Source organism: Symphalangus syndactylus, chromosome 4, assembly GCF_028878055.3.
Source record: "Symphalangus syndactylus isolate Jambi chromosome 4, NHGRI_mSymSyn1-v2.1_pri, whole genome shotgun sequence".
NCBI lineage: Eukaryota > Metazoa > Chordata > Mammalia > Primates > Hylobatidae > Symphalangus > Symphalangus syndactylus.
In genome coordinates this window covers 107,867,030-107,939,118 of record NC_072426.2, presented here as the reverse complement: position 1 = coordinate 107,939,118, position 72,089 = coordinate 107,867,030, and the positions used below count along the sequence as shown (strand labels likewise).

General features: G+C 35.0%; 1 pseudogene; it reads right to left on the bottom strand.

The window, feature by feature from the left end:
- Positions 1-38,954: 38,954 nt before the first annotated feature.
- LOC129480150 (pescadillo homolog) lies at positions 38,955-46,993 on the bottom strand (annotated as a pseudogene).
- Positions 46,994-72,089: the final 25,096 nt, after the last annotated feature.

The window sequence follows — 72,089 nt, the reverse complement described above, 5'->3', positions numbered from 1 at the left end:
CCCATTACTGAAAGGGAGGAGGAAAAGTATTGACGCTGCATAAAATGCTCTTCTCAATGTAACAGTTCTTGCTATTTTGTTATCCTGCTCTGTCTTACTGAAAAAGCCAACAAACTAATACATTTTAGTAGGAAAGTTGATATGGAACATCTGGCTCTAACATCAGAAATAAGACCATATGAAGCATGGTGTTTTACTTTGCAATGTTGGATTATTTTCACAATATAGCTACACATTCTAGATGTTTTTCTGATAGGAATAGTAGAAAGGGTGTCTTAGTCACATTCTAGCACATATTCCTCTCATTACAGTGAGAAGGTGGAAATAGAAAATGCAGTGAGACCTGTGGGGAGGCTATGGAAATAATTCAGGGGGAAAAAGGTGGCTTCAAATAGAATCATAGCATTAAAAACAGAAAGAAGTGGAAAGATTCAGTAAAAGAGAGAAAATTAACAGTGCTGGTGATTTATTTTACGTAAAGAGTGAGAGAGAGGAAGAATTAAACTCTCAGATGTTATTTGATAAACAAGGTGAGTGAATGAGTAGATGCTGATTTGATCGCAAAATATTTAAAAATGTGAAGTCATCAGGACTTGGAGTCTGATTATAAACGGAAATTAAGGGAAAGAAATAGGGAAGTGGTGATTATGAACTACCCTTTAAGAAACGTACATGAGGAAGGAATATGAAAATGAGTTGAAAGTTTATGATGAATAAAGGCTTGTTTTAGGTTTGGAGAGAACTAAGAGGAGAGTGGAGCCAGTAGCAAGGAACTAGTCGACGTTACAAAAGAGCTAGACAGTAATGGATGGGCAAAGATCAGTTCATGGTGATAGGTGATGTGATTGTCCTTGAACAGGTTTTGGTCTTAGAAAAAGAGTTGACAATTAGGTATGTTTTCAGATAAATCAGTGGACATGGAAATAGGAAAGAGGAAAGCAAGAATATGAAAGGCACTAACCTTGACTTAATTATCTCCATGCAATAGGAAACAAGATCTCACTGAGCAGCAGTTAGTTACTTGTCTGTTAGTCCAGTAGTGAATACATATGTGTTCAATTATTTACTAATTTATTGGGCAGTATCTATGGCAATACAGTATGTTAGGAACTATTTTAGGAAGAGTGGATAAAATTTTCAACAGGATACGACAGACCTCTGATCTCAAGCAATCAACAGTTTTTTTTTTTTGCAGTATTTGCAAAGTCATGCTCCATAAGCAGGTACAGTCTAGTGTTTAGGAACACAGGATTTGGAATGGAATACCTGGTTGTATTAGGCCGTTTTCATGTGGCTGATAAAGACCTACCCAAGACTGGGCAATTTATAAAGAAGAAAGTTTAATTGGACTTACAGTTCCATGGGGCTGGGAAAGCCTCACGATCGTGGCAGAAGGCAATGAGGAACAAGTCCCGTCTTACATGCATGGCAGCAGGCAAAGAGAGAATGAGGAAGATGCAAAAGTGGAAACCCCTGATAAAAACCATCAGATATTGTGAGACTTATTCACTACCACCGGAACAGTATGGGGGAAACTGCCCCGGTAATTCAATCATCTCCCACTGGGTCTCTCCCACAACACTTAGGAATTATGGGAGTACAGTTCAAGATGAGATTTGGTTGGGGACACAGAGCCAAACCATTACCACTGGTTTTGAACTTTAGCTCTAGTGCTTATGAAATGTGTGACCTTGGGAATTTACAAACTTTCTCTGTTTCAGAGTGTTTTTTAAAATCTAAGAAATGGTGTCTTTTTAAATGTATAAAACTGAGTTTTGGTAACTGAGATTACTTATATTAAGAGCCCTCTTTATTATTAATTATTACTATTATAGCATAAACTTCATGAGGACAGGATTCATATTTCTTATAGATCTCTCTGTTTCTTCTCCCTAAAATATAGTTTGACACACAGTAATTGTTAAAAATATTTGTTAAATAAATATTAACAATAAATTAATAAAGCAATTTATCTTTCAGTAAGGTTATACACCTCGAACTAAACAAGATTAGTGTCATGCCTACCACACTTCACAGAGTATCTAAAATCCCTATGTATGTTATGCAACCTGTGTCATATAATGTAGCTCTTGACACTAATGTTCTGATAAAGGATAACTTTGGAAATCACTGGTAAAGTATGTGATAAATAACATGTTTACTGATAAAATAGTTACCATTTCTTTTGTCTTGGACTATAAAAGAAATCTAAAAAGAAAACATTCAAAAATATATTTTAAAATAATTATACTTAAAATCTATGTAAGTACTTATGGAAGCTTTCCTTATACAATTTAGTGAAGAATACGTTTGCTATTAAGTATATATAATAGTTAACTATAGGAGTATACTTTTATCGAAGACAACCTATTTAATAAAGTAAAATTAGAGATATTTGTCAAAAACAGCAGAGTAGAGGTTGATATGGTTTGGGTCTGTGTCCCTGCCCAAATCTCATGTTGAACTGTGATTCCCAGTGTTGGAGGAGGGGCCTAGTGGGAGGTGACTGGATCATGGAGGTGGACTTACTCCTTGCTGTTCTCTTTCCCCTTGCTGTTCTCTTTCCCCTTGCTGTTCCCTTGTGACAGTGAGTGAGTTCTTATGAAATCTGGTTGTTTAAAAGTTTACTCCCCATTCTCTCTCTCTTCCTCCCACTCCAGCCATGTCAGACATGCTGGGTTCCCCTTTGCATTCTGCCATGATTGTAAGTTTGCTGAGGTCTCCTCAGCCATGCTTCCTGTACAGCCTGTGGAACTGTGAGCCAATTAAACCTATTTTCTTTACAAATTGCTCAGTTTCAGGTAGTTCTTTATAGCAATGTGAGAATAAACTAATACAGAAATCAAGATGGAAGTCAAAATACTGTAAAACATATATGTTAATATAATGAAAAGTAGCACTTTTAATATTCTACTTTAATCAAAAACATCTAAGTAAGTTATTCAGTGATTCATTTTAAAATGCAAAGCAAATGTGCATTTAATGAGTTTAATACTTTGAAGAGCTAAATTCTTGAGCTCTAGGATACTGAAAAGAATAAAAGTCTGAGAAATGTCCTAAGAGCTAAATACATTTTAAACAAAGAATGGAGAAGAAGGTTAGGTTAGAGTAAGAGACAGACAGAGAAAGAAAGAGATGATTTTAATGTTGACAGGCTTTATATACCCTAAGTATAGAAACAATATTAGGTTTTCAGAGCTATTAGAAAAATTGGACTGGGCACAGGCTTTGGAAAATTATATCTTAGCATGTATAAGTGCAGCAGTTTTTCCCTTATAATTCTAAAAGAAGAAAAATAGTTGGGAGGTAGCAGGGATTATAGTTTAATTTAAAAAGCATTTGTGGGAGGAATTTTTGGGAGACTTAAAACAGTTATCTTATTTTCTGAGACAGAAACTCAAATATTAGACATTAAGTATTCTGGATTGGTGAGGAAAGCTTTAGAGGTTCAGCAATTAGCTTTTTATTCTGAAACAGTATTGTATTCGTTAACTTGGTAATTTTCTTAATAATGAATGACTACCGAAGGTTGTCAGACTCATTCTTTTGGGATGACAAAAATATTTTCCTATGTACAAATAAATAAGTTTCTGAATGTGAAACATTTCATGCATCACTGAATGGCATTTTATCATCCATCCAATTAGTACATTGAATGGAGAACAAACTCATTTAAACCACATACTTATTAAATATCCAGTAAAGGACCAAAACAAGGACATTCTCATTCTTCTGTTTTCCCTACAAGCACTGGTACCGTCTGGGCAGGTTTATTGCAGGAGCCATAGTATCTTTCCTCTTCCCATCAATTTTCTCTCTCCTGTTGCAGGAAGAAGATTCCACAAAAGAAAGAAAGGAAATATCTTTTCCTTTCGTCTATTTAAAAGAAATGAGAAATAACATATCATGGGAGAATCCAGAATGGTTGGATTTGCACAATTTTTGCCAATTGAAACAAATTAACTGAGTGTAGCTAGAAATCATATGTTAACCTGTTTCAATTAATAAATTGATAAACCCCATAGCCGTGTAGATAAATTAACTGCTACTACTAATAATAGTAGTAATAAAGCAATAGCTAAGAATTTCCTAGGCACTAACTGGATTATTTGCTTCTCTTAAATTACTTCATTTAATTCTCACAATAATCATGAAAGGGATGTTTTATTAGTGTTCATTGGACAAATGAGAAAACTGAGATGCAGAAAGGTGAAATAATATATTAAAAGTCATACATGTGAGGCACACCTGGGGAGAAATGAGACTAATCCTGAAGTTTATGTTCTTAAACTTTATACTGTAAAAAGCATTCTAATTCCACTTTTGTAAACAAAAAAAAATGCAGTACAGCTCATATATTTAAGAAGTTTTGATTTTTTTGTTGTTTTATTATTTGATCCTGAGAAATCACAACTATGATATATACATTTCTAAATAGAACTGATGTTTTAACTCTAAGGCTGTTTACTTGCTCAAGATCTAGCATTTACTTCTTAGTTTTAAATCCTGAGGTCTGTCCTTTAGCATTTCCAATCTTTTTCCCCCTGAGATGTTTCCTACACTGTATTAGCTCAAGTGTCTGTGATATCTCTGAGAAGTTTTGTGTATGGTGACCAGCTGTCTTCTGTCTTCTAAAATGCCCCCCACCAGTATAGCCAAGAGAAGGTGAGTTCATATAGTCGAAGTATAAAAGTTAAGGGGAAAAGGCCCTTTTAAATATACATGGCCTCTTTTCCTCAGTCTTTAAACAAGCTCTCCTTTCCGAAATCCTACCCATGTTTCACAGAACAACAGAAGAAATTTCAATTCACTTAGTTTTTAAAAATGTACAGACAGTTCCTGACTTACAAGGCTTCAACTTATAATTTTTCGATTTTACAATGGTGTGAAAGCTATAGGCACCAATAAAAACCGTGCTTTGTTCTGTTTTTCACTTTCAGTACAGTATTCAATAAATTACATGAGATACTCAACATTTTATTATAAGATAGGCTCTGTGTTAGATGATTTTGCCCAACTGTAGGGTAATGCAAGTGTTTTTGAGCACATTTAAGGTAGGCTAGGCTAAGCTACGATGTTCTGTAGGTATATTAGGTACATTTTCGGCTTTATATCTATATACACATATACATATATATCCACATACATATATACATATATACACATATACACATATATATACACACACATATATATATTTTTTTAATTTATTTATTTTTTTTTGTGGAGATGGAGTCTCACTCTGTCTCCCAGGCTGGAGTACCCTGGCGCGATCTCAGCTCACTGCAAACTCTGCCTCCCTGGTTCACGCCATTCTCCTGCCTCAGCCTGTTGAGTAGCTGGGACTACAGGTGCCCGCCACCACACCTGGCTAACTTTTTTTGTATTTTTAGTAGAGAGAGGTTTCACCATGTTAGCCAGGATGGTCTGGATCTCCTGACCTCGTGATCCACCCACCTCGGCCTCCCAAAGTGCTGAGATTATAGGCATGAGCCACCGCACCCGGCCGGTGTTTTCAACTCATGATGAATTTGTCGAAGGTAACCCCTCCATAAGTCAAGTTGCATCACACTTTCATAAAGATAGACTTTTTACTTGAACACCCACCCCACTTCTCCACAGGAAAATCACACTTTCTATAATTTTTTTTTTATTGTTGTTTTGTTACATATGATTGAAAATGTCTCCAAAATAATCTTTCTTAAATAAAAGTATACACATTTCTTCAAATTTAGTGCAGCTGGAATATATATTTTTCAGTTTTAGAATAATGGTTTTGTCTCTGCTTTATCTGTATACAGGTTTTACAAATTCAGAATTATTTTGCTCTACTAAAACATCAACATTTTTTAATGATTAGAAATGGATACATCTCATTAGATTTGTTCTAAAATGTTTAATTTTTATTAGGTTGAAATGTAAAGCAAATACCCAGTTCAACATTAGAATCTTGGCAACCCTAGACAAATACAGTTCCAAAGCAAAATCTGTACATATTCCTACCAAAAAGCAAGGAAAAAACAAACAAAACCAAACCTGCATGTCTGCACATGGAGGAGAGATTTTCTATTTCTCTGATCTTCATCATGAAACGTCTCACCCTCTGTCCCATAAGAACAATGTCAGCACAAGATGCCAGTTACCTTCTTACACTGAAGACTGCACACTATTTTTCTTTCCAGTCTACTCATTTCTGTGATAGAAATGCTGTTAACATTTTAAACCTTTGATATTTTTCACACATGAAGAGTCTGTGACCAGGCAGGTTGAAGACAGTATCTTTTATGAAATTAATAATATGGAAGACAACTGAGAAAACTGTGGCATAGTTTAGTTTAGTAAAATAGTCTATGCCATGATAAACAATGTTTCCTTTCATTTCTCAATAAATAATCTCATGATGCCTATTCTGAACTATAAATTGATTGGGGCAGAAAGTCAAAAATACATCCTTTTATTCAGAAATGTCTGTGTTAAACCAATATTTGCCATTCCATATCCACAATCTATATTTACTTAACATTGTGTGTCTCTCAAATTCAATGCTCAGAGAGCTTAGGTAAATTTCCCACTTAACCAAAAAACAAAAACAAAAACAAAAACAAAAAACAGTAGAGTACAAGCTATAGACAAGACAGCATTAAACTACTCCAATATCCACATTTGTACCATCCCATCAGCTACCTTGATAATAGGCATTGCTTTTTGATTACTTAATATCAACTAGGAAGAGAGTCTGAGTACTTTACACACACCTCTTTATATTCATGATGCAAAGCCAGTATTATTTTTTATTAATGAGGAGATTAAAGCACAACATGCTTATTTTTTTATTTTTCAGTAGTATGTCATATTCTATTCTTTCTTTTTCTAATTTCTATTTTAGGTTCATGGTTGCGTGTTTGTTAACTGGGTATATTGCGAGATGCTGAGATTTGGGATACAGTTGATCCTGTTACCCAGGTAGTGAGCATAGTCCCCAACAGTTGGTTTCTCAATCCTACCCCTTTCTCTCTCCATCCTCTAGTATTTCCCATCTTTATGTCCATGTGTTCCCAATGTTTAGCTCCCACATGTAAGTGAGAACATGCCATATGGTGTTCAGTTCCTGTGTTAATTCACTTAGGATAATGGCTTCTAGCTGCATCCATGTTGCTGCAAAGGACAGGATTTTATTGTTTATTACAGCTGCATAGTATTCCATAATATATATGTACCACATTTTCTTTATCCAGTGAACCATCCATGACCACGTAGGTTGATTACATGTCTTTGCTATTGTGAATAGCGCTGTGATGAACATACGAATGCATTTGTCTTTTTAGTAGAACACTTTATTTTCTTTTTGATATATATCCAGTAATGGGATTGCTGGGTCGAATTGTAGCTCTGTTTTAAGTACAGTGAGAAATCTCCAAACTGCTTTCCACAGGGTCTGAACTAATTTCCATTCCCACCAATAGTGTGTAAGTGTTCTGCTTTCTCCACAGCCTTGCCAGCATCTGTTGTTTTTTGACTTTTTAATAATAGTATTGTGATTGGTGTGAGATGGTATCTTATTGTGGTTTTGCTTTGCATTTCTCTGATGATGACTGATGTGGAGGATTTTTTTGTTTCTTGGACACTTGTATATCTTCTTTTGAGAAGCATCTGTTCATGTATTTTTTTCCACTTCTTAATGAGGTTATTTGTTTTTTGCTTGTTCCGATTTTTAAGTTCTTTATAGATTCTGGATATTTGAGCTTTGTTGTACGCACAGCTTGTGAATCTCTTCTCCCATTCTGTAGGTTGTCTGTTTACTATGTTGATAGTTTCCTTTGCTGTGCAGAAGCTCCTTTATTAAGTATTACTTGTCAGTTTTTGTTTTGGTTGCAATTGCTTTTGAGAACTTAGTCATACTTTCCCAAGGTTGATGTCCAGAATAGCGTTTCCTAGATTTTTTTCTAGTATTCTTAGAGAGTGAGGTCTTACATTAATCCATCTTCAGTTAATGCTTGTATATGGTGAAAATTAGGGGTCTAGTTTTATTCTTCTGCATATGGCTAGCCAGCTGTCCCGGCACCATTTATTGAATAGACAGTCCTTTCCCCATTGCTTATTTTTCTCAATTTTATGAAAGATTAAACAGATATATATGCAGCTTTATTTCTGTTTCCTATTATTTTCCATTGATCTATCAACTTATTTAAATAATATATCCCAATCTATCAACTCATTTAAATAATATATATCCTAGTAGAAAGTAAGCCCCACAAAGAGTTTGTCTGTATACTTGTTCTGTCAATGTGGTATCCCCAGAGTCTAGAACCATGTATGGCACATAAAAGATATTCAGTAAACAATTGTTGAATGAATGAAGAAATAAACTCGTCTATCCATTTGAAAATTTATCTTTGAATCTAAATTTTTTGTTTTTATCATTTACCATAAAAAGTTTCTTTCTTTTGCTATGTGTATATTTTAAATTATTTTTATTTATATGAGATTGCTGAGTGTCTTGGAGAAAAATTTGAGTAGGTCTGAAAGCTTCAGAAGGCACTGTCCCCAGTAAGGGGAAATATCTATAGACAGTTAGTTCCTTATACCTGGGTCCTCAGGATATGTAGCCTATGGCCTCATTTTCCTGGCCAAATCAGAAGACTTCTGAAACAAAGGTAACAATTTATAGGTTGGCCCCAGGTTTGATCTGAGATTCTTGGTCATTACAGTTGCGTCCATCAGAGCCCATTTTCATGGTTGGTAGTCATGAGGCAGGAACAATGGAGAAGGTCAGAAATCCCCGCTTTGGGAATTGCTCTCAGCAGCAGATGTTTTACCTTAAGTCATGCCCCTTCCTGGGATAGCCAGCATCACTAGTCATTGTGAGTCTACAAAGGCCAGCATCTTACCTCAGTTTGGGGTAGTTCTGAAAGGGCATACTAGCTACAGAACATTCTACTAGCATCTCCCTTTGCTCATCATGCTTCCCTCCCTCCTTTATAGCTCTTGTTCCCAAGAGCATTCCCACATTTTCTTGTTGCATGTAAGCTCCATCACAATGTCTGTTTTCAATAGAATCCAACCTGCTAAATAATAATATTTTGAGACTGGGACCTGACAATATTTTTTTAAATAAATTTCCAATAGAGATTATAATGTAACCGATTGGAAGTAGCCATTTCTCTAAGCAATCTTACATTTGATATGAAGATTACAAGATAGAATAGAGGGATATATGGAAAGGGACATGGATGGAATTTTAAGATGAACATGCTAAAAATAAAACTGTGCTACAAGGTGTAGAAGAAAATCAGAAATTGCCATAAACTTCATTTTCCAATTTTACATGAAGCCAGCTTTAAACGAGAAGCTATATTTGTAAGTGATGACTGCCATCAGATAGAAAAAGATCAAAGACAGATTTTAAATCATGTCCCAATTTTGATCAGTTGGTAGAAGCCAGGTGAAAAAGGATTATGGGAATAATTCTGCAGGTATTGAGAAAATGTCCATCGGTGATTAGTGATTTCTCTCATGGATGGAAAAAAGGAGCTTGTATTGGATAACAGAGGCAGAAATCCTTATCTATAAATAATAATAAAACTGTTAATATCTATCCTCCTCTTACTTTTTATTAATAAATTCATACTTTATGGTATATTAGAAATATTTTACTTCAGAGGAATATATTCATTGTGTAGATTACTGGTCATTTATCATTGCAGAATAAGCAATCCTCTACCCATTGTTCTACCTTTTATTTGTAACAAATGGTAGTATCTTTGCGTCATCTACACATCCATGTTCAGACCAATATATCAGTGAGGCTATCATTAAAAAGGAGGATAGGTAAGTTTCACATTATATAGCACTAAGACAAACTGAAGAACATTAAACTCATTTAGTATCAACAGACTCAGTGACATCATTGTACAGAAATCCCCTTGTTTAGTAAGAATAACTTCTAAAAGTAGTTGTCTAGACCCAGAAGCTTTATATTTAAAAAGAGGTCCAAAAGTTCAAGCAACATATCAAACTAACATTGCAAACTTAATAGTGATATGCATCTCATTTGTTTTTCACTGTTGAAATTCAATGTTAGTATGCATTTGAAACCTGGTATAAATCGTGAGGTAAGAGAAGTTTAAATCACAAAGCAGAAAATATGTTTCTTTTTATTGAGGTTTTATTTTTGAATGCATAATATGTAGCTACACCTGCTGGCATTTGTTCCCTTAGTTGGCTTTGGAAGCCAGATGTATTAAAGAAGATTCAGATAATACACACAGAAGATAACTGTTTACGGTTTCTGATCTCAGTAGTTGTGTTTGGTTTATGTATTTTTCCTTTTTGATCACACATTATGTCCTTTAATAGATGAGAAAGGTTATAGTTGTGATCTCTAGCAACTTTTGTAAACTGCTCAGCATTTGTAGAATTAGGATTCATTAATTTTATAAATTAGAAATCTTTATCACATGCTTAAGTGTGAGTATGATCTTCATCTTGTAAAAGTTCAGATAAGCAGAGAAAAAAATGGTGACAGAAACATTTTAAAAAGAGATCAAAAGGTAATATATTTTATAAATGTCCTCTCTTCTATGCTTTGGTAACAAGAAAGCCTTTCCAGAACTTCCACGTGGCTGCAGGACGGCAGATGACATGTTCTGAAGATCAGTGGTTACATAAATATAGCTGAACCTTGGATAGAAACGTACTTTAGCTTATATCTTTTTCTGGAAAATGACCTATAACTCCACACCAACCAACACTATAACCTATATTCCCATGGAACACATTCTTTAGATCAGGGACCTTTATTTTCTAGTTTAGTTCAGTAGTTTCATTCACACATTTAAAATGAGATGCTAACAAGGCTACTTAATTTCGTTGAAGGATTTTACAAGGGTCAGATTGCCATTAAGTACATAGTTATTTTTTTATATGGAACCCTATCTTTCTGTCTATTTAACTCAAATGTCCTTAAAATACTAGGCTTAATGTAAATAATTGTTTCTTCCTGTTTTTCACTTAGGAATTTTTCTCTTATACCTCTTAAGAAAGTTGATTAATGCTAAGTGTTTGTTTTGTCCTTTGTAGCCTTCCATGCTGTGTTTTATGGTTTACATATTATTAGAATTCCATGTTTAGTCTTAGGCTTCTAAACTGAAGAAGGGAAAAACCATTTTAGAACTTACGACCAAGAATAACATAAAAGGCAAACGAGATGGAAAAGATGTGAATGCTTGCTTTAGAGAAGATATTGTTGCTAAGGAACTCAATAACCATCTTCAACTAATTGAAGAGCAGATTAGTAGAGGGGAGTAAGTTGGGCAGAGTGTCCCACTCAAGTCTCCCTTCAAGAAAAGTCTTAGCTCTCCAGCTTTTAGGAATATTGTCAGTAGATGGCCATCAACTCTCAGCTCCTCCATAGATTACCTCAGCTGCAAAAAGCACTCTCATCTAAAAGTCACACTGTATCTGGGAGAGCATGAACTCAATTCATTCAGGTAGAGGTCTGAAATCTTGCCCTTTTTTGACCAACATAACACAACTACTGCTGACCATTTAAGCCCTGGAGCTTCCTGTGGAGTCAGCTGAGTCAAGTATTGGACTTATATCACCACTCAACTTCCCCTGCCCAAATATTTGTCCTCCTCTATCCTTCTCTTCTCTTCCCTTTCCTTCCACTGGTATTGATCTATGGCAGTACTTTATAGTGTGCACCTCTTTTCATTAGTTCTATGAGTTGTCTCAGGAAAAAACAAATGTATGGTCACATGTCTTTTTGAGATACAGCATTCCTCTTTTTTTCTCTTGGAGATTCTTTATTTGGGTAGGTTTCCTACACTTCTCCTTCTCTACATTTCTTCTTCCCAATATCATGATAAACTTCTTTCTCAAGCAAAATACTTGTGTTTCCCACTGCTTACTTTTGTCTGTCTTTTACAGGTCACATCTTCATTATGTATAATAACAATGGTAGGCTTAATAGCCTTTTGCCATGTGAAAGTAACTAAGTGAAACAAAAAGACACCCAGTAAGTGAGAGGGGAGAAAAAGGGAGAAAGAGAGAGAGAGAAACAGATTGAGAGCAGGAGAGAGAGTGCGTATTTGTTAGGGGATAGTTTGGTTTTGGGTGTTAAGTCCTGATATTATAGGGTTGAGGTTCATCACATGTATTAGATTCCCAAATCTCTTTTATCTCAATTACAGCTATTACAATTCCATATAATTTATTAACTTATTGTTTAGACAAGAAGTTTTGTGTGTGAGGGGTGCAGGAGGTAGATACATGAGCTAAACTCCAAACACTTAAGCATATAACACAGTGACAATGATCATCTGATTTCTATATTTTAAGGCTGATATATTTTCAACTACCTTTCAGCCATCTGCATCCTGCTTCACATATCTGTGATTGTACACAGCTTCTTCCTTATTAGCACTATCTTTGGCCCATTTGGGGCATTCCTATTCATGCTTTAACTTTCAGGATAAATGCCATTTCCTCAAGGAAGTCTACTTTTGTCCCGCAGGAAAACAGACAATGACTCCACTGTTCTCCAATAGCACGTTTTATAAATATTTTATGTGTTTGCCTCAATGCTTATTACATTTAGTTATATGTTTTTATTTTGGTTGCATAACTCCCTTAACTCTAAGGTTCTTCAGATAGTTTTTTGTTTTATCATTATGACAGCCTAGAGGTGCCCACCATTTATAAAATAATAATAATAATATAATATTAACTGGTAGGTTGAAAGGTCATAAATTCACTCATTTAAGAAGCTTGGACTTAATGCAACTAACAATAAGTGGTTCTCATTTTGTTAATATTACATGAAACAGGTTTGCCAAATAAAGTCAATGTACTCAAGTAATGTATTTTTGTGAATGAAGAAGAAAAGTACAGCACAATTTTATACAACACAAACAACCACAACATAAAGCAAAGAAAAAGAACACTACTGAATGCAATAATATATTTTTATCAATCTAATGTTCATTATTGAACTTTCAATCTGGATAAAGCTTATACTGCTCAGACATGTCTTGATACATGTAAAAGCCAAAACTATAAGAGCAAAATGCCTAATGATTGCAGGATTATCAGAGAAAACACAAAAAAGAGATTAGACTTGATATTTGATAAGTATACATGTGATGAGGTATGATTCCCCACTAAGTAAATAATTATTCTTTAGCCTTGAATATTTGCTATTATTAATTTTACAAATATTCCAATAATTAGAATAACTAATTTATAATAACTAATTATGTTATTTGTGATTATTATTGAATGAATGTTGATGTGGATTTCAGCAGATGATGCTTCTAATAAACATGGACCTCCCAAAATAGGATTGTATTAATATAATCTTATTTATTAAAATTCCCTGCACTCAAATACAGGGGATTCGTTTCCATGCATATGAAGGCCAAATCTGAGTTACAACCAAGGATTCAAAATAAGCCTTCATATTTGATTAAATATTTATATTTTTATATGCTCTTCCACATATATTACCTAATTTATAAATGTATTTTAGAAACATGCTAATATTAAATCATAGTTTACATAAAAATAAGATCTAGATTCCTACTAATTTTACCTTCAACATTATTCTTTGTTTTCCTTTGTGATTCATTAATTTGTAAATTTAAATTGCTTTAAAAGTTATATAAAATGATGATTGACATTTGGTTTCCTCTATCATTACTTGTGTTTTAATTTAGAGACATTTTTTACATCAATGCACAAAATTTAACTGTGATTATATCAAGATCATAGATTAATCTTTGTTTGGCTCATCACGGCCAAGCTTTGTTTTACTTCTCGTTAGTTTAAATCTAAAAAACAGGCACTTTGAAGTCAGTCTTGCTAAAATTGCTGCAGGCATAGATAATTCAGCACTGTAACAAAATAGAGAGACACAAAAAGCCGTGTAATTTTTTTTTTCTAATGCTGTTTTTTGAGTAAAGTAAGTACAAAACATATATGTTGACTGAATATTCTGGATAGGTTCCCTGCTCAATAAGGGGTCTAGACGTCTCTTGTGTCAGTCTGACATGGCATATATTATTTGGATACTTTTGAACACCAAATTTTCTTTACAGAACAATTGATGAAACCCTGAGTATTTCATTTTCTGGATGAAGAGAAACAGAGAGAAATGAAAGACGGTAAGAAAGATGATATAATTATTAACATTTTCCCAGAAAATGTGGACTTAAGAGATCTATTATTACTTTGACATTCATCTGTGAAGTATCACAACATATTTTTTGTAACTGTTTAAAGTATCTAGTTTCATTTGGAAGCATGTGTCTTCAATTTATAATGTCTTACCCCATTACTGAAATTTATCTTTTCATCCAGAGACAAGCTGATAACTTGTGGATGACAAGCATCCACTATTATTTGCCCCTAGACAACTACTCCACACTTCTTTCTGATGTTATACACAATAAACATTTTAGAGAAAAAAAAAAAGCAGACATGCAACAATCAAATGCTTATCCATTCGGGAATGTCCCAACAGATGTCAGTTATAGATCAGTGAGGAAGTTTCAGGGTGAAAATGTATTGAGGACATTGAAAAGACAGATGAAAATAGTGATAAAGCAAACATATTTAGTTCAACTGGAAATGGAATCTAAAAAGAGCTAAGGGAACCTGAGCCAAGCTGATATCAATTTGGTGATGTTGCCCTCAGGGCTCTTGTCTGCCTTCCTAAACTGCTCTCTACTCTGTTTCTTTAAGAATTCAGTCAATCTTATGAAATCAGACAGTCTTAGATTTTTATGTTTCTTTTCTTTCTCAGCTTCTGCTATTAATCAGCCTTTAATTACAATTTAGAAACGTGTGGGAGATGATATAACATGTGCAATGTAACATATCAGGATTGGAAAATAAATTAACTCTGGGATTCTCTTTCTTTTGGTTATATGCTACACGATATTTCAATTTTTCTCTACTATCTACAAATGTATTTGCCTCCGTATAGTCGTATTTACCTAACTTTCTCCTGACTCAATTAGATAAGTACACCTTATTTTTCCCAAGATATTTTTTTGGCCAGGCATGGTGGCTCACACCTGTAATCTCAGCTACTAGGAAAGCTGAGTTGGGAGGATTGCTTGAGGTCAAGAGGTTTGATGCCAGCCTGGGCAACATACTGAGACCCCCATCTCTAGGGGAAAAATGACTTTTCCTTCTAACTTCTGTGTTATCAGAACTTCTTGCTTTGGTACTTATTCTATATTTTTCAACTTTTGCTTTCTAATTGTTCCTTTTTTCACTTATATTCACTTATTTCATTGTTCATGACCCATTGTGAACTCTAATGACTGTCTTATCTATTCTCTTTTCTTCAGAACCAAGCTTTTTCAACAAGGAATATACATTACTGTTTCCGCCTTATAAGATTACGTCCTCTCTACATCCCATGCAACCTGTTTTCTCTCCTCATCACTCTGCTCTAACTGCTCTTACTAAGGTTTCCAAAGACTTGGAATATTGCCAATGCCTTTGGGCATGTTTTTTATTTTATTTTATATACCTCTCTGTAGCATTTGACACTTCATTATTCCACCTCTTAAATTTTCTCCTTCCTAGGTTTTCATAATATTTCAAAATTCAAGTCAACTTCCTCTGTCTCTGATTGTTCAATCTTTGTTTCTTTCATAGTAGAATCTTTCTCTGTCTACTGTTTAAATGAATTTCTGTGAATTAGTACTTCTTTATACATTTTATTCTTATTCATGAAAATTCCAAATGCATATGGCTTTAAATATGTCTTCATTTTGATAGTAAATATCTATATTTAGAAATATATTTTATAACTAAAAGTAAAACTCCACTTTTTTTATATTTATGTGTGTTTATGCATTAATCATTTCCTTTCATACCTTAAAGTCTACCATTATTCTTTATCCTGTTAGTAATACCAACATTTTCTAAGTCAGAAGCATTGGGATTATCCTTGCTTCCTACACCTTTTCTTCTTCCAAAATTCGGTTGGTCACTAATTCTGTAGTGTAAGTGTTTTTCATCTTCTCTGTATTCTGTTTTCTTTGTTTGTTTGTTTGTTTGCTTGTTTGTTTTGTTTGCTTTTTAAGATGTAGGTAGTCTTTTCTGTTTTCTGAGTATTGAAGTGCCAGGTAAATGTTCTCTTCTTCATCCTTTCTGCATTTATTTGAGTTCAGACCTGCATAATCTAACACACCAATTTATCATAACAGTCCTCTAAATTGTCTCACTGTCTCCAAATTTTATTATTCCCACTTGTTTCTCATCTTAAACTTGACAATAATTTTCTTTGCTCTCAAAGTCATAAGCCTATAACAAGTGTGAGTTATACTACCCTTACAGTAAATTGCCATCAACAGCTTCCCTTAGGAATCTTTTTGTCAATTTTGGACCTGTTTACTATGACTTCCCCTTGCCAAATTATACATAGATCAAACAAATAATTATCTTTTGCCTTATATTTGATAATATTTCTGCCTTTACATTTCTGAACATTATTTTTTCCTTTGCCTACTGGGTATTTCCCTCCTTTGATTAGTATGAAGACACAGCTCATGTGTCTCCTTCATAAAGGATTCATAAGCCTCTTCAGTCAAGAGAGATGACTTCATCTAGGTGACTCCTCTGTGGCTTGTACTTCCCTATTTTGAGAATTTTCCTACAATATTTTAGAAGACTACTAAGAAAAACAACAGATGATTGACAGGCTACACATTGTGCAAATATGTGTTTTTTCTCTTTGTATATTTTCCAAATTTTCTTTAGCGATTATGTATATCTTTATAATATATACAATGGTACATAAGACTTTAGAGTATTTATAAATATGTGCGTTTTTTAAATGGAAACACACAAATATTATTCACTACAGAGTAAATTTCTTGTAGAGAGACTTTTTCATTTTTTCTTTCCTTTATAAAAATTATTTTAAAATTCATCTCAATTTCAACTGGGGGACTACTGATTAAACAAAAGAGTACAAATTAATAACATAGCATGTCAAAATAAAGAAACAGTACTTAAAATTTGGCAAATGAGATTTTTAAAGTAAATGAAGCATAAGCATGGTAGTTTAATATGAAGAGCTATAGCACAAATAAAATTGTAAGATTTCTCTTTTCATTTTATAAATTATCTTGACCTTTGTTGTAGCAACTAATATTTTTGTGTGACTGAACATGCTCTATATTTAGTCCAATTTCTAAATTGAGCTTTAATACAAAGTTTGTTTGCTTGTTTATGTGTTATTTTATATTTATATTTCTTTTTTTAACATGCCCCAGTCCTCTATGTTTTGTCATAGTTGGCTTTTCTAAGCTCCTTTTGTAGATACATCTCACATACTTGTCATGATTCAGGTCCCTCATTGCCCTACACAAAGAATTAATTTTATTTTATTCTCCTCCTACATCTCTGTAGTCATTCTGATATTAGAATTTTGTACTCCAGATTTTTCTTTTGGTAATTCAATGCTCAATGTTACATCGAAGATATCATAATCTTCCACTACCTCTGTTCAATGTTAGGTTACAGCTATTAGAAAATGATCTTGAAATATTCCATATTATCTTGAGTATTTTAAGAGTAGTTTTGTGGATAATTTCAACATATTATGTTATCATAAAATTATCCTATATAACAGTATGAGAAGTAACATCTCATTCCAAATAAGAAGAATTTGCTGTAACTTCAATTAGTGTTGACTGTATCACAAATGAATCTTTTGATTGTCCTTCAAATTATACTCAATAAACAACAAATCTTTCTTCTCCTGTACTCTGCTAAAACAAGGCAGAGGAGGAATGTACTAATGAAAGACAGGATAAAGGATAGGTATGATCATGATACCTTATGTGCCAAAAATTTACAATTATTTGTTTCAAGGAATGATGAGATTGTCAACTGCAAAAAAGAATTATTAGGAACCTAAGTATCACAAAACAGCAAAAACAGATTCTAATAAATTAATGCAGTGCCTAATGGCTCATTGATAAGTGAAAAATGACCAGAACTGTTTGTAATACATTTGAATTTCAGCTGAGTTATTTTATTATGATTGAGAAAAAAATGTATACATATTGTCCACTTTGATTTTCAAATATTTAATCTATAGTTCTGAGTTTTCTATTTTTATTAGATTAAGATTAAGAGAAACTAAAGAAAACTAATTTATGTATACATTTTTTAAAAAAGGTGTGCATATATTTTAAAGTGTCTCATTATGAAATATTTGTCTCTTACACTGAGTTGATTATATATTACCAGTAAATTAAATATAATCCATGAGCATTTAAGTTCCACAAAGTATTTTTATAAGTAACAGAGCTATTTTGCATTTATAATTATTGAGAAAATAAAGAAATTTAAAAAATTGTTAGTAAAAAAATTAAATTGTTTTTTCTGCTAGGTTTCCAGGATAAATAAATTAAATTTTACAGAAATAGGTATTTAAAAAAAATTTCAGCATAGCAATACATAAATACAGTAAAACTATGAAGGATAAAATTGGGAATACAAGATACACATTTGTAAAAATATTCTAAAGATTGAGAGAAGAAATTCATTAGAAAAGTATGAAATAGATCTGATAATATTTAAAAAGTAAATGTAAATAATAAATAACCAAAAAGGTGTTTCATCTTTCTGATAATTAACTATAATTTTCCACTTAAAAATTAACCAATATTAAAAATGCTGATAATGTTTATTCTATAAGGCAGCACACTTTTGATCATTTGGCAATATTCAAAATTAAAAATGCTATGTCCTTTGATGAACTTAAATTGTTTGGGACATCAACAACTTAGAAATAAAAAATTCCTTAATGTTTATTAACAATGCTTATATAGTTTGTTAATTACATCAGGCTCTATTCAATATGATTTGAAATATTAATTTGTTTAACCTACATAATAACCTTGTGAGCTATTACTATTATTGTCACCGTTCTGCACCACGATCATAGAGCTAGTAAGGGCAATGGTGACGTGAGTGCGGTGCTAAGGTCCAAAACCCAGAACTTGAATTCTAGAGTCTGTGTCTTAAAACACAACACTATGCTGCTACTCTGAATATTTTGTATGAATTATGATTCCTCCATGTAGTTGTTATGAAATGAGGTAGATCTGGATAAGTTGATAGAAAATAATTCCAAAATTTAATTCCATTTGAAAAAACAAGATGCAGGTGTATATAGTATGTACAAGTCGTTTAAAATTAAGTTGGACAGAAAGAAAGGACAAATCACGGGAGAGAGAAAGAGAAAGAAAGGAAAGAGAGAGCATACTCAAATCCTACTCTAGAACTTTATTGTTGTCTGGCCTTGGGCAAGCCACTTTTCTCACCTGGGCCTGAGTTTTCTCGTATATAAATTGGAGGTGAGAATAGAAGCAATTGAATGGGATTGTTGTAAGGATTAAATGACATAATGCAGGTAAAATACTGAGAACAACACAGATAATGTAATTTACCTCTGGAATTGTTAATGTTTTTTGTTTGTTTTCAGTGTCAAGGAGATTATGCAATTGTGAATTTTGTTTTCACGTTCTCTTGTATTAAAAGAAACCTACATTTTATTGTTTGTAATTAAATATCAAATATTGACTTTCTTGTTTATTCAGGAAAATTCAGAATATATCAGAACTTCATGTAAGCTTGAATATTTATGTAGTATGATTTTATTTCAGCTGACATTCCTAAAGAATTTTCAAAGTTAAAATCTGCTATTTATAGAATACACGCCTTTCCTGCTTCGACATTGGGGAGTTACTTGGCTTACCCTAAATTGGACTATTTTAAAGTGTGGGGTTAGTACCAATACTGTATTTAAAACTGTGTTGAGACATCTAACACAGCATCTTACTAAAAAAAGAAGTATTGATCAACTTTGTCCACAATGGATGTCCTGAACCTGCATTCTGTCTGTTCAATAATCGGCAAGCACTGTGTATGATAACCACCTTCAGATGGGGCAGAGCTTTATTTTTTTCCATGGTTTCCATTGTTCCATTTTATTGCTGTCATTGATGATAATAATCAGCTCTCATTTGTCACCATAAACCAAGCCTCTTCATTCATTGACTAATATCAGACATGTTGTAAAAAATTAAATAAGTATCTAATAATTAGAGGATCCCTATACCCCTTTTTAGTATTTTTGTGGTTCTAAATAAATGATAAGAATGTCAGATACGATAATTCCAAGAGGAAAGAAAAGAAGTATTCCATATGATTTGAGGGAAAGAAAAGTACTAAAAGAGTTAAATGAGTTATATTAGAAGAAAAGGTTAAAGGAGATCACACAAGACTTTAGTGAGATAATGGAGTATGCTACCACTTTGGATTTTGGAGAGACTGTAATCATCTTGATCTAGCTGGGCAGATTGTTTTGTCTGATGCATAGACCTTTGATTGAGTTAGAATCTGTACCCTCAGATTTCATTTCTGAAATGTATCTCTGAAATATCTCCAAGGATAATTCTTCCTGTTGCTTTTAAAATAGGCACTCAAACCATGTATAATTTGAAGTTTAGTAAAATCTAGAATAAATGGTTATTCTGTCATGGTTATAATATTTGTATTTTATCATTTGTTAGTTGATTGTTAACAAATATGCAGATCAGTGTTGGTGGCATTTACTTGTTTCTCTTAAACTCCCCACAAACAAAACATTATTAAAAATGCTTCGATAGAGGCCAGGAGCCTGGCTCACGACTATAATCCCAGCACTTTGGGAGGCCGAGACGGGCTGATCACCTGAGGTCAGGATTTCGAGACCAGCCTGACCAACATGGAGAAACCCTGTCTCTACTAAAAATACAAAAAAAAAATAAAAATAAAAATAAGCCTGGGGTGGTGGCGCATGCTTGTAATACCAGCTACTCCGGAGACTGAGGCAGGAGAACCACCTGAACCTGGGAGGCGTTGGTTGCGGTGAGCCAAAATTGTGCCTTTGCACTCCAGCCTGGGAGACAAGAGCAAAACTCCATCTCAAAAAAAAAAAAAAAAAAAGCTTCAATAACTATTTTAAGAATTTTGTTATTATTAAATGATGATGAAAACAAAGTCATAATTGTATTATACATTTGACCAAGGTAATTTTATGTATCAAGATAAATTTTCAACGAATCTACTTGAAAATATTCTGTGGAAATTATCAGAAAATATACTCAAGAATACAGCTCTGAAAATCTGGGAAATTAATTCTGTGATAAATTGGAATTTCTGAACTTAACTTCAAGAATAGCTGTGGCACAAACTGTTTAGCCTGTACCACAAAGCTCTGATAAATGTTGATGGAAATGATCGTCCTCTTTATTTCAAGTTAATCAGAAAGCAACACAATTCACTTAGTCAGCACTGAGAGCTGACATGCCAATGATGGAATATAGTGCTGTACGCAAATACTCATCTATTACTCAATCATAGTTTGTAGAAGGTGACAGTAAAGATCAATGTGCATCCAGTGTGCACCTTTTTAGTTTAATAGCAAGCTTAGTTCTGAAGGACAGCTTCTGCTATTTATTTAAGTTCATTTTGGAGATTTCTTCTCTCTCTCTCTCTCTCCTAATTCTCTTTATTCTTCTCCACTCCCACCGATAAGGAAACTCATCAATATGATAAAAAATATCCAGCAGAATATTTGTGCTAATTATTTTTGACTAAAAAAGCTATACATCCTTTCTTCATAGTACCTTTAGAAATGTAAGGAAAAATTGGATGCATTTAATAATTACTGATCTCCTGCTAGATACTCAGCACATGGCTAGCTTTTCATATCCATTTAATTCTTTTGCAAATATTATGAAGTTAGAGAGGAGGTTGCAAGTCTGAGTTTAGGAAACAAATATCCAAGTACAATTTCTTCTAGGCCACGCATTTGCTCTGTGACTCTCAGGAAGGAATTTAAGATGCTCTGTGTCCCAGATTTTTCATCTGTTACAAATAGGTATATAATACCTGGATCTTCATGTTGTTTGAAAGTTTAATGATAAAAGTTTCTGAAATGATTAGCATAACTTAAGAAACAGAAAGAGTGCACTACATAGTAACTATTACTATTACTGTTCACATTCTACAGTTAAGGAAACTGAAAGCTAGATATGTTAGGCAACTTAAAGTGACAATGCAAATAATTTAGACTGGAATTCAACAAAGTCTGTATCTTTTCTCTCCAGTATACTCTGGATAATTTTGTCGGACGACTATGATAAAGGAAAACCAGTACATTTTTAGGTAAAATTATATACAACTTGCAGAAAAAAAAACAGCCTATATTTCTTGTTTCTCCATACTTTTTTCACAGAATGCCTGAGCATTTTATACAATATTTGTTGTAAATAAAGTACAATGAAATGCTTTAAATGGAGTAACGAATTGCCATAGGTATACTTTACCCCCAAGGGCTTCCATCATCAAACATCCTTTTGGAGAGATTTATATATCTGTATTACATATTTGCTCCCAGCTAAAAATTGGCCTACAAGTTTTCAAGTCAATTATTATTTGATTTTTTCTTTCTAACATTTTTCCTTGAATGAAAACATTTTTAGAGTGAATATGTAGGAAATTCTATAGTGTAGTCTTTCCGGTACATTTTAATTACTAACTCCTTCAGGCACTGCTGGTTTTGCAGGATATTTTTCTGGAATTTATTCCTTTCAGAGATGCCTTCAAGGCTACATTACCATAAAATAATAATGTACCTGTATGATCATTTACTTGGAACCCTACCTTTCTAACAGTGACATTTTATTTCCTCTTTTATTATCTATATTGTGCTTCCCTTGGGTTTATCATTTGTAGTGTAGCATGAGAAAGAGACATTAAATGATAAATCTGTAGAAAAACAGTCCATAATGTAAGTGAGCTTCCTTGACAATAGTTAATATGGAAAAATATATATATTTCCCCCGACAAGGGAAAGGAGTGAGCAATTTCTTTTTTTTTTTTTTTTTTTAGATGGAGTCTTGCTCTGTTGCCCAGGCTAGAGTGCAGTGGCGCGATCTCGGCTCACTGCAAGCTCTGCCTCCTGGGTTCATCCTATTCTCTTGCTTCAGCCTTCTGAGTAGCTGGGTCTACAGGCGCCTGCCACAACGCCCGGTTAATTTTTTGTATTTTTAGTAGAGACAGAGTTTCACCATGTTAGTGAGGATGGTCTCGATCTCCTGACCTTGTGATCCACCCCCCTCAGCCTCCCAAAGTGCTGGGAAGGCATGAGCCACTGCACCTGGCCAGGAGTGAGCAATTTCTTTAAAGATTCTTTAGCAGTGATAACTATCCACTCCTTCTATATAATTTGGTCCAGACTCATCCCTGTTTCTCAACTTTTCCCCCTTCTTTTTAGCCTATCAGGTGAGAATGAGCACTAATAAACTGAAAGCAAACCAACATTAATTACTGTTTAAGAGTGTTACAGTAATTAACTTAGACACAACGCAAAGTTTTCCAAAAGAATGCAAGCAATAACACCATTGGAAAGAATTCAAGAATTCCTGTGGCCAAGAAGAGGAATAAATAATTTGGGGAGTGTGGGATTTTGGTATTCTTTATCATCTTCTGCATAGGTTTACAAGTCATATTAAATTCCTCCCACTTAACTAGAACATGTTAAAGTAATTATATAAATTTTGCTTAGTTAATAAAATTCAATATTTGAGATAAATGTGTTGGATTAAATATTCAAATGATTTTTCTGAATGTATTTTGAAATGTCAAGTATGACATTAAAATTTTTGAGTAGCACGATAAATCTGCAAATGGATATATGTATATTTATATCCTTTAAACATTTATCTTTTAACTTTGAATAAAAGGACGGTGATATTGTTTAGCTATATCCTCACTCAACTCTCATCTTGAAATTTAGTTTCCATAATCCCCACGTCATGGGAGGGACCTGGTGATAGGTAATTGAATCATGGTGGCGTTACCCCATGCTTCTGTTCTCATAACAGTGACAGAGTTCGCATGAGAACTGATGGTTTTATAAGGGGCTTTTCCCTCTTTGGTCAGCACTTCTCCTTCCTGCCATCATGTGAAGGATGTGTTTGCTTCCACTTACACCAAGATTGTAAGTTTCTTGAGGCCTCTCTAGCCCTGCTGAACTGTAAGAAAATTGAACCTCTTTCCTTTATAAGTTACCCAGTCTCTGGCAGTTCTTTATATTAATAGCAGTGTGAGAATGGACTAATACAGATGGAAAAATATAATTTGGGAAACAAACACATAATATTAAGTTTATCTATAAATTTTGTATATTGTGAATAACATAACTGATACAATGTATCACTCTTTCTTAAGAAAGACTAGATATGGCCAGGCCCGGTGTCTCACACCTGTAATCCCAGCACTTTGGGAGGCCAATGTGAGTGGATCACGAGGTCAGCAGATCGAGACCAGCCTGGCCAACATGGTGAAACCCTATCTCTACTAAAAATACAAAAATTAGCTGGGCATGGTAGTGGGTGCCTGTAATCCCAGCTACTCGGGAGGCTGAGGCAGGAGAATGGCTTGAACCAGGGAGTCGGAGGTTGCAGTGTGCTGAGATTGTGCCACTGCACTCCAGCCTGGCAACAGAGATGGAGTAAAAAAAGAAAAACAAAAATAAAACAGATACAACTTCCCAAAACATAGGACAAATATATATTTTCTCATTAGCTCACATTGAATAAAGATGTAATCATGCATTTTTTTGTATCTAAACAACATATAGTTTCATTCATTTAATAAATATTTATCAAGAACACGCCATGTGTTACAGGTTATACTAGGCTCTAGAGTTGCAGGCATAAAAAACACCAACTCCCTATCTGTAAGCATTTATGTTCTACTGAATACCTATTTCAATTCTACCACTTTATAAGTGACGAGTATTAAGTCTCAGAGAGTAAAGGGTTAGCCTCCCATCTCTACTATGCTTGGAGACTGTTTAAATTTCCCTTCAGTTATTTTTCTTTAAAAAATATAATACTGAATAATTTTCACCTTGCTTGATTGTCATATTTCAAAGATGTTAATCATCTTCGGGATTCTCATTTAATTTTTCTAAACTTTGTCAGAACCTTAGAGCTAGTGATTATAATCACAAAGTCTGAGAATAATAATTATTCGTATTAACTATTTATTATATCCTCTAGACTTTGCCAATGACACAAATTTTGTATCACTTTTCACAAGAACCTTCATTAGAAACCAAGCAGAAAAAAAAACTGACTAAACAAATAAAAACAAAACACAAACAAAAACGTTCATGCCTGTTCGTATCAAAGAGGATTCATTAATATCTAGAAAAGTGTAAAATATGTTTGCTACATGCACAACCCAGATAATGCAGTTATGGTTTCTAAATGAACATCCCCCAATGTAGCTGACTATCAGAATTCCCTGCAACTCTAGAACCATCTAAAATCTAATGAATCAGAGTATCTGTAACCAGAAAACATTATTTTTTGAAATATCAGCCAGTGGAGGAACCACTAATCTGGAATTTAACTGTTGACTCACAGATTAAAAAGGATGACATCACCCACAGACTTTCTAAATTCAAAATGAATTATTCTCATCATTTCTCATTTCTCAACCAAGCTATTAAAATCAAATGCGGGTAGTTTGTTTTTGAGATCTCATTATCTGTGTATTAATTCTGATTTTCATAATCTACTATGAATAATACTAAATGTTTAAAAATGCCTTTATTTTTCTTTTGGTCTTCTTAACTTAAATATCTGTCCCTTAATGTGTTCTTTCTAGGCAAGAAACAGAGTTACTAGAAAAAATTAAAATAGATGCTAAGACTTTGCTCTTATGGGAAAATTTAAGAAAAAAATGTTAGTTTTAGATTTTGGTCAATTAATAACAAGAAGTGAAGGAATAATTCACTTTGGAAAAAATGTAAAATGGTGATTTTTAGATTTCAGTTACATTGTTTGTTCATATTGTCCATTTTATTGTATGTGAGTAGGGATACAGTTTGAGAATGTATACTGTCATTCCATTTTTCATATGCATTGCAGTGGATGCTTCAGATTGATAATCATTGATACAAACAGTAGTTACATGTGATTTGTTTGATTTTATTTGAAAGTACGACTTACATATCTGTACCCTTTCTTTGATTGCTGCTGTTCATTTATTTAAGAAAACATAACTATAATACTTAGTTGTCCTTCACGTCTCTATTTCTTTTCTTATACTAAATTCCCTCATTCCTTTCTCATCATGAGCTATTTTGGACTAAAATTCTAGATTATGTTATAGAAGACTGTATCCAAGGTTTAGTTAGGAAGTTGCTGTATGTTTTTAAATACATAGTAATATAATTTGTTATAGATAGAATGCTTCTCATAGTAAATGGACTAAATGGTTGTTATTTTTAAAAATATAGTCATGTTACTAAAATATATTTAGTAGCAGAATCTGAGAAGAGTATTTAAAACCAAGGCAAAGATACTTTCCCAAAGGTTTTACTTTTTATGCTTGAAAAATAAACTGATATGTGGGCTACCATTTGTTTTTGAGCAAGATAATAGAGAGGCCACATTGCTTGAGGCTGCCCATCAAGGAAACTACAAACTTAGTTTTCAGTTTTAGATTCAACTGTTGTCCCTTCTCATCCACGACCAGCCCAGCAAGCATGGATGGTCATTAGTTATATTTCATATGCAAAAAAGTGATGAAAATCCAGAAATTGGCGAGTCTTGTTTTGCCACTTATGATTCAATAGAATTGCTCTTAACCTGGACTAATAAATGATACCCTAAAACAGGCATTAGTTTAGATTTCACAGACTGATATGGCACTGGACAGGGTGACATTGGATATTAGGGAGCTCTTGGGCTTTAAAGCAACAATGACACAATCATTATATGTTTGCCAAAAAATAGCTTATGAATCTTGTGTATTAGATGTATGTCTCATTACTTGAAGTGCATATCACTAAACAACACACAAACAAAAATATCTAAGCTAAATTTTCAGGCCGGAAGTTCTGATAAATATTGAAATCCATGTCAAGATTTCCAAATGCAGTCTGTCATATAATGTCAGTTTTTGTTTTCCTAATGTTTATTTTTCTTTTGTAAGCATAGAATTATATCTCTGTGCATTAATCATAAGCCTGTTAGTAAATGGTTTCAATGGTATGGCAGCTACCACGTACTGGATGAAAGCACATATTGATCTCTATATGTACACATACTTATGTACACATACATAAGTATGGTTAATGAAATAGGGACTTTCATGTATAAGTACTTCATGTTGTTATTTTCAAACTGTATCGACACAAATGCACAGAGATAGTCAATTTATTTGTCAGTATTTCAAATGTATTAGCTGATTTTAAGAAGCTATAGGTGAAGAAACTAAGCTATGGATACATTAAGTAACATTGAAAATAACACAGGGGTGAGGGTCAGAGTTGGGATAAGAAGTGGAAAAGCATATTCTTTCCTGTGATGCAGATCACATTTAATACATGCTCAGCACTATCTCAAACTTATATATAGATAATAAATTAATTCTTCATATCTTTCTACCCTTGACTTATTTTTTATTTAATTATTATTATATATATATATTTTTAAGACAGAGTTTTGTTCTTGTTGCCCAGGCTGGAGTGCAATGGCACGATCTCCACTCACTGCAACCTCTGCCTCCCAGGTTCAAGTGATTCTTCTGGCTCAGCCTCCCGAGTAGCTGGGATTACAAGTGCCCACCACCAAGCCCAGATAATTTTTTGTATGTTTAGTAGAGGCGGGGTTTCACTATGTTGGACAGGCTGGTCTCGAACTCCTAAGCTCAGGCGATCCATCCTCCTCAGCCTCCCCAAGTGCTGGGAATACAGGAGTGAGCGACTGTGCCTGGCCGACTTATTTTTTTTAATGTAGCTGTCTCCTGAATAAAGCATAAAGTATGAAAGTATACATTTCAAAAACTAAGCTAATAGAATATGTAATTTGAAATATGAACCTTGAACAGATGTTCTGTTTGTACTTACATCTGATATGAAGATTTTGTATGCATTGGATTTTCTTTTTAATTTAAGATACAGTTGTTTTATAAATGTGACCTTTAGTTCTAATTTTTAAAAATCAATGTTTCAATGTTAAATGACTAACACTGAAAACCCTTAAGGAAAAAAATATCTTTTGAAGTAACCTTCAAACAGTTGGTTTGATGAAGGGGTCTTTCTGAATGAGCAATTACTCAGTTATAAAGATTTTGGCCATATTTTTATATGTGACCTTTGATGGTTCAGATTTATGATACTTATATATAGTAAAAACAAACCACTCTTTATTAGAAACAGTCAAAGAAAATTGGGCTTCTTTCAATAATATGAAAAGCAGAATGAAATTAGAAGGATGTTGCAAAGATTCATGTGTTCTAATAAGTATTTTTGCTATTGTTCCTCATATAAATGAGCAAAAATTGCTCACATCAAATAAACTACAGCAAAGATAACTTGTCATAACCACTTCCAAACGAATATTTAAAAAGAAACTTCCTGAAAACAGCTGGCAGCTGAGTCACACACAAAATCAGGTACACATTAAAGCGTCAGCCGGAGAGCTGGAAACAGACTCTTCACTGAAATGATGTCCTAAACACTTTAATAAGACGAGTGCACAGGCTTCAAAGAGTTTGAGAGCAGATGTAAACACTATGGAGCTTTAAAGATCACGCTTGGGTATGTATATGTCTGTCTGCATGTAAACTGTGTGTATGTTTCTTTTTTTTTTTTTTTTTTTGAGACGGAGTCTCGCTCTGTTGCCCAGGCTGGAGTGCAGTGGCGCAATCTCGGCTCACTGCAAGCTCCGCCTCCCAGGTTCACGCCATTCTCCTGCCTCAGCCTCTCCGAGTAGCTGGGACTACAGGCGCCCACCACCACGCCCGGCTAATTTTTTTTTTGTATTTTTAGTAGAGACGGGGTTTCACCGTGGTCTCGATCTCCTGACCTCATGATCCGCCCGCCTCGGCCTCCCAAAGTGCTGGGATTACAAGCGTGAGCCACCGCGCCCGGCCAACTGTGTGTATGTTTCTGATAAATGTTGGATGGTTAGTAGAATTACTGAGTAAGTAGATGACAGGATATAGACTGCTTGACACAATCATGCTTAGGTATGTGTATGTGTGTCTGCATGTAAACTGATGTGTATGTTTCTGAAAAATACTGGATGATTAGAATTACTGAATAAGTAGATGATAGGATATAGATTGCTTGACACAAAGACTGTATTTAGCACTTGCCATGTTGAGCCAAAGACAACATACCTGAAAGGTTCTCTGAAAGATTTTCTCGCTGTTATTCACGTTCTGTTTCTTGCTGACTTTGGGCAAGTTATGAAAGCATAGCACAAATGGTTGCATGATTCGGTTTTCAACTGGAAGTGTTAACTAAAGGTACTTCAAACTTTATTTCCCTTGGTAAGCCATCCAGAAATACCAACTTTAGCATATTCTCTATTCTGAATGAAAGCCAGAATCTGATATATATTTTTAAATATTTTAGGAAATTCTAACACCAGTGTTCTTACATAAGTTTTTTTCTTTCTATTATATTTAGATCACACATGAAGACAGATATCGACATCACCTTAGTTCAATGCACTTCTGCAAGAATTAAGAATTGAACTGTACTAGGCCGGGCGCCGTGGCTCAAGCCTGTAATCCCAGCACTTTGGGAGGCCAAGGTGGGCGGATCATGAGGTCAGGAGATCGAGACCATCTGGCCAACATTGTGAAACCCCGGCTCTACTAAAAATACAAAAATTGGTTGGACATGGTGGTGTATGCCTGTAATCCTAGATACTGGGGAGGCTGAGGCAGGAGAATCACTTGAACTGGGGAGTCAGAAGTTGCAGTGAGCCGAGATTGTGCCACTGCACTCCAGAGAGAGACTCTATCTTAAAAAAAAAAAAAAGAATTGAACTGTACTAAAACATTGTGTATGAATAACACAAACCAAAATAACCTAACCTAACATGACTAGCAAAATCATCACCATGGATAAGTGAATATAATTTAATTTATATTACTTGAGCAAATCTCAGCTATAAGAATGAAGTGCAAATCAAAACCACAAAGAGATACCATCTAATGCCAGTTAGAATAGTGATCATTAAAAAGTCAGGGAACAACAGATGCTGGAGAGGATGTGGAGAAATAGGAACACTTTTACACTGTTGAGAGTGTAAATTAGTTCAACCATTGTGGAAGACAGTGTGGTAATTCCTCAAGGATCTAGAACTAGAAATACCATTTGACCCAGCAATCCCATCACTGGGTATATACACAAAGGATTATAAACCATGCTACTATAAAGACACATGCACATGTATGCTTATTGTGGCACTATTCACAATAGCAAAGACTTGGAACCAACCCAAATGGCCATCAATGATAGACTGGATTAAGAAAATGTGGCACATATACACCATGGAATACTATGCAGCCATGAAAAAGGATGAGTTCACGTCCTTTGCAGGGACATGGACACAGCTGGAAACCATCATTTTAAGCAAACTATCACAAGAACAGAAAACCAAACACTGCATTTTCTCACTCGTAGCTGGGAGTTGAACAATGAGAACACATGGACACAGGGCGGGGAACATCACATACTGGGGCCTGTCAGGGGGTAGGGGGCTGAGGGAGTGATAGCATTAGGAGAAATACCTAATGTAAAAGATGAGATGGATGCAGCAAACCAACATGGTACATGTATACCTATGTAACAAACCTGCACATTGTGCACATGTACCCTAGAACTTAAAGTATAATAAATTTTTTTTAAAAAAAGAATGATATGAGTGCTTTTTTTAAGAAGTAGGTTAAAAACTCATATTAAATTAAAATACTATAGCTGAAAATAGACCTATATTATGGTAGAAAAGAAAATTTTTAATATTTTTCACCCTAATAATATAGTACAAATCTAGCTAATACACAGTTAGAGAAAGCTTAGCACAGAGAAATTAAAAAGTATTAAACAAGAGCAAATACCTCTCCATGCTTTCAGAATTATTTATTTTGAATGTGGTAATGTATTAGTTCATTCTCACACTTCTATAAAGATACTACCTGAGAATGGGTAATTTATAAACAAAAACGGTTTAATTTACTCACAGTTCTGCATGGCTTGAGAGGCCTTAAGAAACTTCCAATCATGGTACAATGCAAAGGGGAAGCAAGGCACATCTTACATGGCATCGGGAGATAAAGAGAAGGCGGAAGCACCAGACACTTATCAAACAACCAGATCTCCTGAGAACTCACTCACTAACAACATGGGGGGTACCGCCCCCATGATCCAATCACCTGCACCAGGCCCCTGCCTGGATATGCGGGGATTACAATTCAGATTACAATTTCAGATGAGATGCGGGTGAGGAACAGTCACACCATATCAAGTACCAATTATTACTGTTCATATGCTGGGAAATAAAATTAACTATTACAAAACGATACTCTGTGTCAAGAGCCAAGGTGAGCTGGAGAGGGTTGAGCTGCCAAGTGTTAGAGTAGCTGATTAAAGCACCAAGCCAGCATGGACGGGACAGTGAAGCCTTTAATCACTGCCATACTATGAGCAAGAGGCTACACAGAAAAAGCTCCTCCATCACCATTCAATTTCTCTACATGGACTGGAGGTGAGGATGAGAAGGATCTGCACAGACCTAGAGAACGTCTCACTAATAAAGGAGCCCAGAAAAGCATTCTCCTCCTGCCATTTGATAGGCCTTGATGGGACAGAGGAAGGGATGGTGAGCTACAAGGAGAAACATACTGAGACTGAGTGGAGAAAAATGTCTCCATATCCCCTCTCCTCCTGTAAGGGTGTCTCAGGGAAGGAACCTGAGCAAGACCTTGGTCTAAGCCTTCTGTAAAGAAGCCTCTGAATGGAGGCAGCTGGAGAGGCAGCTGGGCTAGGAATACAGATATACATAAAAGTATGGCATAGGAGTACAGGAGTGCCTGTGTCCTTGACTGCAACTTTCTTCAGAGACTACACTAAACGTCTGTGTACCAAGTCTGGTGGGCAGGTAACAGCTTTCCCCAGGGAAGGCCTGCCAGGTAAAGCTTTTGCAACTGTCTATAGAGGTGCTTGAAAACACATACACACACACATACACACATGCACATACACATGCACACACATACACACACACAGTTTTTGTTCTGGAGCTAGACTACTTGCTATCCACAAACAACTAAATAATTTTTAAAAGAAAAAAATTAATTATTTATACTTATTTCACTTAACTTTTAAACAATATTTGATAAATAATACTTTATCAAAATAAATTGGCATAGATAAATCTACAGTTGAGATGAAATTAAAGCAAAATAACTGTAGACTTCTATAACCTTTCAATATTTGGTAAATATTTATAATTTCAGCTTAAATGAATGGACAAAATTACACATGAATATCAATGTAATGATGAAGTCAAAACACTGACTGCCTTTTAAAATTATTCAACCAAAAAAAACTCTTTGAATGAAATTTCAGAGCCAAAAATAAAATAAGGTGACAATATACACTAAATTCTACTTGACATACAATAGTTTCAGATCATTGCTACTTGAGTCATTTAATAAATAAAAATAAAAATAAAAGTGCCTGCTGCTTTGATAATTAAGAGATTATCATAAAAGCTAGTATGGCTCAGTCGGGAAGATGTTGGGAAATAGCATGTGATGCTTGTAGAAAAATGAAGAGACCATATTGGACAGTAGAAAAATTTACATTTGGGGATTGCATTGGTTTTAAGGGGAGGGGCATTAAATGACAGAATGAAAAATTTGAATTTTATCTAAAAGACAGGTAGAAGACCTGATATTTTGTTTAAAGAAACAAAATAATAAAGTGGATATGTGTATCTGTAGAAATAAGATTCAATATACAATATGTATTTATATATCACTTAATAACATATTTTTCAATATATGTTATTGAAATAAAATTCACATACCATAAAATTCACTCTTAAAATGTACAATTTAGTGATTTTTAATGCAATCATAGAGTTATGCGACCATCACAACTGCCTAATTTCAGAAAATTGTTATCACTATGAAGGAGATATTTTAGAAAAATTAATCTGGTAGAAGAATACTTGAGTGGAAGAAATTATAGCAGATGTATTAAAAATAATAGAAATGCAATTGAATGGCCCTTGACATAATTGCTCATGAACTGCAAGGAAAGGTTGCACATTCATTGAAAGGACAGGAATATACTTGGTTTCAGCAACAACTGGTCTTTATGACTCATACTGTACCAAGACTTTCAGTTCCACACCTACTTCTCTGTTTGCTTAGTCAAGTCCCTCCCTCCTCACTGCTTTTCTGTGTCTTCCTTCATTTGTCAAGAATATGGCTGAAGAGAGGGCACACATTGTATACCTTAAATTCCAGTAGAAAGAGAGACCTGTCATTTTCTTTACTCAGTGAGAAGATGCACTTTGGGTGATGTCCTAATGATGAACGAACCTGTCCACTATAGGCGAGGGTAGAGAATGGATAGAAAGGAGTATGAAAGTGGCAGAATTCACAAAACTCAGATTGTAGTGAGAAAAGGCACACTCTCTGTAAGAAGGATGTTGCTAATTAAAGAAAGGTGCGTGTTTCTGGGGGTGGGAGGGTGAGGAACAGCTTTGACATAAAACAATGGCTAGACAATAGTTCAAATGAATTAATAAACTGTATTTATGTCATGAAATCATGACATTGTGAAATGTGTATGCAAATACACAAAATATTAATACAAGGTTTATTATTACCTGTTACAACTTTTCGTTTGATTGATAGTTTTTGTATTTTCATGTGAAGAAAACTGGTTGGGAAGTGAATTTCTAGAGTATTAAAAGAAGGTTTGGCCACTGAGTTTGGTACTTTGACTAATTCCTAGGATTTTGGAGCACATGAAGTGGCAAAGTTCAAAAAGAATGGTGCTGAGTTAGGACCAAGTGAGCACTAAATCTAATAATAGTACAGAAAACAGAAACAAAATTACAGTCATAAAGTTGCATGCTAATAAGTATATTCCATTCAGCAGCGTTATGTAGTTGTACCAAATAATATCAAAACGAACAAGTAAAATAATGAGTTGTTGAACTGGGGCACTTGGTTAGATATCTAGAAATGATTATGATCAATTAGTAGCATATTAGTTTGTTAATCATCGAAAAGGTAAGAAACTGTTTGAAATCCTCCCATGTGGAATTTGGAAAAAATAGTATCTTGGGATATTCAATGCAATTTTTAAAACCTAATTTTACTTTTAATAGATAAAATGTGATCATGGCAAAATTTTATATTTGTTTTGAAAAAATCTGGGTTATTTTATAATCTAAGGAAGCTGCAGGGAGAATGAGATTTGTTGCAATTTGCACATAAAAGTGGACTGCCAAGTATGCTTAACATTAATTGCAATTGCTACCTAATTTTGTAACAGAAACAAGTAAATGAGAAGACCTATTTTGGTAGTTAATTTTCTGAACATTATGACTTGCACAAAGTAACAACTCAGAAAATATTTATAAATGGAGCTTAATACAGTGAATTGATGTGAAACTACATATCAATGTCAATACATAGATGGAGTCAAAAAATGTGACCACCTTTACAAAATACAAAAACATATTTTCTCTCTGAATGAAATTTCTTAGCCAGGAATAACATGTGACATTTAACATACACTAAATTCCAGTTAGTGTGCAATAGTTTCATATCATTGCTCTTTGATTAATTTAATAAATAAAAATGAAAATAGAAATACGTTCTGCTTTGATCATTCTCTGCATAATATTTAGCTTATTTTCTTAAGTCCTCAATTTACTTTGAGCACTAAAAAATAATTTGTGTGTTCCCTTGCTTTGGAAAATATGCTATTACAATTTAGTCTTGTTAAATACGTGTTTACAAGTGTTGCTATTCATGTCAAATTTACTTGTTTCCTTAGCACTTCTCCATTTAAGTAAAAAACAAACAGCTTCTTTTATCCACTTATTTAAATTTTTATCTATGTATTGCCAAAACATGAAAACTTGACACTTTTGAATTGATGCAGGCTGCTTCTAAGTGAAAAATATGTACATAAAGGGCAATGCAATTTATTCTTACTTTAGAGAGTCTAAGTAGAGGAGAGGTAGAATATACTGCTGTTTTGCTCAGATCTGAATAAGCGATCTGACCATATAACAACAAGCATCCATCACTGTTAAACACGGTGATCTGGGCGAGCTCTTGTTTAGAATGTACACTTTGGCCATCTTTAAAATAGGGATTTCTTGTTAAAGAGGTGTTAAAAAAAAAAAGTTTCCATTTAAAAATCTGTTCTTACTTTAGAGAGAATCATGGATTGGGAAAAACACAAATTTCAGAATATTTCTGGGAAAGGTTTAATTTGTTAGTTCTTCACTGGTTTATAATTGCTATATGTGAAGATAATTAGAGAATAAAAGCTAACTCCATGCTAAAAAAATCTATCCTTACTTTAGGAACACATCAGAATTATGCACATTTGACTTTTTTCTATTGCTGATTTGATTTCCAGCTAAAGCATTGCTAAAGGGAGTAGGACAGATACACCAGGAAGCAAACCTCTTGTCCTACAACATTAGGGCATATATATTTTTTTTTTTTTTTGCACGTTAAGGGGCTTGACCTGTAAGTTTCTGTGAAGTAAATAATTTGGGATATGGAGTAGAAAAATACCCTCCCTAATAGGTAAAATATGGTATAAAGCATACTTAAATTATGCATATAAAATGACATTATTTTCTCTAATGTATAATAAAAAGATAATTAAATGTCATGAGTTAGGAACGAGGATAAGAGTCATGATAACATAATGTGATTACACTAGATAATCTCCAGGTTTTATTTACTTATTTTTAAAATTTGTTACCTCTTTGATGTGATTGCTTTCAACCATTACTAGGCAATCCTATAGTCAATACAGGATTATTCAGTTACTGTATATATACTCTTAAAGTTAATTTAGAGTTAATAATAAACCAGAATTACATGTTTTATATGCACTAAAATCCAGAATTCCCAACTTAAAAATACTTTAATCAGCTTAGTTGACTTCAATGTTTTTTTAAAAGGCAAAAGGCCAGGAGAGTTTTATGAAACTGTTATGTATCCATCTACAAATATTTCAGAAGTGCACTGCTCTTACATATAAAGTCATTTTGATTGCACTTTGGAATCCAGGCATTAAAATGTACAGCTTGTATGACTTCAGTTTAATAGGCTGTCAACTGTCCAGTCAACTGCATTTCAAAGCTAGGCATGTCTTTAATCTTCAATGAAAAAAAAGTAAAGAGAATAAATTCAGCTATTAGCTTGAAGGTAAAAACAAATGAAAGGATAAGGTGAAAGCAAGCAGTATTAGAGTCCATAGATTTCTTATTAGAAATTTGAAATTATATTATCAGTGTATGGTAATTATATATATACATATACACATGCACTCACATACAAGTACACTCGTGGGTAACTTAATGACAGAGATAATTTCAGAGGAATGAATCCTTGGATGACATCCTTGCTTATATAAACATCATGGAGTGTACTTACACAAACCTAGATGATATAGCCTACTATACAACTAGGCTGTGTGGTATGGCCTGTTGCTCCCAGCTACAAACCTGTATGGCATGGTATTTGTGAATCTAAACATATCTAAGCATAGAAGAGGTACAGTAAAAATACAATATAAAAGATAAAAAATGGTACACGTGTATAGGGCACTTAAAATGGATGGGAATTGTAGTACTAGAAGTTGTCTGGGTGAGTCAGTGAGTGAGTGGTGAGTGCATGTGAAGACCTAGGACATTACTTTACACTACCATAAAATTTATAAACACTGTCCAGAAGCTACACTAAATTTATTCAAAAAACATTTTCTTTGTTTAATAATAAATTAAACTTAGCTTCTGTAACTTCTTTATAAAGTATTTAATTTTTTTCTTTTGCCTTTTTTACAATAAACCTTAGCTTAAAACACAAATATGTTGTACAGCTATACAATTATTTTTCATGTATTTCCTTATTTTATAAACATTTTCCTATTTTTTGATTTTTTTTGTTTACCTCTTAAACTTTCCTGTTAAAAATTAACACACATACACATTAGTCTAGGCCCACATAGGGCCAGGGTTATCAATGTCACTGTCTTCCCTCTCTTCATCTTGTCTCAGTGGAAGTTCTTCAGGGGCAACAAAATACATGGAGCTATCATTTTCTATGATAACAATGCCTTCTTCTGAAAGACCTCCTGAAAAACTTGTCTGAGGCTATTCTATAGTTAATTTTTTTAAATAAATAGGAGTATGCTCTAAAATAACAATAAAAATCATAGTATAGTAAGTCCATAAGCCAGTAACATAGTCATTTATGTTCATTATCAAGTATTACGTACTGTGCCTTATTGTATGTGTTATACTTTTATATGACAGGCAGGGCAGTAGGTTTGTTTACACCAGTATCACCACAAGTACATGAGTTTCTGCTACAGAAACCTGACAATTATATTGTCACTAGGCAAGAGGAATTTTTCAGCTCCATTATAATCTTATAGGACCACTGTCACCTATGCAGTCAATCACTGACCAAAACATCATATGGACAGCATGACTCACCATTTTCCAATGATAAATTACATAATTAAGTAAATTATTAGCAACAGAACTAATTGTATAGTTCTGAACAACTAATTAAAATATTTGTTTTGAGAATATTTAGGTTAGTCCAGGTTTGATTATTTTATTTGTACCTATGAAAATATTTGTTTTACTTTTATAACTTGCATAGCTTTTGCATAGTTTTGATATAGCCATAAAATTAATAATTATGTCAAACTTATATCTTTGTAATATTCATAATGTCTTATTTTTTAGAATCATTTGGTCTTTACAACACTGTCAATTCAAAGACAATCTTATTTTTTTAATGTATTTATTTTTATCTAATTTATTCTTTAGATTCTAAATGCACGTTTGGGATTACCTTAGTAGTTTATGCATTTCAAAAACGATTTTTTGGTGGGTATATGTGCCAAGACAAGCTAGTTTTTTACTAAATATTTCCTAATTTTTAATCTTTTAAATATACTTCATCACCATACCTAATATTTTTGTATTTTTATTACAAACTACAAATCTGCATTGCTTGTATTTTAATTTAAAATTTAAATTTGTTAAACAAATGTATATACATACATTTTAGTCCAAAAATTTCACATGGCTACTCCATTCGCCATGCAAATTTGTATGTCCAGACAATTTCTTCCAACATATTTAAATAATATATTTAATAACTTTTTTGAGTTCACTGCAGAGTTTGACAGATAGAAAATCAACTATTTGGGGGCTAAGGTAAAATTTAGTTATCTTACTATTGCACCCAATGGACTCACATACACACACACAATATTTTTTCCTATTCATCTAATATAGATTTTTTTTATCTTAATCTCCATCATGGTTATATAAGTCCTTAGATTTTTTAAACTTTTATTGTACTCTATTCTTTAAAAATGTACAATATGCTACAGGTTTGTTATACTTCAATAACAGGGAAATGAATTAATTAAATTAATTGAGTGAATAAATTAAATGACTTACTTTTAGTGAATCTATTTCTTTTCTTCACAATTGGCTGCAAAAGTCCAGTCGTTTAATAACAATTGCTACTCACACCGTTAACCCATCACAGCCTGAGAATCATGGGACACACTGTGTGGGAGGGAGCCGTGGAAAGCCAGGATGAAGGGGGACAGCATGTGAGGGCCTGGTCAGGTCCCTGCACCTCGTGTCACTGGCTTCTGGGAGCACAGAATCAGGCTGGGCACAGAGGCCTCTTTTCTACCCAGGCACCAGCAGGGGAGCTCCATCCAAAGGAAGCCAGAGCTCCCCACCAGGCTAGCCAAGGAGCATGAGGGGCCAGGACTGGCTGGAGGAAGGAAGAGGAGAAGAGAAGCGACTCTGATCTGTCACCACACTTAGGAGATCTGGCCTGCCTCTGCCACATCCAGCTGCTGGGGAGCTGGCCTCGGCCCTCTGAGGGGCCACTGGCACTCGAATCGGCCTTGACTTTTCGGCCTTCTCAGATCTCACTGCCTCATCATGGGCTTTCTGCTACTCTGGTAGCTTTTTGGCCTCTTGGCTTTTTCGCCTTCTGTCAAACATGAACTTCTGGTACAGGTACTACTTCTCCGGCTCCTTCATCACCATAATGGCCAGGCGCCTGGCCTCGCTCTCCTCCTCCTGGGCCAGCTGCTGCTTCTTCTCCAGCTTCTCGTGTCCTGTTATCACCCTGGGCTTCTTCCCCTCCGTTCTCTGCTCCTCCAGTGCTGCCAGCCAGGCCTTTTCCTCCGTTTCCGAACCACTCTCCTCTTCATTTTCTCCCCATTCATCACCATCACCTTGGTTGTCTTCCTCCTCCTCCTCTTCTGACTCATTCAAGTTTCCTGGGTCCTCTCCCCGCTGCAGAGCCAGAAGCTTCAGCTTCTCAGATGGGATGTAATCTCCTTCCTCCTCAGTCACAAAGGGTGAAGAAGGTAGGGGTAGCTGCATTGCAGAGAAGTACTCTGCTCCGGGAAGTGCAGTCTAGCGTTCATGGAGTCAGACACTCACTGGGGCTCCACGTAATGTCTGCCAATAACTGAGGTCTGCTGCCCAGGCCAGTCGACAATCTGGTGGGTGCTGCATAGGTGGGACCCATGTACAAAGGCTTTTCCCAGGATATGTCCCCCGCAATACTCCTGATGACGAAGGCTAGGGCTTCAGGGAACACCTGTCAGTTAACGAAGAACTTCAAGCCCTCAAAAAGCTTCTTGTGCTTTTCCTGCGCCTCTAGCTCCTTCCTGTGGTCTTCCGCCTGCACCGCCAACTCCCCGTTGGCGGGAAACTCATCCACCTCGGCCTCTTCTTCTGTGGCAGGCACCACCGCGCCGGCCAGGCTGGCACTGAGGGCCTCCAGTTTCTCCACTGGGCTCTCTGAGTCCAGCGCATAGGTGCCCTCACTGACTTTCACCTCTGCTTGGGCCTGACCCTCAGCTTGAGGGAATAGTGAACGCTGAGCGACTGGTAGAGGCTGAAGTTCATCGATGAAGCCCAGTAGGGTGCTGTAGAACTAGGTGAAGGTGGCCATGACTCTGTAGTCCACGTCTGTCCGGTGGTCGTGGGAGAAAGCATAGGGGGTGAGCCACACGATGGGCTGCGCCAGCACCTCAGCCCGGTAGTAAATGCCTTTGATGGACAGGAAGACCTTGCTCGGGGCACAGGCAGCGATGACGTAATGCATGAACTCCACTGCGATCCCGCAGCACAGCGGAATGGTCTGCACATGGCACTTGTCAGCCTGGGGGAAGGTGGAAAAGAGGAAGCACATGGAGAAGGCGGCGCCGCCCAGGTCCCCCCGGGCGTCGATGAATGTGGGGTACCGTCCCTTGATGATGTGGTCATATTTGTAGTCGGCCTTATGGTCCTTTAGATGTTCCACGGTGTTCCGCTCGCTCTTCTCATAGGCCTTCCGGGGCTTCCTGACAGATACCTTGTATTCCCGGACCTTGTTGACGATGAATTCTTGGAGGAGAAACCTGATATCTTCGATGAGGTAACAAGTTTGGGCGGCAGTAGCACCTTTATTAACCTTCTTCTTGTGTTTGGATTCATGGGGATAAATGCCCATCAGGGTGCACGGCCGCCTCGAGTCAGCCACGGTCAGGGGGAGCTTCTTTCGGGCTTTGCTTCCGGTGTTGTGGTTGGCGGGCGAGCCTCGTTCCTGCTGCTGCTTCTCAAGGCCTCCTGTAGCTCCATGTTGAGGAGCCCACGAGTGCCGCGGACTGACAGTGCCACTTCCTCCCCGAGTCTGTATTTGTCCTCTGGTAAAAATCTTTTACTCTCTAAATATAAACCAAACTTTATATTAATTAATTTCGTAACATTTAGTCTTCAGTTTTAACATTTAATTATATATTTCAACTTCGGGGATAAAAATGTATTACAAAAAAAATTTACATTGCCTTTTAATGACCTGTAAGCTACTCTATTATGGTTCAACTAACTATTACTTTATTGAAAAAAAATTATTTAATGGTCTCATTCCTATAAAGTTCAAACAATGTGGTATTCAATATCATATATATACATGATATATATAATATGTATACATGATATCTCAAATTAAGTAGGTTTTCATATCCATGAGAGGAGTTTGAAAACTCTGGCTTCACGAAATAGCAAAAATTGAAATATACAACAATAATTAATGGAGAAGGATTAGCAGTATGAACAAAATTATTCATACAATTGTGAAACTATGGCTCCTTCTAAAACTTTCCACAGATAAGTAATTATCAAAAAGTCTATATAAAAACAATTAGAGAATGTTAAAGTGCTATTTTAGCATGTCTGAATTTTTGCAAGGAAAATTAAAATATAAAGTTTTGGTGTTTATTTTTATTTGCTGTGTTTTTAAAATAAGCTTTAGCCCACCTTATGGAGTTCCTTGTTTGGTATTTTGCATTTCATAAATATGACTTTAGGACAACAAAAATAACCTTCAATTCATGGTACGTTGATGGAAAGGAAGAAAGGTGAGGGGATAATATTACATAACTTGATTTAGAAATGCATGGATGATTTCATTTTTATTTTAACTTTTATTTGAAAACTGAACCCAGATAAGGCCATATTTACTCTACTCCATATAGAGTAGTTCAAAGATAGGATTTCTCAAAGCAGAGCTTTGATGCTTACTCTGAATCAGTGGAAAGACATTTTATTAAAAAGTCGAAAGTGTGCTTTCACTTCTGTTATTTATGACTGCTGTCTCACAGTGTCATCACCCTACATGAAGCATTATATCCTTCTGACTTGTTGCAGGGTAATAATGCAAAAATATATGTAATAAAACCTGCCACATAGTTCCCCTAAAAGTACAAAAAAAACTAGCTTTTTACATTGTATAATTTTCCACACATACAGTTTCCATTCAAATTGCTAGTCAAGTTTCAATAATTTGTTCAAATTTAAGCTTAATGCTCCCTGGGATGTCTACTAATCTTTAATAAAAGAACAAGGTAATTGGTTCATTTACGGCTTTATTCATTTAGATTTCTTTAAGAATATTTTAGTAAGAACTGTATTTTATTTGAAGAAAAAGTATTTTTCTTCTTAATTGGTGATTTCACCTTAAATTTTAAATAGGAAATACAATTGACCCTTCTTCAAAGGAATGGAATTTGTATTTAAAAATCTGAGTCTCCTTTTGAAAAGAAAGCATTATGTTTTTTCCTAAAGTGTTAAGCACACACACACACATTTTATATATTTATGTATATACACACATATTTTATATATTTACATATACACACATTTTATATATTTATGTATATACACACTACTATTTTATATATTTATATATGAGATTTTTTTACATTTATATATATTTATATGTGTGTGTGTGCATGTGCGTGTGTGTATTACATGAGGTTAGAGAGAGAACAGACTTCAGCTAACATCCATAATGCTCTGATATACAAGTTGAAGATTTGATCAAAGTATCAGTTATTTGAATTTTTAAAATACACATTGGAGATTTGTAACTGAAATTCTAATGCTGAATATGTTAAGGATAATGGGCAATAAAATAAAAGGAACAATGCATTCTTGGAATAAAGAAAGGATAAAGAGTCAATCATTTTTGTTTTAAGCCCTCTGATTGTCTAAAATTGACACAGAGAATTCACTCTTCTTGAAGAGGACTCTGAATGTGAATGATTAGCATTACAGGAAAACCTAAAAGCAAGAGCAGGCCCCAACCTCAGCATTACTGATTTGCATTCTACCTAAAATTATACTCTGATAGCTGTTCAGATTCCCGTCCTGTGCTGCAAAGTTTCCTCAAGTATTTGTCCTGCTCCTCTTAATGCCTATAAAATACATCTCAATAGATATTTTAAGCTGACCTCTGTTATATTTATGACAAAATATACAGAACAGCAAATAATTTGAAGAACTCAAGGAGAAAAGAACCCCTAATACTTCAGCAGTATAGAAAATAACCAGAATCTATCTCATCATATATTCATCCAGTCACTAATTTAACACCTGTTACATGTCAGGCTATATCCTTGGGATATATTGGTGAGCTAAATACATTGATGAGCTAAACAACAGTTTGTACATATGTGGAACTTAAATGCTAGCATGGCATAGAAAATATTTCATGCTCTGATATTTTCTGGTTGTATTAAAATATATAGGCAATAGCAAATATTATAATAACCACCATAGTGACCAAGATACTTTGTCTTCAATTGGCCACATTTAAGAGCATCTTTCTGTATTTGGGCATCATTCAGAGTTCATCAATATCAAGTGACTGTCACAACTAAAGAAAAAGTATGCACATTTGAAGACATATGTAGTGAATATCTGTATATTGCTTTAAAATCCATGCACCAGACTCCCATATTATCCAATAATGGCAATTTGGGACTCTTTTTGCAATGACTTTGTAAATCCTTGCTTTAGGTATGTTTTGTTTTTGGGGGGTGGGGATTATTTCTTTCGTTTTAGGCTGTCAACTCTGTTCACAGTCTAACACAGTGTTTTGTAGGATAACATTGAAGACATATTGTATGGTCCAAGGCGTGGAAGGAATAAATATTTGACTGTATATATTCTTACGTTATTCCTGAAACTTGTGGAAAGCAACAGGAAAGAGGAAATCATGAAGCCAGAAATCTTTAAAAATCACTATTTACAATGTCAGTAAAATACAGCATGATTCCCTGTGCTTTTGTTATGTTGTAGGAAAAGATGTTTAAGAAGACATAAATTTATGTGAACTGCTGAGATTTTCTGACAATTTTTATCTCTTTTACCTTCCAAGTGTAAACAAAAGAAATATTGTGCTTGCATTACTGTAGAATTGGCAGGGATAGGTTTTATGAATGTTATTGCAACTAAAGTTTTTGGTCACTGCAAGCAAATTGCTCAAGTTCAACATTTCAAACTGTGCAAACCAAAGAAGCAAGAGTTACTTTCTCATCCTGCCATCTTTCTACTTAATTATAGAGGCAATAAAGTAACTTCATTTATCTGATGATGATAAGCTAATTTATATAGTAGACACCCAATGCCTATTATGTGGCAATAATGATGATTACCTGCAAATGTTTCTTATAAACAGTTTCGTAGAGCTTAGAAGGCTTCTATTCTTAAATTATATTTTTCTCATATGAACAGTATTTCTCATATGAACCGTATTCATTGGAACAAAAAAACTAAACTCTTTTAGAAGAGCTCTGACATTTGGTGTGATTCAACATACTGTTTGCGAGGACCCGACAGAATTAATGAGATTGATATAATTTCAGACCCCAGATTTGATTGAGTGAACGATAATAGAATTTAGGAATGGAAAACAATGGGGACAATGTTGAAAATAGGTTATCTGAAAACAGATGCACAAATTTTGGAGTCAATGCTTTTGCATTATCTCTTTTATTATTATACTTTAAGTTCTGGGGTACATGTGCAGAATGTGCAGTTTTGTTACATAGGTATACACGTGCCATGGTGGTTTGCTGCACCCATCAACCCATCACCTACATTAGGTATTTCTCCTAATGTTATCCCTCCCCTAGCCCCCCAACCGCCCGACAGGCCCCAATGTGTGATAGTCCCCTCCCTATGTCCATGTGTTCTCATTGTTCAACTCCCTCTTATGAGTGACAACATGCGGTGTTTGGTTTTCTGTTCTTGTGATAGCTGAGAATGATGATTTCCAGCTTCATCCATGTCCCTGCAAAGGACATAAACTCATCCTTTTTTATGGCTGCATAGTATTCCACAGTGTACATGTGCCACATTTTCTTAATCCAGTCTATTATTGATGAACATTTGGGTTGGTTTCAAGTCTTTGCTATTGGGAATAGTGCTGCAATAAACATACATGTGCATGCATCTTTATAGTAGAATGATTTATAATCTTTTGGGTATAAATCTTCTCAGAGGAATAATGCAACTCACTCATTTAGTCTCTAAGAATATTTTTTCCTAATTTTTCACTTTAACTTGTTTTTCTCTCCAGTTTTAAGGGCTTCTCAATATTTTAATTATACTTGATAGAGCCTGATAAAGGAGTGGAGCATCTTCTATTGGACAACTCTCTCTATAGGAGTAACTGCCAAAAAAATTTCGTGGCTAAAAAAATGACTTTATGATTCTGTAGGTAGATAATTTGGGCTGGGTTTACTAGGCAGTTCTGATTTGAACCAGACATGGATTATCTGATTCTCATGCATCTGCAGTTAAATGGTGGGCCAGCTGTGACTGGTTGGTTATGATGGGTGGGACATCTGGGACCAACTTGCTCTTCTCTCTGTCTGTTCTTTTATCCTACATTAGCCTTACCTAAACTCATTCCCATGGTAGCCCTAGAGTTCCAAAGCCTCATTGTGCCAGCACTTTAAATATCCACTTGCATCAGGTTTTCTACTGTTCCACTGGCCAAGCAAGTCATAAGCTTTGCCAACTTTCAAGAGATTTTAACACAAACTTGACCTCTTGATAAGTAGAGCTGCAGAGCATTTATCTGTTTTGTCTCCAATCTACCATATTCCCTTTGAATAAAGCCACTAGGAATTTAATATTTAAGTCTCAGCAGTTCCTGTATTGAAGTGGTCACTTGAGGGTAGGAGGGGCACTGAAATCTTCAATGTATATGTCAACATATTGACGTAAGACACAGGTTTCATCATGGGCAGAGTGCTAAGGAATAAGGCAACATAACATTTTTAGGGAAATTCAAATATTTTTATACTCTACTAGTAAAGGAAGTAAGATTAGGGTTTGTTCATAGAAAATGCTGCTGGGTCCATGAATAAGTAATGAGTATCTAGAAAGGCCAGCCCATGGGTGACTCAACAGATATCCTAAGAGGACTCTCAAAGGTTTCTAATCAAATAGCTGCTGAGGTTTGCACTTTGGAAAGATCATTCTGGATGCATCATTCGGTAGTAATCAAGACTGAAATCCAGTAGACATTTAGTTGACTGTTATTTGAGTAAGATTCTGTAGTAGGTGCTGTTTGTTCTCCACTGGATCTCCTGTTAGCAGGCTGACGTGCCTATCCCCCAGCTATTGTAAGTGCTGCCTGCTAATGGCTCACAGTTACCCCAGTTCCTAGATAATTGCTTCAGCTAGCAGAAGCCAACTTTGTTGGTACGCTATGTACACACCTACTCATATTGAGGCAGTGTCCGTTCATGAACGATTCATATAGGGGCAACTTTCCCTCAAAGGGGCAAAACACTACAGTAAGATTTCTATTTCAGAGGCCTCATCCTCCAATGTGGATTCAGCCCAGGGTATACTTTACCAGAATTAATAGTCTTGCTTGACCTTTCCCTTTTCCTTTCACTCACTTCAGACTACATACTTTTTTTATTAAAAGCTATCCTTCAATATATAACTACTACCCAAATCTCTGTCTCAACCTCTGCTTTTAGATATCCTAATCTAAGATACATGTTATTACTTCCTGAAGTAAGCAACATGCATATTTTTTATCATCAAACAGAATATACAGCATATGGGCACAGAGCCCTTTCTCAGACCTTCTCTTGTCTTCTCTCTTGGTTTGATGCTGTGAAGAGTCCTCATGAAACACTACTTATCTGACTCACTGAGCACGTGTTCTGTGATGGGTTCATCAATTTTTTTTTCTGTACAGGTCAAATACTATATGTTTTTGGCTTTATAGACCATAAAATCTTAGTCACAGCTACACAACTCTGCTATTTTTGTGTGAAGAGAGCCTTAGATAATACATATAGAAAATGACAAATGAATGGTATAATAGTGGCTAGAGAAGTATTCCTTACACTATTGTTTCTTTTTCTTACTTGAATTTCTATGACACCACCCTCATAAACAGGTAGCATCTATCCCATTCATATTGCTGATACTGCATTAAAATTTATGAATAGTTTAATTTATATGTGATATTACAACTGCACAAAGAATGCTTATTTTTCTCTGCTCCACTTGATTGTAGGGAATGCAGACATATCTCATTTTATTGCCCTATGAAGATATTGTATTTTTCACAAATTGAAGATTTGTGACAAACTTGTGTCAAGCAAGTCTATTGGCATCATTTTTTTCAACTGTATATGTTCATTGTGTATCTCTGTATAACATTTTAGTAATTCTTGGAATGTTTCAAAAGTTTTTATTATATCTGCTATGATGATCTTCGATCAGTGATCTTTGATGTTACTATTGTAATTGTTTTGGAAAGCCACAAACTATGCCCATATAAGACAGGAAAAATAATCGATAATTGTTACGTGTGTTCTGACTGCTCCACTGATAAGATGTTCTCCCCATCTCTCTCACTCTTCTCAGATGTCCCTATTCCCAGAGTCACAACAGCATTGAAATTAATCCAGTTAATAACCCTACAATGGCCTCTAAGCGTTAAAGTGAAAGGCAGAGTCTCATGTCTCTCACCTTAATTCAAAAGCTAGAAATGATTAAGCTTAGTGAGGAAGGCATGTTGAAAGCCAAGACAGACCAAAAGGTAGGCCTCCTGCACCAAACAGTTATCCATGTTGTAAATGAAAAGGGAAAGCTCATGAGGGAAATTAAAAGTGCTACTCCAGTGAACACACAGATGATAACAAAGTGAAATAACCTTATTGCTGATATGAAGAAAGTTTTAGTGTTAAATTCTTAAGCCAAGTCATAAACGAGAGCAAGACCCTAACTCTCTTCACATCTATGAAAATTAAGAGAGGTGTGGAAGCTGCAGAAGAAAAGTTGGAAGCTAGGAGAGGTTGGTTCATGAGTTTAAGGAAATCATCTCTATAACAAAAAAGTGCAGGTGAAGCAGCAAATGCTGATGTAGAAGCTGTATCAAGTTATTCAGAAAACACACCTAAGATAATCAATGAAGGTGGATACACTTATCCACAAATTTTCAGTGTGAATGTAACAGCCTTATACTGGAAGAGGATGTCATTGAGGACTTTCATAGCTAGAGAGGAAAAGTCAGTGTATGTCTTCAAAGTTTCCAGGGACAGGTTGACTCTTTTCTTACAGGTTAATAGGTTAATACAGCTGTTGACTTTAAGTTGAAACCAATACTCATTTACCATTCTGAAAATCTTAGGGCCCTTAAGAATCATGTTAAATCTACCCTGTGCTCTAGAAATGGAATAACAAAACCTGAAAGACAGCACATGTATTAAATCCAATGTCAAGACCTACTGCTCAGAAAAAAGATTCCTTCCAAAATATTACTGCTAACCAACACTGCATCTGGTCATCCAAGAGCTCTGGTGGGGATGTATAAGAAGATAAATATATGATTTCATAATTTCTAACACAACACCAATCCTTCAGTCCATGTATTAAGCCATAATTTTGACTTTCAACTCCTATTATTCAAGAAATGCCCTTTATTCAGGTTATCCCTGCCATAGAGAGTGATTCTTCTGATGGATCTGGGAAGAGTAAATTGAAAACCTACAGAAGAAGATTCAACATTGTAGAAGCTGTTAGGAACATTCATGATTCATGGGAGAAGGACAAAATATTAACATTAACAAGAATTTGGAAGAAGTTGATTCCAACCCTCAGAGTTGACTTTGGTGTTCAAAACTTCAATAGAGGATATGTTAATAACTATAGATGTGGTGGGAAGAGCAAAAGAACTAGAAGATGTGACTGAATTCCTAAAATCTCGTGATAAAACTTTAATGGATAAAGAGTTGCTTTTTACAGATGACCAAATAAAATGATCTCATGAGTGCAATTTACTACTGGTTAAGACACTATGAACCTTGTTAAAATGACAGCAAATGATTTAGAATAGTGCATAAACTTTGTTAATAAAACAGTGCAGAGTTTGAGAGAATTTACTACAACTTTGACGTAAGTTCTGTGGGTAAATGCTATCAAACAGCATGATACGCTACAGAAAAATCTTTCATGAAAGAAAAAGTCAATTGATGTGGCAACCTCACTGTCTTATTTTAAGAAATTGTCACAGCCACTCCAACCTTCAGCAACCAACACGGTGATTAGTCAGCAGCCATCAACATCGAGGCAAGATCCTCCACCAGCAGAAATATTATGCTTGGCCTAAGGGTCAGAGGATTATTAGTGTTTTCAGTAATAAAATACACTTTAATTAAGGTATGTACGTTTTTTTTTTAAGACATACTGCTATTGCACAGTTATTATAAAGTATAATGTAAACATAATTTTTTTTTTTTTAGCTGGAGTCTCACTCTGTCGCCCAGGCTGGAGTGCAGTGGCTCAATCTCGGCTCACTGCAAGCTTGCAAGCTCTACCTCCCGGGTTCATGCCATTCTCCTGCCTCAGCCTCCCAAGTAGCTGAGACTACAGGCGCTCACCACCACGCCTAGCTAATTTTTTGTATTTTTAGTAGAGATGGGGTTTCACCATGTTAACCAGGACGGTCTCGATCACCTGACCTTGTGATCTGCCCGCCTCGGCCCCCCAAAGTGCCAGGATTACAGACCTGAGCCACCGTGCCCAGCCAACATAACTTTTATATGTAATGGGAAATCAAAAAAATTCTGTGACTCAATTGTGATATTTGTTTTATTGTAGTGGTCTGAATCTGAAATCACAATATCTCAGTTAGTCTTTTTCATAATATCAGACTTAATAAAAAAGTTGGTCTTTCCTCTCTTCCTCCTTGTCTTCCTTCTCCTTCCCTTTGTGAGATTAAAGTTTTGAGTGATTTCCAAGATGATAAATAAAACTGAGGGAAATATTCAGTGACAAATTCACGATATTCTAATATAACTTAAAATATATGTTTGCAGACCTCACTTAAAAACATTTAGCACTGTTGTACCATTTAATATCTTTTTCTGACAAATCTTATGAAGCTTCTTGATTGACTTTCACTTGAATTATTAAATAAAAATTTTACATTTTATGTTTTCCTAATAGCTTAATAATCCCCTCCTACATTAAGGCCAAGCTAAATACATTACAGTGGTAATATTTTTCTCTCAACTCACTTTTTTTTTTTTTTTTGAGACGGAGTCTCGCTCTGTCACCCAGGCTGGAGTGCAGTGGCGCAATCTCGGCTCACTGCAAGCTCCCCCTCCCGGGTTCACGCCATTCTCCTGCCTCAGCCTCTCCGAGTAGCTGGGACTACAGGCGCCCGCCACCACGCCCGGCTAATTTTTTCTATTTTTTAGTAGAGACGGGGTTTCACCATGGTCTCGATCTCCTGACCTCATGATCTGCCCGCCTCGGCCTCCCAAAGTGCTGGGATTACAAGCGTGAGCCACTGCGCCCGGCCAACTCTCAACTCACTTTTTTAATGAATATGGAATGTTGCTAGGCTGACATTAGGACAAAAGAAGTCTAAAATAATATGTTATGGAACCTTGTGAGATGCAGTTTGATAACTGTTGTTTTATGATATGATATTTCATAATGTGAGCTATTTTTATTTTGTCCATTCATTATTTCTACAACCAAGTATGTATTGACAACTGTTTAGATGTTACTTGTTATAGATGCTAAAATGTGAAAAAAAATATAAGAAATACAAAGATAGGTAAAACATAATTTATTTCCTGGAGGAACTTAAAATCAAAGGCAGGGAAAAGAATAAAAAAGAACAACTCCAAACTAAGGCAAAGGTAAGTGACTGGACATATTTGAAATAAAAGGCTCATGGATTAAGATATTAAGAACACACCAAGTTGAGAAATTAAGAACCTTCCTTAAAGAAAACAATGCTTAAACTTCATCTAGAAAATAAATAATATTTTATCAAGTAATGGTATTAAAGAAAGAGCACAAGGTAAAAGGGTGACCCTAAATTAGAACATAGAATAAATTCAGTTTGAAACATGTTAAGAAATAACACTCATTACATTTTGGTATACAATATTGATAGAGAAAGACAGTATTTTTGGAATGGTGGTAGCAGGAGCTCTGCGGACTCTCCCTAGAGTAACAACCATAATTGGTAGAAATTATGAAAACAAAACAAGGAACTTTTAGTTTTCTAAAATTATTCTATTTACATTATTAAATAGATACTTGATTATATATATCTAAATGAGAGTTATAAATGTCACAGCACCATGTCCCTATGGGCTTTAAAAACATGGCTGTTTTCCAGATTTTTTTCCATAATCCAAAATATTATGTGTGGTCACACCTTATAAATTTATAAAAATCATATTAAAAAATCCTGGATTCTAGCTGCCAAGAATGAAATTTAAATGTGCTATCTAGCCAGATGCAGGTGTTCCCTGGCCCATGTTCCATATATGATGGTTTGTCTGATTTGAATCAATAACTTCTGCTGAAGATAAAATCAGATTAGGTGGTCATACAAGGCTGAGGACCCTAAAAGGAAACTGCTTGGCAAAATGAGTTGTTTCACCTGCATAGCCTGGGAGGCCTTAAATCCTCTTCAAGCAGCTGTGAAGTGTCATTTGAACAATCGATCTACTTTTTACTCTGTGTCTCCATGACATTTATTAGCATAGTTTTTATGTGTTTCTGTGATACCTAATAATACAGTGTGGAGAGCAGAGGCAAGAAGCTTTCAGAATGGTAGAGAAGTCAGTCTCCCTTTTTCTATCTATTGGCAGTATTGTAGATGGAAAAAAAAATGTGTTGATCAAAGTTTGATATATGCTGTTTGATTTGATTGCTCTTGAAAAAAGTAAAAACGTATTTTAGTAGGCCTAATAATTTGCTGGTAAAATTAAGTTGGATTTTCTAAGAGTTTTATACACTTGACTAAACAATTCCATAGTGACACATACCATGTCTTATAATAACTTTAAGGTCAGAGGATTGCAATATTCTATATTTAGAGCACATAGCCATCTTGAATGAGAATAAAGTTGATAGGTCTTTCAAATAACTTGCAGCAATCACTTTCTGTTTATCCAATACATCTTGCTTATTTATTGTATGAGTGTTTTAAAAGTTCTGTACTCTTCAGATATTTAGAATTGTTTCAAGTGTAGTTTTTTTTTTTTGTTTTTTTTTTTTTGAGACAGAGTCTCACTCTGATGCCCAGGCTGGAGTGCAGTGGTGCGATCTCGGCTCACTGCAAGCTCCGCCTCCCAGATTCACATCATTCTCCTGCCTCAGCCTCCCAAGTAGCTGGGACTACAGGTGCCTGCCACCACACCCGGTTAATTTTTTTGTATTCTTTTGTAGAGACAGGGTTTCACCATGTTAGCCAGCATAGTCTCGATCTCCTGACCTTGTGATCTGCCCACCTCGGCCTCCCAAAGTGCTGGGATTACAGGCGTGAGCCACCACACCCAGCCTCAAGTGTAATCTTAATATTCATCACTATTACTTAGAACATCAGACAAAGAAAAAAAGTGTTATTCTGACTCTGATGCTAAGCATTTTGTTTACATTAAACAAGTCTATTTTCTGGATCATAGTTTATTCTGTATAATAGAAGAGTTTGGATTGAATAATTCCTACCATCTTCCCATTCTAAAAATTTATTTTTCTGTAAGCTTTTCTAAACATTAAGTAAAAGTTAAAATATCTTAGGTAAATTTTGGTCTAAGATGAAGGGATAAGTACTTTTCTTGGCTAGACAATTATCTCCCCTAAGCTTGTGGGTTATTTTTAAAACTATCAGTGGACAGTGACTAATGTCTTAAGAGGAAGGCATCAGTTAGAATGGCTCTGTAGCAAAACACCATTATAATCGTGACCTGCTATATAAGATATAGTTCCTATTGTATTTTCTTTGCTCTGTTCATAAATTCACTCTTCTTTAATGGAATCAAAGATATTTGATACCTTTCCCAACTTCAATAAACAAAAAGGGGATCTGATCCCAGACAAGCTCTCTGGACCAATATTTTTTTCCTCAGTTTTCTCTTTCCTAGGATATCATGCTTCTTCAAACATAAAACGCTGAACAGTGATGCCACCCAGTTTTAACTTTTTAATTGGTTTTCTTATTTGGGCCACTGAGTGTCAGGGTTTTTTTAATATATATATATTATATATTTCTTGAAAAAAGTATTACAAAGTAAACAAAAAAGGTAAAAATTCTGTTAACATTTTTATGTCATTATATAAAAAAATCACATAATTGATCTCCTTCTTTGTTATAAATTACCTCTTGTGAATCAATAGCCTAAACCATGGTACTTTTACCAATCCAGATGTTCACCAATGAGGGAAACATTGTCATATGGCAAATGGACAAGGAAGTGCCTTCAGCCTAACTGGGCCGGATTGTGCAAAGGCTTTCTGGCATAGGCACGTAGCAGGAAAAAAAGAAAAAATAAAAAGCATAGCTATTACTCTCAAGGAATTCACCACACAATCTGGGGAGATAACACTAACATACACTAAAAAATATTGAACAGAATAATGTAAGATGAGGTGAATTGTAAGATACAAACTTTAAGTATTTCTCATCTTAGAAAATAACTCCAAGGTCAGGTATGGTGACTTATGCCTGTAGTCCTAGCACTTTGGGAGGCTGAAGCAGGAGGATTACTTGAGCCCAGGAGTTCAAGACCAGCCTAGGCAATATAGTGAGAGCCCAATTCTACAAAACAAGTAATAATAGTAAAAAAAGCCAGGTTCTGTAATGTGCACCTGTGGTCCCAGCTACTTGGGAGGCTGAGAAAGGAGGATCACTTCAGCCTGGGAGATCAAGACTGCAGTGAGCTATGATCATGCCACTGCACTCCAGCCTGGGCAACAGAGTGAAATCCTGTCAGCTCCAAGTTAAATTTAATTTTTATTTATAAACTTAGTGTTATATCTATATAGATTATGTTCATTTTGTCCAATATGTATCAGCCACATGAAGCTATTTAAAGTTAGTTTCAAATTAAATAAAATTAGATTTAAAAACACATTTTTGGTTGTACTAGTCATATTTTATGTTCCACATTTAACTAGTAGCTACCATATCAGAAGACAAAAAAAAAGACACCAAACTTCTATTACTGAAGAAAGTTCTATTGAACTTGCTTATTTTTTAAAATTTGAGAAACTAATAAAGATAATAATGATTAAATTATTGAGTAGTAAACTAGATGATGCATTTAAAGTACTTAGTGCAGTGTTGGTTAGAAAGCAAAAGCTGTATATATGTATATATATATATGTATATATAATATATATGGTTATTGCCAATTATGTGTCAAATAATATTTTGGGTGAGTGATATATATTTCCCCATCGACCATCATTGCGTTTTTGTATAACAGAAAACTAGAAATACATTTTGCAGATATGGAAATTAGACATGAAAAGATTATTGTATTAGTCAATGTTCTCTAAAGGGACAGAACTAATGGAATATATATATGTATACATATACGTGTGTGTGTGTATATATGTGTGTGTGTGTGTGTGTGTGTGTATATATATATACATACACACATATGAGAGTTTATTAAATACTAACTCACATGATCACAAAGTCCCACAATAGGCTATCTGGATGCTGAGGAGCAAGGAGAGCCAGTCTGAGTTCCAAAACTGAAGAACATGGAGTCTGATATTCAAGGGCAGGAAGCACGATAGAAAGATGTAGGCTGGGAGGCTATGCCAGTCTCCCTTTCACATTTTTCTGCCTGTTTATATTCTAGCTTAGCTGGCAGTTGATTAGATTGTGCCCACCCAGATTAACCCAGATAAAAGCTGGATCTGCCTTTCCCAGCCCACTCACTCAAATGTTAATCTCCCTTGGCAACACCCTCACAGACACACCCAGGATCAATACTGTGTATCCTTCAATCCAATCAAGTTGACACTCAGTTTTAACGATCTAAATCATTCACATTAAATCCTAAGCACAGACTGAGATTTCGATTTATATTTCCCAAACATAGAAACACTTGTTCCTTTCCTCTGGATTTTATTCTCTTCCTAGATTAAAAAGAATGAGCAAAGCCTTGCATCAATTTTGAAAAATTGCTGAGGAAAGAAGCCACTACTTATTGAGCATCTCCTATCTGCCAGAACTTTCTTATGAATTTAATCACAGAAGCATGTGAGACAATTATATATTCTCGAATCAAAAGATTATTTAGACTCAAGAGTTTAAATCACTTTTTAATCTAACACAATGGACAAATTTAACAACTGCCTTGAACACCACAGTTTGTTCTCTTTCTCAATTTTATTATTTTTTCCAGGCTAATTTTAACATTTTTGTATAAGGTCAAATCTTTTCTCGTTTCATCCTAAATCTTCCAAATATTTCGCATTACTATTATAGTATTGCTATATCAAATCATATTATACCAAATAGTATATATTTAATGCAAATTGTGAAAACATAACACAAATACATTAAAATGTATATATGTGTGTTTATATATATATATATATATATACACACACAAATATATATGTATATACAGTCATGTGCTGCATAATAACTTTTCAATAACACTGGAACACATATGTGCTCGTGATCCCATAGCATTATAATACTGCATTCTTACTCTTTTTTTATGTTTAGATACACAAATACTTAATATTGTGTTACAATTGTCTACAGTATTCAGTACAGTAACATGCTGTACAGGTTTGTAGCCTAGGAGCAATAGGCTATACCATGTAGCCTAGGTGTGTAGTAATATAATTTTGGGGTTTGTATAAACACACCTTATCATATTCGCACAAAAACATCACCTAACAACGTATTTCTTGGAACATATCTCTGTTGTGAAATGACACATGACTCAATATGCATACACACACATATAAATTGTACGTGTTCAAATAGGATATCAACTGCAGACATATGCACAGCAATCCTTTATTAAATGGAATGGAGCACCCAATAGTTTACTCTAACATTGTTTAGAATTCCATAAATAAAAACAGGCTATTTGAATTGATGAATATGAAATGTGCTAAGAGGAACAAACACAAAACATAATTATTAAATGGAAATGACAGGAAATAGATTTTTTAAAACCCTCCAGAATTTATTTGGACACAAGTTAAAAAGAAAACAGACATATTCAGCTAAACGAAATGCAGATGAATCTCTGTTACATTTTTAATTTTAGTAAGTTTATGTCAACATATTTTAATACTAGATGTCAATATTTTAAATTCACAGACCAATGTTTGCTAAAATATATTTTCATGATATTTTTATAGCACTCACATTCACTGCTAGACAATGTAATAAAACATGTAATGTTAGTAAAAGACAGGTATAATCGCGTAACTTGTTTTATTTTTTATTAAGTAATTATATGCTTAGATGCTTCCAAAGATGGGCATTTGTCCACTGAGACTGATTGTAATGACCAACGCTAGAAAACCTGTGTTTGAGAGGAAGTAGTATTACCCATATTATTATGTAGCCCTCTATTTTTCTCCTGTATCAACCACAGGGGTGAGTCTTAGAAAATAGTCTCCTTATAGGCAAGTCTCTCTCATTTCCCACTTTGCTTTTAGTGAGTAGTTTTGAAAAAGAAGTCTGTGCTTTTAGCTGCTTCATTTATCTCAACCTTTCTACCAACTGTGTGGGAAGGGCCTACCTAGGCTTCCCTCCTGTTCTGCTTTTATCCTGCTTAACAATTCCTGCCTTACTAATAAAATCTGTGGACACACATTTTCCTGCTTTCCATTCTTGTCCTACTTCTGCTATAGTTTCTAACCATGTGATTTAGACATAGGAATATTTGCAAGAAAATAAGTTTATTTACTGTGTTCGTGGTTCTGTGTCTAGCAGATAAATGTCACATTAATTTTCTAGTAAAAAAAGATATCTCTGGAGACACATTTCAAATAGACCTTTCTGAAAGCCTTCAACATAATGAACAGAAATACAAAGCTAATGAAATTAATTGACAAACTAACAACTTAAATCCTCCATTGAAGGAGAGTAATGACTTATCTATTTTTCATTGTGATTCCTAGTTGAAAACGAAATTTCTATTTTATCTAAGCAATTTTGACACGTAAAAGATTCTTTAAATGTGCTCATATAATATCCGTTATTATCATGGTTTTCCAGAGTAAAAACACTGTATGAGCTTACAGGTAGTGCGTTCATTGACAAAAGTTTTATCCAGGGCTAGAGATGGTGTCATGTCCAGATCTCTATTTCTCTTTCTCATATAGTTTGACAAGGAATAAGAAAGCCATCCCTGGGTTCTAGCAAGTCCTCTACTGCCTTTTAAAAAAGGGAAATAAAAGCATTGGTGTTTATTGAGCATTTTCAAGAAGTGGCTTTATGCAGAGTCAACTTACTGCTTTGAAATAGTCCATTTGGATTGTTTCAACAAGTTCACAGCTATAACCAAGGTGGGGATAGGAAATAAGAGACAGATGGAAATGTTAGAGGGAGAGGAAGGCTCCACATCTTTCAAATACACTAATTCAGGCTGTGGATTTTGATAAATAATTTTCCCTTAAAGATTTCATCCTGGAATTTTGCCCTCAGGAAAATTTCACTCTATGCAATATTTGCCTTTCTTGAATTTCCCAAAATTTTTAGATTTGTGAAAATTTATCAGTATAAGAATAAATACTTACAAACAAATGCCACATGCAGATAGACATATTTAATGAACCAATATGAATTATTTCATTTAAAGAATATACAAATAGGCCACGCATGGTGGCTTATGCCTGTAATCCCTGCACTTTGGGAGGCCTAGGCAGGCGGATCAGGAGGTCAGGAGTTGCAGACCAGTCTGACCAACATGGTGGAACCCCAGCTTTACTAAAAATACAAAAATTAGCTAGGCGTGGTGGTGCCATGCCACTGAGTAGCTGTAATCCCAGCTACTCAGCAGGCTGAGGCAGGAGAATCACTTGAACCCGGGAGGCGGATGTTGCAGTGAGCCGAGATCACATCACACCACTGCACTCCAGCCTGGGTGATGGAGCCAGACTCCATCTCAACAACAACAACAACAACAACAAAGATAAAAAAAGAAATTACAAATAAAATAAATAGAATCAAATGTCTTGTTTATCACCACATAGGGCAATAAACTATTATAAACAAACTTCTGGGCACCTTTTATCTCATTGTTTCATTTTATTATGAATTTTTTTCCATAAAATATTCTAGCTATATTGTTACATCTTTTTAAGTGTCCCTATTCTCAAATTCAACTTTCCTCAGCCATGTGAATATATTGGAAAATCATGTTGCTTCCCCTTTCAGTACTTTTAAAATTTTGAGTTACGTTTGGCAATCTTTCATTGAACTCTTGCTTTGCCAGACATACTCTAAATACCAATGACTCAAGGATGATTAATAACTGATCATGTTCTGGTTTCTTATTATTTTGCAAGGAAGCAATCTCAAATCATTATATAAATATATCATTGTATTATATAAATTATATTATTTGAATCATATAAGAATGTGATAAGTAAAATGATAAGGGATTAAAAGGTGCAAAACGGGAACTCTTGGCTTAGCTTCAGTTGACTATGGGTATGCTAGGGGTGCTTCTGGAAAAGGACTTGGCTTAGTCTAGCTGTTGTCAACTGATCAGAAGGAGGCCATCATCAAATGCTCCCATTCCAATAAGTATATGCCACTCATTCCAGCCAGAGAGGGAGTTGGTTTCCCATCCCTTGGATCCAGTATAGTTCTGAGTCTTGCTTTGACCAATAGAAAGTGGCAGAGGTCATACTGTATGACTTTTAGGCTTAGAAGTGAAGAAGCCTAACAGCTATTCTTTTCTCTTGGAAGGCAGTCATCATAAAGAAGTCTGAATATCTTGGTTGAGAGCTAGACTTTGGAAACAGAGAGGCCCTGTATAGTAACAGACTAAGAAGTAAGGAAGACAAGCCCAGCCAGTCCCACAACTATTTCATTAATACCAGATAAAGCAACAGACCTGCCAATGAAGCATCTTGGATCCTTCAGCTTTAGGTGAGTTGTCTGAGATTTCACCATGTGAAGCAGACATGCATGAACTGTGCTTATCTGCCTAAGCTGCAAAATCATGAGCAAATATGTTTTTGCCATTTGAAGGAATTGATTGTGATGATTTGTTATGTAACAATAAACCAGTGAAAATGTGAGTATTCCATGTAGGAATAGGGGGAGTAGACAGTTAAGATACAATGATAAAGGGCATTCCAGAGGGAAGAGTGGAAATAAAGGCATAGAAGCATGAAACTACTCTGTATGCCTGAATACACTCCAGTAGCCTATTAGTCAAAGTGGCTAGTGATAAGATGATTAACTTGAAAAGGGTTTTTTTTTAAAAAGTAAATTTTCTAGGAGTAAAGAGATGACATCTCATCTCTGAAAATTTAATTGCTAAGATTGTTGCTGATACCACAACAATTGATAGAAATACTGTATCTTGCCAGTAACACGTTTTTGCATGTGTGTGCAAATAATGTAAAACATCCAATTCAGCAGGGATTATAAAGTGTAAAATGTGGCCTAAAGACTGAACTTCTGGTCCAATTTGTTGTGCGACTATAAGCAAGTTACTTAAATTTGCTGGTCTGCAGTATGTTTTAATCCATAAAGTAAGGGAACTAAAATAAATTGTCCATAAAACCTTAAAGGATCTTTGAGCTCTAAGATTTGAAATCCATGTGGGTAACACATGACTCTATACCTAATATAACCAGTTATTTTTTTTCTAAACTATGATCTTTGACTTAACTGGGTAACTTGAACTTGTTTGTCCAGCACTGGAAGACAGGCAAAACTATCTGGCTGTTTTTCTCCATACATCCTTTTTTGCTTCACATTATAAATGAATTCACTCTAAGACACATCTGTCCTGAGAAATTCCAGGTGTTCAGGTGAGGTGGGCTACAGAAAAATGAAGTAACATGGATTTGCATTCTAAAATGTTATCTTGAAAACTAATAAATCTAACCTTTCTAGGTGGATGTATGGAGTTAAAAGTACTAATTGATCATGTTGGCACTAAGGTGTTGTTCATTCTGCAAAGGCCACGTTAATTCAAATTGATGTGATTCAAATTAACCTTAATCAGCTTCTACACAGACGGTGATTCCATTACAGGATATATTGCAATTAGACTTCTCCTGTCTTTATCTGCCCCATGGCCTTATGAAAGGGTTTGAAATTTTTATTTTGCCTCTTTTGGTATTAAAAAAAAAGTTATAATAACCATTCATTTACACATATCCTGTTATCATTCCTGGCTTAAATATTGACTTTTTGCCTGTTTACTTTTTGGTTCTGTTTACTCCAAAAATATCAAAATACTTGGGTTAGTGTGACCTACATTAATCTTAGACATGTTTTCTTTGCCTGAATGACAGGTTGCTATATGAGAAGACAAGAAAGCAGTAAAGTGTACCAGCTCTCATTTTATATTAATAAACTAAATGCACTATGTTTAGGGAGTCCACATAATTAAGAAATGTATAAACTTGAACATAAATAGTAATACGGGATAAATGCACCTTTGAAAACATGAGTTTGAGTGGGTTAAGATATATATGGCTTTAAAGAAGCATAGTTATTTCAATTTATATTAAAGTAGACAATATTTTATGTTATTCTTTCTATTTTGTTCTTACAGTAATGTTCTTGTAGTAATTTTGGAAGTCAGTACTTTCCTTAAGAATACTAAAGTTTTCTTTTGGAAAAAGAGAAAAACCGAGGAGAGGAAACAAACTGCTGTTATATCTTCTTCCATGATCTTTGCATGAAGGTTAAGTTAAGGGCCACAAAAGTGGGCTAGCCTCATTTGGATAATACTCCATCCTAAACAGTATAGTTTTGAATATGTTGCTGAGACTTTCTGTGCCTCCATTTGTAAATGGTATAATAATACCTAGTTCATGCAATTGTTGTGAGAATGACATAAGTGAAAGCATGTATATTTCCATTTTCTATATAAACTGGTTTTCTACAAATTACAAAGCAACAACTAACCAAGTTAATTGAAATCGAGTACTTTATTCAAATAATAAATATCTGGTATTTACAAATCAAAATTGAAAATCATAGTACATAACAAAAATTCATATATATAGATCAACAAATATAGTAATTTAAGACACCTTTTCCTTTGGTCTATGTGTCTGTTTCTGTACCAGTACCATGCTGTTTTTGTTACTGTAGCCCTGTAGTATAGTTTGAAGTTGGGTAATGTGATGCCTCCAACTTTGTTCTTTTTGCATAGAATTGCCTTAGATATTTGGGCTCTTTTTTGGTTCCATATGCATTGTAAAATAGTTGTTTCTCCTAGTTTTGTGAAGAATGTAATTGATAGTTTGATAGGAATGGCATTAAATGTATAAATTGCTTTGGGTAATATAGCCATTTTAATGATATTGATTTTACTTATCCATAAGCACGGGATGCATTTCCATTTGTGTTATCTCTGTTTTCTTTCAGCAGTGTTTTGTAATTCACATTGTAGAGATCTTTTGCATTATTTCTGGGTATTTAATTCTTTTTGTGGCTACTATGAATGGCAGTGCATTCCTGATTTGTCTCTTGGCTATTGTTGGTGTATAGGAATACTAGTGATTTTTGCACATTAATTTTGTATCCTGAAACTTGCTGGGGATGTTTATCAGCTTAAGAAGCTGTTGGGCCAAGACTATGGGATTTCCCCGATATAGGAACTTGTTATCTACAAAGAGGGATAGATTGACTTCTTCTCTTCCTATTTGGATGCACTTTATTTCTTTCTCTTGCCTGGCTGTTCTGGCAAGAACTTTCATAGTTATGTTGAATAGCAGTGGTAAGAATAGAGTGCCCAGAAATAAAGCTGCACACCTACAACCTCTGGGTCTTCAACGAAGCTGACCAAAACAAACAATAGGGAAATGATTCCCTATTCAATAAATGGTGCTGAGATAACTGGCTAACCATATGCAAAATACTGAAGCTGAACCCCTTTCTTATACCATATACAAAAATAAATTCAAGATGGATTAAAGACTTAAATATAAAACCCAAAAGGGTAAAAACTCTGAAAGACAACCTAGGAAATACTGTATTGGACATAGGAACAGGCAAATATTTCATGACAAAGATGCCAAAAGCAATCATAACAAAAACAAAAATTGACAAATGGGATCTAATTAAACTTAAGAGTTTCTGCATAGCAAAATAAACTATTAACAAAATAAACAGAACTACAGAATGGGAGCAAATTTTTTGCAAACTTTGCATCTGTCAAAGGTGTAGTATCTAGAATCTGTAAGGAACTTAAACAAACGTACAAGAAAAAAATGAACAACCCTATTAAAAAGTGGGCAAAAGACATGAACAGAGACTTTTCTAAAAAAGACATACATGTGGCTAACAAGTATATGAAAAAAAGCTCAATATCACTCACATTAGGGAAATGCAAATCAAAACCACAATGAGATATCATCTCACACCAGTCAGAATAGCTATTACTAGCAAGTAAAAAAATAACAGATGCTGGCAAGATTGTGGAGAAAAGGGAACACTTATACACTGTCAGTGAGAGTGTAAATTAGTTCAACCATTGTGGAAAGCACTATGGTGATTCCTCAAAGAGCTAAAAACAGAACCACCATTCAGCTCGGCAATCCCATTACTAGGTATATACCCAGAGCAATATAACTTATTCTATTATAAAGACATATGCAAGCGAAAGTTCACTGCAGCACTATTCACAATAGCAAAGACATGGAACCAGTCTAAATCTCCATCAATGACAGATTCAATAAAGAAAATGTGGTACATATACACCATGGAATACTATCCAGCCATATAAAAGAACAAGATCATGTCTTTAGCAGGAACATGGATGGAGCTAGAGGCCATTATCCTTAGCAAACTAACAAGAGAACAAAAGCCCAAATACTGCATGTTTTCACTTGTAAGTGGGAGCTAAATGATGAGAACTCATGAACACAAAGAATGGAACAACAGACACTGGGGCCTTTTGGATGGTGGAGGTTGGGAGGAGGGAGAGGAGCAGAAGAAAACAACTACTGCATATTAGGCTTGGTACCTGGTTAACAAAATAATCTGTACACCAAACCTGTGTGATATGAGGTTACTTATATAACAAAGTTTGACATGTAGCCCCAAACCTAAAATAAAATTTAAAAAAGAGACACATTTAGGTGTTGTGTAACACATCCCTTTCATTGTATAGAATACATTTTCATTAGCGAAGGCCACTGAAAGTTATTGAACTTCTGTAAGCAGTGTGGGGAAACAATCAAATATATGAGATTTAGCGAGACCAACCTCCTGCTATGTAGAGAAAGAATGGGAGTCAGCTGGGGAACAAAATAGGGAGCAGGGAGGCATTTGTGGCTCTTACAGTCATCCATCTGCCAAGGGTGGTAGCAAAAAACATGAACAGCAGAAAGGGGTATATTTTGCAAATGGACTGGCACATAAACAAGTAACCTAATTCTGCACTGCCTTGGAAGAACAAGGCTCACCAACTATTGCAAGATTCTATTTTAAAGAGTGGTGTAAAGGACACTGGAGACTCAAAAGCATGGAGGATTGGAGGGGGTGTGAGGGTTGAAAAACTATCTATTAGGTACAGTGTACATGCTTCAGGTGATGGGTACACTAAAATCCCATATTTTATCCATGTAACAAAAAATCACTTATACCCTTAAAGCCACTGAGATAAAAAAGTATGGCTGAGCATGGTGGCTCATGCCTGTAATCCCAGCACTTTGGGAGGCTGAGGCAGGAGGATTGCTTGAGGCCAGGAATTTCAGACCAGCCTGGCCAACATGGCAAAACCCCGTCTCTACTAAAAATACAAAAATTAGCTGGGTGTGATGGCATGTGCCTGTAATGCCAACTACTTGGGAGGCTGAAGCAAGAGAATCACTTGAACATGAATCATGCCACTGCACTTGAGCCTGGGCAACAGAGTGAGTGAAACTCCATCTCAAAAAATAAATAAATAAGTTTCAAAAATTAATAGCCTCATGTAAATTTTATAATATCTAGAGTTTTAGTTTTGCTCATTCTTAATATGCTTATCTCCCCTTGATGTGAAACACTAGAAAGGTGAATAGTCAATGTTTCATAAATTTCTTGTTTGTAAAGTACTACATTTTATTTAGTATAGCATAGTTTAGTATTTTATAGTGCAGTTTACTTTTGTGAGATACAAATATGTCCTTTAATGTTTTTGAGACCCTGGAATAAAGGCTAACCTTGATATTTCACTCTTAATTTGTTGAGTGAATACCTACTGAGAAAGATATAGGGGGAATACGAACATAATTTGTAACTTTAAGGACAGAGTAATTTTGGTGATGAAAGTCCATGGGAGTTTGTAGCTGTAGTAGATGAGGTCTTTGGAGTTGCAGAGTTCAATGAATAAGAAATACATCATTGGATATCTTGCCCACGTGGGCAGCATAGTTAGCAAGAATGAGATGAGACTTATATTGAAAGGGAACATTGCCAGTTACACGCCACTTCACTAGTGAAATGAAGAGTGCCTAAGGTGGGAGAGAGGCTTTAGTCAGATGGCCCAAACACCCTCCACTTTGAGGGATACAGGAAAAACACTCTGTTCCAGGGAGAATCAGATTTAAGTTAAAGTCTGAAAGTAAAAGTACCACAAAGTAAGAGTAATAAGGACGTAGGGCCAAGGTAACCGTGGAACAGGGGCTTGGTGGTAAGATTAGGAAGAATGTTGTAAGATAATATATATGTATATTGTCTGGCAGTGTGCTATGGGCTAAATTGTGTGCCCTGAAATGTATATGTTAAAATCTTAACACTGAGTACCTCAGAATGTGACTGTTATTTGAAAATAATGTATTTAGAGAGGTAAGGTTAAATTAGGTCACTGGTGTGAGCCCTAATCCAATAGGACTAGTGTCCTTATAAGAAGAAGAGATTAGGATACACACACACAGAGGAAAGATCATGTGAAGATACATGGAAAATATAACTATTTACAAGGAGACAGGTCATCAGAAGAAACTAACCCTACTGATGTCTTGATCTTGGACTTCTAGCCTCAAGAACTGTGAGGAAATAGCTCCTCAGTGGTGCAGTACTTTTTATGGCAGCCCTAGAAAATGAATACACAACATAACAAATGCTTTTTGTTCATTAGATGTTTATACACATACCGTTTTACAGCAGTGACCTCTCTGCAAATCTCATTCAGCTGCATTCAAGCCTGTACATGAGAACAAGACTCACTGTGTAGCAGGAATCAACAACTGGAGAACAGTCACTGAGCATACATTTAAAAATTTGCCTCTTTTTAGTTATACTTTATTAAGCAAAACATATCTACTTGAAAATGGTCTGGAAAGAGTTCTCTTCTAATAACTTTGCACTTTCTTCTGGCACCACGATTTTCTAGTTTTGCATTCATCTAACATGGTACCTCATTCATAGTAGGTACTAAATAAGTGATTAATGAATGGGTACTTGAATGAATATATGCCATGGCAATTTTCATAAACTAGAGCACAAGATAAAAGATATTAACATTTTCTCACATATTTCCAAACTGTGCATATGTTTCATTGAAGCCTGTTACTTTTCACTCTTCTCTAGATTACTTGCCTTTCCCATTGTACCAGTCTTCATCATAGCAATGAGTTGGAGTTTTAATTAAATGAAAAAGAGCATACCAAGTCAAATCTTCTGCAATTAATTGCATGTGGCACACTGTTCAAAAGTGTACATAATACGTTCTGCAAATAAACATGAAAATTAATTATACAAACAACTGCAGTCAAATTCAATTATAGCCTACTTAAGTGATGGAATCAAAACTATAATACATATTTACAAATTAACAAAAATAAATTTATATAATAATAGCATAAAAATATTTTAGATAACATAAAGACAAGGACAATGACTACATTTGACATAAATTAAGAGAGATAACCATCCACCAAATATTTTTGTTCATTTTTCTAAAAGTAAATAATTTGCAGTTTATAGTAACAATTTTCAATGGTAGTTTGGGTTAAAAAGAAGTGTTCAAACACAAACAAGGAAACAAACATACAAAAGCAACATACTGGCAAATGAGATAAATTCTATAATAATTTTTTAAATAAAATTTGCCTCCAAGAGAGCTATAGCTTTTTTTTGGTAGAGCTTCCAGTAATTTCTTGTGACCTATTCAATTTGGTCAATAAATAGAAGAATCTGCTAGAAAACTTATGTTTATGTAGTGTGCATGTATATGTATGGATTATATTTAAATTTAAACAGCATATATATAAGCTTGTGTGTGTGTCTGTATATATAGTGTGTGTGTGTGTATGTGTGTGTACGTATATATTAAGTGCAGTTCAATAGGACTTTCTATGATGAGGACTATTGAGCACTTAAAATGTGCCTAATGTAGCTGAGTAACTGAAATTTTAATTTAATTTAAATCAATCCGCCACGGATCACGAGGTCAGGAGATCGAGACCATCCTGGCTAATACGGTGAAACCCCGTCTCTACTAAAAATACAAAAAAAATTAGCTGGGCGTGGTGGCCTGACGCCTGTAGTCCCAGCTACTCGGGAGGCTGAGGCAGGAGAATGGTGTGAACCCGGGAGCTGGAGCTTGCAGTGAGCCGAGATCACGCCACTGCACTCCAGCCTGGGCGACAGAGCGAGACTCCATCTCAAAAAAATAAAAAATCCATCAAAATTTGAATTTAAATAACAGATGGAGTTAGTGAATATCATATTGGAGAGCAAAACTGATCTATAAATTGTTATTATATATGTAACTATGTATAAAATATACATATATAATCTAAATTTATGTTGCTATTTTATATATAATATATGGGTATATGCTTATACGTATATGTGCATATATATATGTATATTTAATGATACTAAACAATATAATCACAGGTTCATGTTGCGACAGAATAAGGCAAGTCCAGGTTCAGCCGCTCACCACTCAAAAGTCAAACACAAAAGAGAATTAGTGAGAAAATAAAAGCAGTTTTATTCAGAAAGCCAGCAAACCAAGAAGATGGTGGACTAGTTTAATAATAATACCATCTTAAGTCAGAACAAATTTTAGGCTTTTTTAACGTTAAGGTCAGGGGGAAGAAGAGGGGGGTTGGGATCAAGAGGTGATTGACAACCACAGACATCTGGGCACCAGGGAGGGTCTGAGGAGGCTGGGAACATTTTTACCCTTGGTCAGGTTACAATACTCCTGTAAGTCTTTCCCAAAACATAGTTGTTTATATACTTCTCCTTTAATCTCAGAGTTAATTTTAAAAATTACATGATGTCTGTTTTTACATATTATCTTAGTGCTCTAAAATTATACTAGCCTACCTGCAGGAATGAGTAAAGGCCCCTTAAACAAAAATGGAATTAGTCATTTTGCTGTTTCACTGTTACAAAATCTTACAAAACTTACAATTGAAAAACTGAAATATTTAAATCTTCTATTATCAAATTTTTTTTCTTTTTTTTTTCTTTTTTTATTTTTTATTATTATACTTTAGGTTTTAGGGTACATGTGCACAATGTGCAGGTTTGTTACATATGTATCCATGTGCCATGTTGTTTTGCTGCACCCATTAACTCGTCATTTAGCATTAGGTATATCTCCTAATGCTGTCCTTCCCCCCTCCCCCCACCCCACAACAGTCCCTGGAGTGTGATGTTTCCCTTCCTGTGTCCATGAGTTCTCATTGTTCAATTCCCACCTATGAGTGAGAACATGCAGTGTTTGGTTTTTTGTCCTTGCGATAGTTTACTGAGAATGATGTTTTCCAGTTTCATCCATGTTCCTACAAAGGACATGAACTCATCATTTTTTATGGCTTCATAGTATTCCATGGTGTATATGTGCCACATTTTCTTAATCCAGTCTATCGTTGTTGGACATTTGGGTTGGTTCCAACTTTTTGCTATTGTGAATAGTGCCACAATAAACATACGTGTGCATGTGTCTTTATAGCAGCATGATTTATAGTCCTTTGGGTATATACCCAGTAATGGGATGGCTGGGTCAAATGGTATTTCTAGTTCTAGATCCCTGAGGAATCACCACACTGACTTCCACAATGGTTGAACTAGTTTACAGTCCCACCAACAGTGTAAAAGTGTTCCTATTTCTCCACATCCTCTCCAGCACCTGTTGTTTCCTGACTTTTTAATGATGGCCATTCTAACTGGTGTGAGATGGTATCTCATTGTGGTTGTGATTTGCATTTCTCTGATGGCCAGTGATGATGAGCATTTTTTCATGTGTTTTTTGGCTGCATAAATGTCTTCTTTTGAGAAGTGTCTGTACATGTCCTTCACCCACTTTTTGATGGGGTTGTTTGTTTTTTTCTTGTAAATTTGTTTGAGTTCATTGTAGATTCTGGATATTAGCCCTTTGTCAGATGAGTAGGTTGCAAAAATTTTCTTCCATTCTGTAGGTTGCCTGTTGACTCTGATGGTAGTTTCTTTTGCTGTGCAGAAGCTCTTTAGTTTAATGAGATCCCAGTTGTCAATTCTGGCTTTTGTTGCCATTGCTTTTGGTGTTTTAGACATGAAGTCCTTGCCCATGCCTATGTCCTGAATGGTATTGCCTAGGTTTTCTTGTAGGGTTTTAATGGTTTTAGGTCTAACATTTAAGTCTTTAATCCATCTTGAATTAATTTTTGTATAAGGTGTAAAGAAGGGATCCAGTTTCAGCTTTCTACATATGGCCAGCCAGTTTTCCCAGCACCATTTATTAAATAGGGAATCCTTTCCCCATTTCTTGTTTTTGTCAGGTTTGTCAAAGATCAGATAGTTGTAGATATGTGGCATTATTTCTGAGGGATCTGTTCTGTTCCATTGATCTATGTCTCTGTTTTGGTACCAGTACCATGCTGTTTGGAAATCTATATCACTAAATGCCCACAAGAGAAAGCAGGAAAGATCCAAAATTGACACCCTAACATCACAATTAAAAGAACTAGAAAAGCAAGAGCAAACACATTCAAAAGCTAGCAGAAAGCTAGAAATAACTAAAATCAGAGCAGAACTGAAGGAAATAGAGACACAAAAAACCCTTCAAAAAATTAATGAATCCAGGAACTGGTTTTTTGAAAAGATCAACAAAATTGATAGACTGCTAGCAAGACTAATAAAGAAGAAAAGAGAAGAATCAAATAGACGCAATAAAAAATGAAAAAGGGGATATCACCACCAATCCCACAGAAACACAATCTACCATCAGAGAATACTACAAACACCTCTATGCAAATAAACTAGAAAATCTAGAAGAAATGGATAAATTCCTCGACACATACAGCCTCCCAAGACTAAACCAGGAAGAAGTTGAATCTCTGAATAGACCAATAACAGGCTCTGAAATTGTGGCAATAATCAATAGCTTACCGACCAAAAAGAGTCCAGGACCTGATGGATTCACAGCCGAATTCTACCAGAGGTACAAGGAGGAACTGGTACCATTCCTTCTGAAACTATTCCAATCGATAGAAAAAGAGGGAATCCTCCCTAACACATTTTATGAGGCCAGCATCGTCCTGATACCAAAGCCTGGCAGAGACATAACCAAAAAAGAGAATTTCAGACCAATATCCTTGATGAACATTGATGCAAAAATCCTCAATAAAATACTGGCAAACCAAATCCAGCAGCACATCAAAAAGCTTATCCACCATGATCAAGTGGGCTTCATCCCTGGGATGCAAGGCTGGTTCAACATACTCAAATCAATAAATGTAATCCAGCATATAAACAGAACCAAAGACAAAAACCACATGATTATCTCAATAGATGCAGAAAAGGCCTTTGACAAAATTCAACAACCCTTCATGCTAAAAACTCTCAATAAATTAGGTATTGATGGGATGTATCTCAAAATAATAAGAGCTATCTATGACAAACCCACAGCCAATATCATACCGAATGGGCAAAAACTGGAAGCATTCCCTTTGAAAACTGGCACAAGACAGGGATGCCCTCTCTCACCACTCCTATTCAACATAGTGCTGGAAGTTCTGGCCAGGGCAATCAGGGAGGAGAAGGAAATAAAGGGTATTCAATTAGGAAAAGAGGAAGTCAAATTGTCCCTGTTTGCCGATGACATGATTGTATATCCAGAAAACCCCATTGTCTCAGCCCAAAATCTCCTTAAGCTGATTAGCAACTTCAGCAAAGTCTCAGGATACAAAATCAATGTACAAAAATCACAAGCATTCTTGTACACCAATCACAGACAAACAGAGAGCCAAATCATGAGTGAACTCCCATTCACAATTGCTTCAAAGAGAATTAAATACCTAGGAATCCAACTTACAAGGGATGTGAAGGACCTCTTCAAGGAGAACTACAAACCACTGCTCAATGAAATAAAAGAGGATACAAACAAATGGAAGAACATTCCATGCTCATGGGTTGGAAGAATCAATATCGTGAAAATGGCCATACTGCCCAAGGTAATTTATAGATTCAATGCCATCCCCATCAAGCTACCAATGACTTTCTTCACACAATTGGAAAAAACTACTTTAAAGTTCATATGGAACCAAAAAAGAGCCCGCATCACCAAGTCAATCCTAAGCCAAAAGAACAAAGCTGGAGGCATCACACTACCTGACTTCAAACTATACAAGGCCACAGTAACCGAAACAGCATGGTACTGGTATCTATTATCAAATTTGATAAGCTTAATCTCCCTAGGATTAAGTTAGTTAAACAAGTAAATAATTAGACAAAAAGCAGGTGAGTCCAAGCAAATTCTAGGTCTGCTGCTTTCTGTAGATTCTAATAAAATGAAACATCTAACAAGCCTCAATTTTGAAATCCTATATTTCTGTTTAAGATAAACACAGACACATAGAAATAAAAATTTCTACAACAAAATTAATCTTAACTTTTTAATTTCATTACTAAATATTTAGATAAAAAATATTTAACAAAATTGGTAGAATTACCAAATTTGTGTACTTCTACTTCTAGAAATAACAAGTAAAAGAAATTTTTAAAGTATTTGCCTAGATGAAACCTTAAATGTGAAAGAATCTCTACCACCTGGATAACATTAAATAATTAATTTACAACTCTTGCCTCAATTTACAAGAGGCAGACAAATTTAACTTTAAAGATGATAATCAAGGTAATCAAACAGATGAATAGTTCTGCTTTGTAAAAGAAATGTGTAATACCTATGCAGTGCCTTTGCTAGTATGATGATATAGCTTGATTAAAATTAGCCAACAACATTTCAAATGTAAAATAAACAATGCCTCTCATACAGCATTATTGTTTGCCTTGCATTTTTGTACAGTTTCCAAAGCCATATACCCAAATACAAATTTAAGAATAAGACACATATATATAAAGCATTTTTTTTCTGCAAAAAGATGATATTTAAGAAGCACAACACAACAGGATGTGAATGATGATGTAATAATTCACATCCTTTGCATGGTTAGACATAAGATCATACTGAGCTCCATTTAATGCACAAGATGTGAATTATTACCCCATAATTCACACACAGAATAGTTTATTGTGCTTATAAACAAGTCCCTATACAAATTTTTATTAAAAAGAGCTAAATGTTCAATTGTAGTATGTTTTTAAAAGGACATGTGAAGAAACAATGAGAATATGAATTAGAATAACATTAGACGTCTTGAATTTTAAACACAGTACTGCAACCAAAAAAATCAAAATGCATTTTTTTTTTTGCCTTTCTTGACTGATATTCAGACACAGCAGGTATTTTAGCAGCCAAGTCAGTTTATGCGATAGTTACCAGAGATCCCCTTAGAATCATCTCTTTTTTTCACCATTCACCTCCCCTGCTAGGTTTTTTACCATTACTTTAGAGCTATATAACCCTCTGAAGTTTCACTTATACTTTTTAAAGCCTGCTAGTTTAGTTCTTGTGCACAGGAAAACCATAAAAGCCTCCTAGCTCTCTTCTATCAAGTTCTAGATAGCATGAAGCTGAAGTAGGTGTTTACCTTTGAACTTGGGATTCCTGGAAATTCTCTTGATTGTGAGCAATTAACCCCACTGAAAAACAAGCTTTCTGCAACTGATTCTCACAG